Here is a 72,089-nt window from a genome sequence, read left to right as displayed (position 1 = left end):
CATATTAGTAGCAACTGCAAACATTTACACGTGCTCATGCGTTAATGCTTTGAATAAACTTCATGGATTCAAACTAATTGTAACTTTAATCATGTATCTAAATTCACCTTTGGGTGATATCTACATACATTTCAATAACATACTCAAAAGAACATGCATGTCTATCTTTGGATATACAAGCAACAAGTATGATAAAAACTTTAATTTTATTAATTATAAGTCATGATTCATCTTTGGATGATCTCTATATATCTTATAATAATAAATACTATTATTTAACATAAACATGTTATTTGTATATCATCGGATTAAAATTATACACTTTAATAAATTTGATCACTTTGGTGATTGCAAATTTTTAATATAATAATTTCAAAACAATAAATTATATCTATTAAAAAAAATAACGATACACAATTTTAAAACAATAACATTTAAATGAGATTTAGCATGGCAATGTAGCATATATAGGATATTGTGGATTGTCTATTAACACATGCATTGAAAATTCTGGAACATGTATATAAATTCCAGTGCCATCACCGTAACGTCTTTGAAAAAAAAAAAAACTCAAGCAATTTTATGCATAACATACATACATATCATGATATTTTCTAATATAAACTATAATTCTCATTAAACAATCACTACTAAAAAAAATCATAATATCCATAATCAACACCGAAAAATCATAATACCGGTAACAAAGCTCTGATACCAACTGTTAGCAAAATTTTATGTTTTGGATCTTGATATCATGATTTTCACAGTGTTTTAGATTCTATAAATAAAACCGTAAAAGCGTACCCGGATCCATGACGTCGATTCTTGTCTGATTTATTGATCCTTGTTTGCAATTGTTTTCTCCTCTCTTCCTTCTTCCTTATTTGTATCTTTGATGATGAAGATACTTTTGTGTATTTGTGAGAAAATGAGAAGGAATGAGAAAAGTTGGTGTTGGTTGCCTAAATGTGTCCTTTTATAGATACTTTATTCCAACAGTCATATTCCACCCCCAAGAGTCATGTCCCAACAGTCATGAAGAGAGAGAAGAGGGATTTGTATTTTGAATTTCAAAATAAAACCCCATTGACTTAATTATCCATCTACCAAAATAATCATCACATTTAAGTGTCTTTTATTTAAGCCAAATATTGTTTACATGAGTCACACCTAATTAATAATAAATTAATCCAACATATAAAAGCTCTAATCAAAAGACAATTTCTACTGAGATTTCCATTTTGCCCTCTTAAAAAGTCTTTCTTTTGTGGTAATTAGGAGTCAGAAAGTTAGGAACATTGCTGAAAAGAAAAACACCTAAAATAAAGGGCTTTTCTCCTTAAAATTTAAAACTAAATATATAATTGAAAGTCAAATGAATGTTTGTATTTTGTTTGAAGTTTTGAATAAAAAAAAGTTTTTATAATAAAAATATATGTAATGTGGATTTTTTTAATCTAAATAATCAATTTTTTTTAAATAAATATCCAAAATAATCCATTTTTCTGCCTATTTCTCAAACTAATTCACTTTCAAATAAAAAAAATTCTCAAAACAAACGAGGCGTCAATCCAATTGACGTCTGTGTATAACACATAAGAGAGACTTCAATTCAATTGACGACAGTGTACAAATATATAGGAGAGAGATTACATTCTCTCTCTTACGTGTTTGTAAGCTGTCGTCAAATGCCTCCTCTTACGTTTTGTACACCGGCGTCAATTGGATTGACGCATTTTATTTTGAGATTTTTTATTATTTAAAAGTTGATTACTTTGAAAAAATAGGTAGAAAAGTGAGTTATTTTGAATATTTATTTAAAAAATAAATTATTTAGAAAAAAAAATTGGATTGTGGTTCACAAGTTAAAAAAAGAAAATTACATTTGTAAATATAAATAGATTCTTGGAAAAAATAAATTTCTATAAAGAAAATTTATATTATCCTGAGTGTGTGGAGGAATAGATTTTAAAGTAAGAGATAATTTTTTTTTCATTTGGTTGAATTTTCTTTATTTTTATGTTTATATAGAGAGCATTGTGCATGAAAATATTAAGGTTTAAAAAATCTAATAAAATAGATGATTATGCCTTCATTCGAATCTTTTGACTTTGTTTGATCCTATAATTATTTTTTTTACACTCAATATCTTAGTAAATAACCATATTGTCAATTACGACCCTCTATTATCTTAGACAAAATCGTAATTGACGAAAGTATAAGTGATACATAAAACTATTATATTACAAGCTAACAATATCTTATGTCTATTGATATTAAAAATTGAACAATAAAATTGGCTATAATTGCATTATCAAAGGTTAGTATTCAATTATAATTTGGTATTAACTTAATTATCACCAACTCAAAGCATTACACACAAATTATGTTGAGTAAAGTAATAAAGAGTGTTGTAATTATATAAATCAAAATTCAACAAACTACATTATGAAAAAAAGATATAAGAGAATGATTGAATGATATTAAAATTAAAGTGTGTGACTTTGATGACGATGGATTATCCATCTTCAATTCCTAAGACTTCACAATAGCCTTCATTTTGTTAAAAAATTAGGATCCTAACAAGAAAATCTATAGGATCTTACGATCGTGACGGGTCATGCATCAATTGCAAAATGTTTCCTCATTTTTGCTTACATGTCCTCGATCAAATTCCGCAACATGTTGCATTGTTTTACTTGGTGCGACGTGATTTATTCACGAGTGTGCAAGGCACATTAGCTTCATTAAACTTATGGAAAATTATAGATTTCTTTAATTTTATTATTTTATTCCAACTCTTGTGTTAAAGTCATTGAGATTTTCTACACTACTTTAAATTCTGATTAAAAATTTACAAAAGCACAAATTAATAGTAGAAAAAAAGCATGTAAAACTTAATAAGAACTGATATGCGTTAGTTGAATTAAATGAGTATAATATATTGATATAGAATTTAATCCATGAAAGCATCATTATATATATATATATATATATATATATATATATATATATATATATATATATATATATATGCATTAATGTAAATAAATTATTGATATTTTTAAATCAATAATTTAAAAAAAATAATGGTAGGATATCATCCCGCACACGTAAAAGTATAAAGAACCCCAAAAGCTAAAGCAATCCACGAGGCAACACGATCATACCATATTGGACAACACATCCATGTTGCCCTTCCTTTTCAAACATTTCCTCTTTAAAGAAACATTATACATATCGATTGTCATTTGTATTAACATTAGTTTCTTATAATAATTTTAGAGTTTATACTTTTTTATTCGTTGATATACTTTTTCAATAATACTTTCTTGTTCAATACAGTCAGATTTATCTAATAGTTTTTCGTTTATTTTCATTTTTACTTAGTTTCTCTGTCCTCTTTCTTTATTATATTTATTTACTTTTGTACTGGTAAAAAAGTACAGGTGTATGTGTTGCCTCTGCAAAGGGAAACTCAGAGATCTTAGTTGGTATATTACATTGTATGGTGGTTAGGGCTTGCTCACGGCGGCGAGATGCACGATATGGTGGTGCTTTATGAGTCCTGCTCACGTGAGGTGGGAGTCTCTATAGATGAATGATGTGCTTTGGTTTGAACGTATGAGGGGTATGATCAATATGAGTTATGATATGTCTTCCTCCCATAGGGGGTGAGGGTATTTATAAATGCCTTTTGGACCTAGGGTTTGGGTAACCCTAAGAGGCGACAACCACTCCTTCTTGATTAAGAGAAATTGTTGGCCACCTAACCTTTCAGGAGTAATACTGGACTTCCTCTCCCTTTACAAATGACATTACACACGGCATCAATGTCAAGGGCGAATCCTAAAGGCACCACCTAGGAGATACTAGTATTAGGCGAGGATGCCTTAGTTTATGATACTCACGAATATAACACTACATAATCCCTTAAGTACGAGGACTTTTGCTAAAGACAGAGTGTTTTTAAGCTTTCTCATTTGAGGTATGCCCATCGCCCCTCTAGTGAGTCCCTTGTTTGATGGAGACTATGCATTCAAGGGCGAGTCCCACAACTTGGGGTGAGTCCTTCAATTGAAGGTGGCTATTATTATTAGAGGGCGAGTCCCTCAATTGAATGCAACTATTACTAAAAGGCGAGTCTCTTAGATTAGGGCGAGTCCATCAACTGAATGTGACCTTTTTATCTGCGTAAGCCCTTAATTGAGGGATGAGTCATCTTCCACATGTCTCCTGATTAGCTAAAAAATATCAGTTGGGTATGGCAATCAATCACTTAGATTGTCACACTTACTTTCATTTAATGTAAACAATTATGACCTATTTTTCAAGATCTTAATCGCTAGTGGCATATGTCAGAAACATGCTGAGTTTTTTTTCAAAATAAAGATCCTTTATGTTCCAACTCCCCTATAAAAGATTTCCTATTTCACTCCGTCTATTCTGTTTCACTCTATATTCTTGCAAGCTTTCCTAAATAATTCAACCTCTCATCTCTTCATTCACAACCTTCTTCCAAGTATGTATCTCCTTTTATCTTGCTTTTTGTAGCAAATAGATTTTACTAAGATACATTTGAGATGAGGCTTAGGCTAAACGTATGGTTCTAGGTTAGTTGCTCCCCTTTTTAACGAAGGCGGCATTGATATTTTTGTTATACTATTTTCTCAAGAACAAAAGAGATAATGTCTACCTCATCCGTTATGTTTAAGGATGCCAAAGATTTTGGATCTAGTTATACTTCTGCTAAAAAGATCCTCCATTTCCAATCAGGAGTGGAGGCTTCTTTTTTAGAGGATGAAGACCAGGTCATTATGAAGGCTTGCTCTGCGTCGGAGAGGGTGACTACGTCCTTCTCCTCCGAGCCTCCTTCCCCATACTTCTACTTTTACCTCCCTTTCATCAAGGATATGAGGGTTCTTTTCCCTCTTTCCCCTTTTCCATGGAGGTCTTAAGGGTCCTTAGCATTGCACCCTACCAGTTGTTCCCTAACATTTTAGGTTATATTAGGGCTTTTGAGATGACCTGTAAGGTCTTAAATGTTACTCCGACGTGGGAGTCCTTTCCACTTTCTACACCATCAGACCGATGAAGGGAAAATGGGTGTCTTTGAGCACTCAGACTAGAAAGGCCCTATTTGCTTCTCATTCCAATCATTATAAGTATTGGAAAGACAAGTTTGTACATGTGAAGGGACAAGATGATTCCCTTGGTGCATTGGGAGATGATGGCGCCCTTTCTTTCCTTTATCTTGGACGAATAATCATGTGGCAGTTACGGGATATGACCAAGCATTTCTTACCCTATAGGAGAAGATGGTTATATGGCTTGTGTGGGTGATCGATGTTATAGACTGTCGCAAAGTGATTAGGCTCTGGTTGGGAGGCGACAAACACCTCGCCGCCTTCTTAGGTAAGTCGCATTTCCTTTGTAGACATTTTTAGAGAGCATATATGATCTTTACTTGTTGTTTTGCATATTAGATGTCGAGGATTTCTACTAAGGAGAGTAGGAAGAGGTGGGAGAAGCTCAAGGGTGTTGGTTCGGGTATCAGCAATCCCAAGAGCCACCCCGAAAGCTTCAGTGTCAATGGGAAGAAAAGGCGAGATTAGGACCCAATTCTCAACTCGCCCAATGTGAAGCCTCAAAGGCTAAAGGAAGGCCTTGCTCATGCTACGGGGAAAACGAGTACTCAGACACCCTCTACAGGTGAGGCTCATGTGACTTTATAGAGCTACGTTGGTTTCAACACCCTTCAATTCAATAGGTCTCGCCTCCCTTTATCCAAAGAGTTTCTTGCTTATTACCAGGCCCTTCGTTCTAAACTAACCTCAGCCATTGTGAACATGAAGGATAATATCTTGCTCATGGCACTCATGTTGTAGAAGATCGACCAGGAAAGGCGTGATAAAGTTGAGAAAGAGCTGGAGGCGAAGATCTAGAAGCATGTGGATACTTACAATGAAAGCCAAAGGTTGTTGCAATATCTCCAAAAGGACAAAAAAAGGAGGAGAAGATTGCATATGTAAAATCCAAGGCCAAGGAAATATAGGATGAGAATGAATCCCTGCAAAAATCCATGGATTCTACTCTCCTTCGTGAAAAGAAGTTGGAAAAAGAGGTGTCAGAGCTCACTGATGAGGTTGTGTCTACTTCTGGTATCTATTTCGAGCATGCCAATGTCGTATTACGCGAAAAAACGGCGGGAAAACAAGAACAACAGAGCCGCCACCGTGCGTTATTTATCCCAAAAGAGGGAAAGGAAACGCTCGAAGTAAACCTGGAAAAGACATGGTCTCGCGACCAAAGAGAATGGGATCGGGAGTCGGTTATGCGAAGGGAAGGTATTAGCACCCCTACGCATCCGTCGTACTCGACGGGATCCACGCACAAAAGGAAGGAATATGGTTGCTAAAACGCTGCTTACAAACACAAACACCGGCTGAAAGAGACACAAGAAAACAAACGAAACTAACTCGGCAGGATATCGCATCCTGGGCCTACGTAGTCTATCAGGCATAGACATCAGAGTCGACGTAGTTCGGACAGGGGGGAAACGTGCTCGTTAGGATGTCGCATCCTATGCATACGTATCTTCTCGGACTAAAGAAGAATCAGAGCACTCGTAGCTCGGCTAACGTGTAACACCCCAATAAAAATAAGATAATTATTTGATTTAAATTAATATTATATCTATTAATTTAGTTAAATAATTGGAATTATTGGATTATTATTATTATTATTTTGGAATAATAGTTATTGGAAAATATATAAGTGTGAAGTAAGGAAAAAGAATCCCATTTGGTAAAAAGAGTTTTACGTGAAACAGAGAAGCGGCTGAAAAGTGGAAAGTGGAGAAAGGGCAAAGAGGAAGAGCAAGGGCAAAGGTTGGAGAAGAGAAAAGCTTGGAGCTTAGAGATTGCCGGATTAACTCAGGTAAGGGGGGTTTATCGTCGTTTAATGGGTATTATGGATTAGCATGTAATGGGTAGTGATAAACCGTTGAATTGACCCTAATTGGGATTGTGAATGCTGAAAATTATGTTGGATAAACTGTGTTAAAAACTGTAATTGAATCGATAGTCGTGTGAGTCGTAATTTGCTGGACGTATAGCTTGTTACGGAATTGGAATCGGAGGTCCGGAAGTCCTCCAACGGCGGAAAATGCGGAGAATTCTGCATTCTGCTTCGTGTTAGCGCAGGAACAACTTTCTGTCTTGCGTTAACCGGTTAACCCAGGGCGTTAACCGGTTAACACTGTTGTGATTTGTGAAAATTGTTGTTCTGTCTGCGTTAACCGGTTAACCCAGGGCGTTAACCGGTTAACACTGTAAGTTTTGGGCAGGAAGCGTGTTTGTGCTGCGTTAACCGGTTAACCCAGGGCGTTAACCGGTTAACACTGTTGCAGAGTGGAAAAATTGTTAATTAAAATGTTGTGTGCCTAATTGATGGTTGCCTATATCGGTGTGTGATATAGTAGGGATTATTTCCCGCTGTTTTGAGCAGTATAGGTATTAGTAGAGTGTGCTAATACTGTGTTTAATTATTTGACATGATATGATGTGTTGATACATGTGTTGATACTGTATGATGGTATGCATAACGTTGCGAGTGTGTATGTTATGCATGTGTTGTGAATGGAATGTTTTATGGCTTAGAGAGTGAGCATCGGTCCATTGTGGATTATTGTTGTGATGTTGCATTGCTAGGTGATTAGCGTGCATAATGTGGCCTTTATGGTGGTAGCTAATTCCCATGGTGAGGAATTAGTGATGTTAGTCATTTGGACTGTTTTTGATGTTTGCATGCTAGGTGAATTAGCGTGCATAGCATGGCCCTTGGGGTGGTAGCTAATTCCCATGGTGAGGAATTAGTGATGTGAGTCACTAGGTTTCAAATGAGTGGGACTGGTGAGCTTGGTAGCCGTACCTGGATTTGGTCGGTGAAGTTGAACTATATGTTCACGAATAGTCGGTACCGCATGCATGGAGTCTCATTGCATAATATATGTGTAGTGTATAATATGAATGGATGTATTCCAATGTTATACGTGTGTTGTGTTGGCATTGAGCATGAGTATGAATTGTGTTGATATTGAGTATGATATTTGAGTTGATGTGCCGTTACTGAATGTGTGATACGATTAGGGTGATTAATGTGTTAAATTACTTAACATGACATTATATTCTATAATGCTTATTATATCGATTGAGGAACTCACCCTTACAACTATTTTTCAGGTAACGAGCAGTGATTGAGTAGAAGCTAATGCTTGGAGTCTAGTGTAGTCTCCTTAGTGGGTCATGCTCTGATAGATGTAACATCGGGAGGGAACATTTTAATTGTGTTGTTGATGTTTGCTGAACCAGTTTACATGTAGTATGTTACATGTTTTGAATGATCGATTTGATCTCTATCCGCTGCGTATTGTGCAATACTTTATGTTTTGAGTTAAATAATGAGCATGACTAAATAGTATGACGAATGGAGCGAAATAAATGTGTGACACCCTTAATTGCATGATTACTCTGATTTATATGTTGTTATTTTAATTAAATATTTGGGGTATTTTAGAAGGGTGTTACATTAGTGGTATTAGAGCATAGTCGGTCGAGTCGAGTCGTAATTATTCTGTTCCCTGTGCGGGATAGAGTTTGTGTAACCCTATCAGTACTTATTGTTTTAGTTTGTTGGGTTTTCAGAATAGAGATGGCTGGAAGAGGTAGAGACGATGCTGCGATTGCTGAGGCTCTGGGTATGCTAGCTGGAGTACTTGGAGGGAATCCGAATGTTGTGGGAATGGGAGCTGCTCGTCAATTGAGTGAGTTCCAGAAGAACAATCCTCCAATGTTCAAGGGAGCATACGATCCAGATGGCGCTCAGAAGTAGTTGAAGGAGATCGAGAGAATCTTCCGAGTGACTGAGTGTGCCGATAACCAGAAGGTCAGGTTCGGTACGCATATGCTGTCAGAAGAGGCTGATGATTGGTGGGTTGCTACCCGCACTGAGTTGGAAACCGCTGGGAATGCTGAGATCACTTGGGCTGTGTTCAGAGAGAGATTCCTGAGGAAGTACTTTCCAGAGGATGTCAGAGGAAAGAAAGAGATAGAGTTCTTAGAATTGAAGCAGGGTAACAGGTCTGTTACTGAGTATGCTGCTAAGTTCACAGAGCTGTCAAAGCATCACACTCCCTATAATGAGGCTGCTGGAGAATTTTCAAAATGTGTGAAGTTTGAGAACGGGTTACGTCCCGAGATCAAGCAGGCTATTGGGTATCAGCGGATTAGAGTGTTTTCTGACTTGGTGGACTGTTGCAGGATTTTTGAACAAGATACCAAGGCCAGAGCGGAGAGCTATCAGCAAAGGGTTGATAGGAAAGGCAAGAATCAGAATGATCGTGGGAAACCGTATGCAGCTGGCAAAGGTTTCCAGAGACAAAGTGGGGTGAAGAGGCCTAGTGGGGGAGACTCTAGTGCTCCTGCTAAGTGTTACAGATGTGGCCAGGCGGGACATCGTTTCCACGAGTGTACCAGTGCGGAGAAGAAGTGTTTCAAGTGTGGTAAAGGTGGTGATTTGGCTGCAGAGTGCCGGTTGAAGACTCTGACTTGCTTCAACTGTGGAGAGGTGGGTCATATCAGTCCACAGTGTCCTAAGCCAAAGAAGGAGAACCAGTCGGAAGGCAAGGTCTTTGCTTTATCGGGTTCTGAGACTTTTGCAGACGATCGTTTGATCCGAGGTACGTGTTATATTAATGGCTTTCCTCTTGTAGCTATTATCGACACATGCGCTACTCATTCCTTTATATCTTTGGATTGTGCTGTGAAACTTAAGTTAGAAATATCTGAGATGCATGGTAGTATGGTGATTGATACTCCTGCGAAGGGTTCAGTGACTACTACTTCAGTTTGTTTAAATTGTCCTTTGAGTATTTTTGGTAGAGACTTTGGGATGGACCTTGTGTGTCTTCCACTAGTGCAGATTGACGTTATCTTGGGTATGAACTGGTTGGTGTCTAACCGGGTTTCTATCAACTGTTTTGATAAGACTGTGATCTTTCCTGAGATTGAGGAAGGAGAGAGTGTGGTTCTATCAGCGAGGCAGGTGAATGAGGCAGTAGCAGATGGGGCAGAGTTGTTTATGCTGTTAGCGACTTTGGAGGCTAAAGATAAACTGGCGATTTATGATCTAGCAGTGGTGTGTGATTTTCCTGATGTGTTTCCAGAAGAAGTGAATGAATTACCACCAGAGCGTGAAGTTGAGTTCTCGATTGATTTGGTACCTGGTACTAGACCAATGTCGATGGCTCCGTACCGTATGTCTGCTGTTGAGTTAACTGAATTGAAGAGTCAGTTGGAAGATCTGTTGGATAAGAAATTTATTCGTCCGAGTGTGTCACCGTGGGGTGCACCGGTGTTATTGGTTAAGAAGAAAGAAGGTACTATGAGGTTGTGTGTGGACTACAGGCAACTGAGTAAAGTGACGATCAAGAATCGGTATCCTTTGCTGAGGATTGATGATTTGATGGATCAATTGGTTGGTGCGAGTGTGTTCAGCAAGATAGATTTGAGATCTGGGTATCATCAGATACGTGTGAAAACTGAGGATATTCAGAAGACTGCTTTCAGAACAAGGTATGGACATTATGAGTATTCTGTAATGCCTTTTGGTGTGACTAATGCGCCTGGAGTATTTATGGAGTATATGAATAGGATTTTCCATCCGTACCTAGATAAGTTTGTTGTGGTGTTTATTGACGACATTTTGGTGTATTTGAAATCTGAAGAAGAGCATGCTGAACATTTGCAAGTGGTTTTAGAAGTTCTCCGAGAAAAGAAGTTATTTGCTAAACTGTCGAAATGTGAATTTTGGTTAGAAGAGGTTAGTTTTCTTGGTCATGTGATTTCAAGAGGTGGTGTTGTTGTTGATCCTTCTAAGATAGAAGCAGTGTCTAAGTGGGAAGCTCCGAAGTCTGTTGCTGAGATTCGAAGTTTCCTTGGTTTGGCTGGTTATTATAGGAAGTTTATTGAGGGATTTTCTAAGTTGGCGTTACCGTTGACGATGTTGACTAGAAAGGGGCAAGCGTTTGTTTGGGACTCAAAGTGTGAAGAAGGTTTCCAAGAGTTAAAGAGAAGGCTAACTACTGCTCCTATTCTGATATTACCGAGTTCGTCGGAATCATTTGAGGTTTACTGTGATGCTTCATTGTTGGGTTTGGGTGGTGTGTTGATGCAGAATAAGCAGGTTATAGCTTATGCTTCGAGACAGCTGAGGGTTCATGAGAGGAACTATCCGACGCACGATTTAGAGTTGGCAGCTGTGGTATTTGTTCTGAAGTTATGGAGGCATTACTTGTACGGGTCGAGATTTGAGGTTTTCAGTGACCATAAAAGTTTAAAGTATTTGTTTGATCAGAAAGAGCTGAATATGAGACAGAGGAGATGGTTAGAATTTCTGAAGGATTATGACTTTGGTTTGAATTACCATCCGGGTAAAGCAAACGTAGTAGCTGATGCATTGAGTCGGAAATCATTGCATATGTCTATGTTAATGGTTAGGGAATTGGATTTAATTGAGCAGTTTAGAGACTTGAGTTTGGTGTGTGAGAGTACTCACAATAGTGTTAAATTGGGAATGTTGAAATTAACGAGTGGTATTCTGGATGAGATTAGAGAGGGTCAGAAATCCGATGTGCTTTTGGTTGATAAGTTGACTCTAGTGAATCAAGGTCAAGGTGGTGAATTTAGAGTTGATGAGAATGGTGTTTTGAAATTTGGTAATCGGGTGTGTATTCCGGATGTTACCGAACTCAAGAAGAGTATTCTGGAGGAAGGACATCGTAGTGGCCTGAGTATTCATCCTGGAGCTACGAAGATGTATCATGATTTGAAAAAGTTATTTTGGTGGCCGGGAATGAAAAGAGAAATTGCGAGTTTTGTTTATTCCTGTTTGACTTATCAGAAGTCAAAGATTGAGCATCAGAAGCCGTCTGGGCTAATGCAACCGTTGACTATTCCAGAGTGGAAGTGGGATAGTATCAGTATGGATTTTGTGTCTGGTTTGCCGAGGACAAATAAGAATTGTGAAGCTATTTGGGTAATTGTTGACAGATTGACAAAGTCGGCTCATTTCATTCCGATCAGAATGGATTATCCGTTAGAGAAATTAGCTGAGTTGTATATTGAGAAGATTGTAAGTTTGCATGGTATTCCGTCGAGTATTGTTTCGGACAGAGATCCTAGATTTACATCGAAGTTCTGGGAAGGTTTGCAGAAGGCTATGGGAACTAAGCTGAGATTGAGTTCTGCATATCATCCGCAGACTGATGGTCAGACTGAGAGGACGATTCAGTCACTAGAGGATCTTTTGAGGGCTTGTGTTTTGGAAAAGGGAGGTGCTTGGGATTGTTACTTACCTTTGATTGAGTTTACCTACAACAATAGTTTTCATTCGAGCATTGGTATGGCACCGTTTGAAGCTTTGTATGGTAGGAGATGTCGGACACCTTTATGTTGGTATGAGTCCGGTGAGAGTGATGTGGTTGGACCGGAGATTGTTCAACAGACTACGGAAAAGATTAAGATGATTCAGGAGAAGATGAGAATTGCTCAGAGTCGTCAGAAGAGTTATCATGACAAGAGGAGGAAGTCACTTGAGTTCCAAGAGGGAGATCATGTGTTTCTTCGTGTTACTCCGATAACTGGGGTTGGTCGAGCTTTGAAGTCGAGGAAGTTGACACCTCGAGTTATTGGCCCTTATCAGATTTTGGAGAGGATAGGGGAGGTAGCCTATCGTATCGCTTTACCGCCGTCGCTTGCGAATTTGCATGAGGTGTTTCATGTGTCTCAGTTGAGGAGGTACATTCATGATCCGTCGCATGTAGTCCAAATAGATGATGTACAGGTGAGAGATAACCTGACTGTTGAAACATCACCTATGAGGATCGAGGATCGAGAGTTGAAGCAGTTGCGGGGTAAAGAGATTGCCTTGGTGAAGGTAGCTTGGGGAGGACCAGCAGGTGGCAATGTGACTTGGGAACTTGAGAGTCAGATGAAGGAGTCTTATCCGGAGTTATTCGCTTGAGGTATGTTTTCGAGGACGAAAACTCTTTTAGTGGGGGAGAGTTGTAACACCCCAATAAAAATAAGATAATTATTTGATTTAAATTAATATTATATCTATTAATTTAGTTAAATAATTGGAATTATTGGATTATTATTATTATTATTTTGGAATAATAGTTATTGGAAAATATATAAGTGTGAAGTAAGGAAAAAGAATCCCATTTGGTAAAAAGAGTTTTACGTGAAACAGAGAAGCGGCTGAAAAGTGGAAAGTGGAGAAAGGGCAAAGAGGAAGAGCAAGGGCAAAGGTTGGAGAAGAGAAAAGCTTGGAGCTTAGAGATTGCCGGATTAACTCAGGTAAGGGGGGTTTATCGTCGTTTAATGGGTATTATGGATTAGCATGTAATGGGTAGTGATAAACCGTTGAATTGACCCTAATTGGGATTGTGAATGCTGAAAATTATGTTGGATAAACTGTGTTAAAAACTGTAATTGAATCGATAGTCGTGTGAGTCGTAATTTGCTGGACGTATAGCTTGTTACGGAATTGGAATCGGAGGTCCGGAAGTCCTCCAACGGCGGAAAATGCGGAGAATTCTGCATTCTGCTTCGTGTTAGCGCAGGAACAGCTTTCTGTCTTGCGTTAACCGGTTAACCCAGGGCGTTAACCGGTTAACACTGTTGTGATTTGTGAAAATTGTTGTTCTGTCTGCGTTAACCGGTTAACCCAGGGCGTTAACCGGTTAACACTGTAAGTTTTGGGCAGGAAGCGTGTTTGTGCTGCATTAACCGGTTAACCCAGGGCGTTAACCGGTTAACACTGTTGCAGAGTGGAAAAATTGTTAATTAAAATGTTGTGTGCCTAATTGATGGTTGCCTATATCGGTGTGTGATATAGTAGGGATTATTTCCCGCTGTTTTGAGCAGTATAGGTATTAGTAGAGTGTGCTAATACTGTGTTTAATTATTTGACATGATATGATGTGTTGATACATGTGTTGATACTGTATGATGGTATGCATAACGTTGTGAGTGTGTATGTTATGCATGTGTTGTGAATGGAATGTTTTATGGCTTAGAGAGTGAGCATCGGTCCATTGTGGATTATTGTTGTGATGTTGCATTGCTAGGTGATTAGCGTGCATAATGTGGCCTTTATGGTGGTAGCTAATTCCCATGGTGAGGAATTAGTGATGTTAGTCATTTGGACTGTTTTTGATGTTTGCATGCTAGGTGAATTAGCGTGCATAGCATGGCCCTTGGGGTGGTAGCTAATTCCCATGGTGAGGAATTAGTGATGTGAGTCACTAGGTTTCAAATGAGTGGGATTGGTGAGCTTGGTAGCCGTACCTGGATTTGGTCGGTGAAGTTGAACTATATGTTCACGAATAGTCGGTACCGCATGCATGGAGTCTCATTGCATAATATATGTGTAGTGTATAATATGAATGGATGTATTCCAATGTTATACGTGTGTTGTGTTGGCATTGAGCATGAGTATGAATTGTGTTGATATTGAGTATGATATTTGAGTTGATGTGCCGTTACTGAATGTGTGATACGATTAGGATGATTAATGTGTTAAATTACTTAACATGACATTATATTCTATAATGCTTATTATATCGATTGAGGAACTCACCCTTACAACTATTTTTCAGGTAACGAGCAGTGATTGAGTAGAAGCTAATGCTTGGAGTCTAGTGTAGTCTCCTTAGTGGGTCATGCTCAGATAGATGTAACATCGGGAGGGAACATTTTAATTGTGTTGTTGATGTTTGCTGAACCAGTTTACATGTAGTATGTTACATGTTTTGAATGATCGATTTGATCTCTATCCGCTGCGTATTGTGCAATACTTTATGTTTTGAGTTAAATAATTGTAACACCTCAAAATTTGCCCTCCTCTCTTGGGACTAGCATAACATATTACATATCATTTTTTAGATCATTAGGCATTGCATATTGCATATCATGTGGTCACATTGTGCAAGTCATCCTCCCAAGTCTTGATCAGAAGATAAGAGGTCATGTGCAAGCCAGGGTTTCAGTGGATTGGATCATTAATCATCTGAGGATGTGGAGGTCCAAATTAGGGTTTTGTGATTCTCAAGGATATTAGTCTTTATCTTGATTACAATGAGTCATCATCATCATCATGGTTTGGTTTCATCAAGTGTTGGAGTATATTCCTTGAGATTAGGGTTTTGACCACTGGTCAACCCTAATCAGTTGCATTGGGCCAATCAGGGCATAATCAGGAGATGGGGTTTATGATGGCTATGGGGTTCATTCTATGATTTTATTGTGCTTATTGAGGCTAGGGTTTCACCCTTGAGCCATTTCATCAGGAGATTGGTGCTTAATTTGATCAATGCATTGCCAAATTCATCTATCAGTTGAAAAAGTCAACTGTGGTCAACTGTACATGATTTGATGGATTTGGAGGTGGAAATGAGTTGGATACACTTCATTCATGTTGGAACAAGTGTTATTTGACATCTCAAAGCTTAAGAATGGAGAAAATCAAGTCAGAACAAAAATTGCCAAAAATAGAAAGTGACTTGTAATAGAAGTTTCCAAAAATGGAAAGTTTTTGACCTCAAAATAAAATGTCCAAGGAAGCTTCAAATGGAAATTTGTTCAACATGAAAGTTGTAGATCTTGTTCTCACCTTTCCAAAAAGTCCAAGAACTTGAAAATCCCATGTATGGTTGTCAAGTTGTGGTCCAGTGAATTTCAAAAATGACCCATAATCAGGAGGCCATAATTTCCACATGGATTGTCCAAATTGGAAGTTCTTTATATGCACAAACTCCATTTGACATGTACTTTCATGGTGCATAATTGGATTTTCTCAAAAATGGTCAATGCAAAAAGTCAAATTTCAACTGGACAGTTAAATGAACCAGGGGCAAAATTGTCCAACTTGTGAAATAATTGGAATTTTTGAGTGGGGATTTTTGCTACACTTCATAAATGGTATTTGAAAGTTGTTGGAATCATCATAACATGCCTAGGCCTTGTGGTTTGGAAATTGGCTATTGAAATAAACTTGAACAATTGAATGCATAACCATCACATAGTGAATTTCCAAAATACTCATCCAATGAGAGTGAAACAAGTTGCAACAGCTCACACATGTCATTTTGAGAGTGTGTGAGTTGTCCATGAGGTGGCAATGAGCTGGCATGGGAAGTTCCAATTTTGCCCTTACTTGAAATTAACCATTTTCACTAACACCTTCCATTTGATTAATTAGCATGGTTAAGCATGGATTAAGCTGGCATATATATTCTTAATCATCATCAAATCATAACAAAAAAATTCACAATCCCAAAATCAGATCAAAAACCCTCCACATTCTCCAAAATCACTCAAGAACTCATCATGCAAAAATCAAGAAATCTCTGCCAATTCTCCATGGAATTCGAAAGTTTTTGTTGATCCAATCTCCTCTCATCATCATCTCCATCTGTTTTTGAAGATTGGAAGGAAAGGAGCTTTGAATCGCAGCTGTGCAAACAAGCTTCATCAATGGTGAATTCGAATTTCATGCACTAGGAGCAAAAGCAAGTGAACCTGATCACATCATTCACCTTCCTGAGGATACTACTGCATCTGTTTGTGAAAAAAAACGCACGAATTCATCCAATACGACACTGCAATTTCCAGGTTTGCAATTTTTCGAATCTCAAGATTTGTTCAATAGTTGGATGCGTTTTGTAGAGCGTAGAATGTAGAGTCCAGTGATATGATTAGTTTTGATTATAGTGAACTGTAGGCTGAGAAATCTTGATTTGAAGATATGTAACCAAACCCTAGGTCGATCGATTTGAGAGATTTAGGAACAATTAGGTCGAATCAAGTTCATATTTGAGATCCTTGTTCTTAGCCGGTTCCATTGACTATTCGTTTATGAGTTTTGGTGGAGATTTCATGTTCTTCGTGTTCTTGCTATTTCTGGAAATTTCTGAATGGAAACGATGAAGATTAGGCTGTTTGATCCATAATTCTGTTTGAAAATTTGAATGAGACGTTTACCGCGCCTGGTTCATGCTAATTACGGAATTGCCACTGGTTAATCCATTTAATTAATTTAATTCTAAAAATTGTTAAAAATCATAAAACACCTTAAAAAATTCATAAAACATTATTTAAAAGTCAGAAAAATATGTGGATTTTTTTGTTGACTTCCTAATTGACTGTAGAATTTTATTGACCTATTGATGGAAGTTGTGCATGGTAATATTTGTGTTTGACTTAGGGTTGTTCCACATGTGTGACATTTTGATACATTCTACCATTTTGATTGTGAAATGCTCATGGTTACAAAGAAATGCTTGAAAATTTTTGTGGTAATTGTGGACTGGCTAATGGTGATTTACATGTAAATTTCATGAATTTTGGATTCCTGGTGTTTGAGTTATGAATTTTGGAACCTAGGTGTGACAATTTGTGTCACACCTCATTATGTCAACTTGCTGGATTTATCTGAATGATCTAGGTTTGTTAGAATGGAATGAAATTTTGCATGGATGTTCATTAACATGTTAAGATGCTATGTGAATTTTTGTGGAATTTTATGTGGCATTTTCAAATTGATTGGTATTTTTCATCTCTGTTGGTCAAATATGCAAGTCCATGTGGTACATGTTTGTAATTTGGATGTGAAATGCTCATATGGTATTGGATAATCATGAAATTTGGTATGATTATTGTAGACACATGGTATGACATCCCTGTTTTGGTCTCATTCATTTCTTTATTGTTTTCATGGACTTATGAATTTTTGAAGTGAATGCATGTGTTGATGTTGTGATTTGGAGCATGTAATTGTGTCTGTTTTTGTTGATTTTCATTGACATGGTTTCCTTTGTCCAATTAAGCTAAAATTTCACATGCTAGACCTTGATTATGTCCTGTTTAGGTGTAAATTATTTGAGGATTTTTGGAATTGTTTTGATATGGATTTGAATGCAATAGTTCTGTTTGGATGTTTGGTGTTCCATTTGAACTAGTTTGATTTGTTTTGTGCATAAAAGGAACATGATGAATGATATGGACATGGGATTAATTGTGTTGGCTTTTGTTTGACATTAATTTGACTTTGGTTAGAGATTGCTTGCTGTTTAGGAATTTTTCTTGCCTTTGGACCCTAGGCTTGGCCTAGTGGTCTAGTTTCTAACATTTGATTGATTTTTCAGGATGAAAAGGTGCAATGTTTATGGAGAATGATCCAAGTCAATTCAATTGATGTTGTTTGATGTTTGTACACTAACATAACTTTGTTTTGTAGGTTGTGAAGCTTAGGATTGAGCTTATAGCTTGCCTTGTTGTGCATTAGTTTGTATAGTCTGACTGATTAATACTTGCTGTTTATTTTTGTCTGTCTGAGTACTAACTGTGTTTGACTGTTTCCAGGTACTTTTAGTTGCTCAGTTCCTTGTGAACTTTTGCTTTGCTTTGCTTGATAAGCAATTTGCATTGAGGTATAACTTCCTAACTTCATATAGTCTGGAGACCCGGTCTGTTATTTGACCGGGCAAACTGTCCGAAGTCCTCCTTAAGAGGCAATGTTTGTGATTGTTTAATATTGTGCCTAAGCAGGTAAAGTCCTTAATCAAGGCAATTGGTGGAAGGTAGGGATATGCAATCTATCCCCCACTATTCAGTTGAGTCTTCTCTTTGCTCCCATTACATGGTTGTAGCATTGAGATCACAAGCCCAAGATCTTGTGCAGTGCACATTGTGTCAAAGTCTCTGAGTATAGAAGGGTTCCCCCATTCTGGACCCATGCTCATTTGTCAGAAGCTCTCCCTGGTCAAGGATAAGAGCTGTGAGGTCTGATCCTCACTTCACCTTTCATCTGCTTCACCTTAGCCTCGTAATGGCAAGGTTAAGAGCAAACACAGCCCGTACAGATGACTTGCTGAGGCAGTCAAACCTATTGTGTGAGCCCACTTGTTTGGTTATAGTGCGTGCTATGTGGATATCTGTTTGAGATGCTTGTTCTCATTTGATGTATGCTTGAATTATTTTGTATGCTTGTATGCTTGCTTCTTTCCTGGATAGGAGTAGTTTGCTTATGCAAGTAGGATAGAAAACTGAACTTAGGGTAACGATGCATGACAACACTAGGCTCGAGTCCAGCTCCCTGGTAGTGTGTCTTCCCCTGGTTTCTGGCTAGTAATTCAGTCCCTTTCAGGGGAACTACATCGCCCTGATCCTCGTTCCAGACGAGGTATGTAGGCAGGGGGTCGTGCGAGACCTCTCCGGGCAACCTTTTTCTTTTTGTTTGTGTTTGCTTGTTATCTGATTGTGTATGTTTGGGTTCGGATGCTGACGTAAGCCCAGTGATTGGCTGTCGGGCTCCACGTTTGCCGTTTTGCGCGTGTTTTGGTTCGGATGCCGACGTAATTCCATCCAGTGGTTGTCGGGCTCCATGTTTGCCATCCGTTTGTATGTTTTGTGTTGTTTGGCGTGCGTAAGCCGAACTATAGTGGCTCTGATTCTTGTTCCAGACAAGATATGTAGGCATAGGGTGCGATACCCTATCGAGCTCGTTCCTCTTAACCCCACCTGCGTTCCCTGTGTGTGTGTGATGTTTTAGCAACCTATTCTTTATTCTAGGACGTGGATCCCGTCGAGTACGACGGACGTGAGGGGTGCTAATACCTTCCCCTTGCGTAACCGACTCCCTTACCCTTTCTCTTTGGTCGCAAGACCATTTCCTTTCCAGGTTTCTCTGAGCGTTTCCTTTCCCTATCTTGGGATAAATAACGCGCAGTGGCGGCTCTGTGTTGTGTTTTTATTTTGAGCTTCGCCGGTTGATTTTCGCGGATGCGACAATAATGAGCATGACTAAATAGTATGACGAATGGAGCGAAATAAATGTGTGACACCCTTAATTGCATGATTACTCTGATTTATATGTTGTTATTTTAATTAAATATTTGGGGTATTTTAGAAGGGTGTTACATTAGTGGTATTAGAGCATAGTCGGTCGAGTCGAGTCGTAATTATTCTGTTCCCTGTGCGGGATAGAGGTTGTGTAACCCTATCAGTACTTATTGTTTTAGTTTGTTGGGTTTTCAGAATAGAGATGGCTGGAAGAGGTAGAGACGATGCTGCGATTGCTGAGGCTCTGGGTATGCTAGCTGGAGTACTTGGAGGGAATCCGAATGTTGTGGGAATGGGAGCTGCTCGTCAATTGAGTGAGTTCCAGAAGAACAATCCTCCAATGTTCAAGGGAGCATACGATCCAGATGGCGCTCAGAAGTGGTTGAAGGAGATCGAGAGAATCTTCCGAGTGACTGAGTGTGCCGATAACCAGAAGGTCAGGTTCGGTACGCATATGCTGTCAGAAGAGGCTGATGATTGGTGGGTTGCTACCCGCACTGAGTTGGAAACCGCTGGGAATGCTGAGATCACTTGGGCTGTGTTCAGAGAGAGATTCCTGAGGAAGTACTTTCCAGAGGATGTCAGAGGAAAGAAAGAGATAGAGTTCTTAGAATTGAAGCAGGGTAACAGGTCTGTTACTGAGTATGCTGCTAAGTTCACAGAGTTGTCAAAGCATCACACTCCCTATAATGAGGCTGCTGGAGAATTTTCAAAATGTGTGAAGTTTGAGAACGGGTTACGTCCCGAGATCAAGCAGGCTATTGGGTATCAGCGGATTAGAGTGTTTTCTGACTTGGTGGACTGTTGCAGGATTTTTGAACAAGATACCAAGGCCAGAGCGGAGAGCTATCAGCAAAGGGTTGATAGGAAAGGCAAGAATCAGAATGATCGTGGGAAACCGTATGCAGCTGGCAAAGGTTTCCAGAGACAAAGTGGGGTGAAGAGGCCTAGTGGGGGAGACTCTAGTGCTCCTGCTAAGTGTTACAGATGTGGCCAGGCGGGACATCGTTTCCACGAGTGTACCAGTGCGGAGAAGAAGTGTTTCAAGTGTAGTAAAGGTGGTGATTTGGCTGCAGAGTGCCGGTTGAAGACTCTGACTTGCTTCAACTGTGGAGAGGTGGGTCATATCAGTCCACAGTGTCCTAAGCCAAAGAAGGAGAACCAGTCGGAAGGCAAGGTCTTTGCTTTATCGAGTTCTGAGACTTTTGCAGACGATCGTTTGATCCGAGGTACGTGTTATATTAATGGCTTTCCTCTTGTAGCTATTATCGACACAGGCGCTACTCATTCCTTTATATCTTTGGATTGTGCTGTGAAACTTAAGTTAGAAATATCTGAGATGCATGGTAGTATGGTGATTGATACTCCTGCGAAGGGTTCAGTGACTACTACTTCAGTTTGTTTAAATTGTCCTTTGAGTATTTTTGGTAGAGACTTTGGGATGGACCTTGTGTGTCTTCCACTAGTGCAGATTGACGTTATCTTGGGTATGAACTGGTTGGTGTCTAACCGGGTTTCTATCAACTGTTTTGATAAGACTGTGATCTTTCCTGAGATTGAGGAAGGAGAGAGTGTGGTTCTATCAGCGAGGCAGGTGAATGAGGCAGTAGCAGATGGGGCAGAGTTGTTTATGCTGTTAGCGACTTTGGAGGCTAAAGATAAACTGGCGATTTATGATCTAGCAGTGGTGTGTGATTTTCCTGATGTGTTTCCAGAAGAAGTGAATGAATTACCACCAGAGCGTGAAGTTGAGTTCTCGATTGATTTGGTACCTGGTACTAGACCAATGTCGATGGCTCCGTACCGTATGTCTGCTGTTGAGTTAACTGAATTGAAGAGTCAGTTGGAAGATCTGTTGGATAAGAAATTTATTCGTCCGAGTGTGTCACCGTGGGGTGCACCGGTGTTATTGGTTAAGAAGAAAGAAGGTACTATGAGGTTGTGTGTGGACTACAGGCAACTGAATAAAGTGACGATCAAGAATCGGTATCCTTTGCCGAGGATTGATGATTTGATGGATCAATTGGTTGGTGCGAGTGTGTTCAGCAAGATAGATTTGAGATCTGGGTATCATCAGATACGTGTGAAAACTGAGGATATTCAGAAGACTGCTTTCAGAACAAGGTATGGACATTATGAGTATTCTGTAATGCCTTTTGGTGTGACTAATGCGCCTGGAGTATTTATGGAGTATATGAATAGGATTTTCCATCCGTACCTAGATAAGTTTGTTGTGGTGTTTATTGACGACATTTTGGTGTATTCGAAATCTGAAGAAGAGCATGCTGAACATTTGCAAGTGGTTTTAGAAGTTCTCCGAGAAAAGAAGTTATTTGCTAAACTGTCGAAATGTGAATTTTGGTTAGAAGAGGTTAGTTTTCTTGGTCATGTGATTTCAAGAGGTGGTGTTGTTGTTGATCCTTCTAAGATAGAAGCAGTGTCTAAGTGGGAAGCTCCGAAGTCTGTTGCTGAGATTCGAAGTTTCCTTGGTTTGGCTGGTTATTATAGGAAGTTTATTGAGGGATTTTCTAAGTTGGCGTTACCGTTGACGATGTTGACTAGAAAGGGGCAAGCGTTTGTTTGGGACTCAAAGTGTGAAAAAGGTTTCCAAGAGTTAAAGAGAAGGCTAACTACTGCTCCTATTCTGATATTACCGAGTTCGTCCGAACCAAACACACCCACACTGGAAACCAAATGCCAATTGCTGGACTTACATCAGACTCCAAGCATACAACGAGAGGATACAGAATGCCAATCGCTGGTCTTACATCCATCTCCTGACACACACAAAGACAAAACAAAAAGGGCGCCCGGAGAGATCAGCTCATCTCTTGCCTACGTACCTCATCTGGTATGAGGATCAGGGCGACGTAGTTCCCCTACGAAGGGACGAAGGACTAGCCTAACCAGATAACAGAGGGAGACACAACTAGGGAGACTACGACTCGAGCCTAGATGTTATCATGCAAATCATCCCTAAGTTAATGTTGCTATCTAACTTGCACAGGAAGCAAGCTAACCTAACATGACTTGCACAGGGAGCAAGCCAAACTAACCCTAACTTGCACTGGAAGCAAGCTAAACTAAAAAAGCACAAACATACAAGCACAAATAGCACACACTATATGCAATCAGTTGGCTCAATCAAGGTTAGGTTTTAGTCGAGGGGTCATATCAACCTCGACAAACAAACCACTGTAATAGGGTAATGTTAGCTCTTAACCCTAACATTGAGAGTTAGGGTGAAGCAGATGAATGGGAAGTGAAGATGAGACTTCACAGCTCTTATCCCTGGCCTGGGAGAGCTTAAGACAAGAATGTGTGGGTTCAGAAGGTGGGAACCCTTCTACACATATGACTGACACAATGTACAATGATCTTGGGTTAGTATCTGCAATGCATCAACACTGTGGTGTGAGCAAAGCAGATGACACACAGAATAGCAGGGGATGGATTGCACATCCCTGGTATCTGCCAATGCCTCTTCACTTAGGAGGTCTTTGGATATGTACAAGGACAAAGGTAAACAAACACAAACATTGCCTCTTAAGGAGGACTTCAGACAGGTGCCTGGCCAAGTAGCAGGCCAGGTCTTCCAGACTACATGGAGTTAGGATGTTATACCTCAATGCTCAAGCTATCAAGCAAAGCAAGAGCAAGTTCACAAGGGAACTAAAGCAACTAAAGTACCTGAAAACAATCCAAGATAATCAGTACTCAATTCAAACAGAAATCAAACAGCAAAGGTCAACAGTTAACTGTACAACTGTACACAAGCAAACAACAGTCAATGCACAAAGGTGCAAGCCATAAGGCACAAGCTTAAGTCTCAAACCCTACAAAATAAACCAAAGTTAGTCATCAACAATCAATAGGTCAACTCCAATTGAGTAAGCATCATTAAGCATGGCAATTGTGCCCTTTGACCTGAAACAAAGCTCAAATGTGAGAGCACAAACCACTAGTACAAGACTAGGGTCAAAATGATAGCAAAAAACCAAAACAGAACATGAAACTTATCCAAAATCAAGATCAATCAACTAGGAAACAAGTCCAAGTGGTTTCACATTCATATCATTGACCAATATCATTTCATGAATCAAAGAGTACAAAACATGCAATTTAGAACCTCAAAGGACCAAACAGAATGGCTCAACTCAAATCAACTCACAAACATTTCAATAAATCACCAAAAAATTCATGATCAAACAGCATTCACAGAATGAGCTACACACCAAATTTCAGCTCATTTGGATCAAGGGAAACAAGTCAATGAAATTCATCAAGTCAACACAAGTTCAAACAAGCTCATACAAGGCATCAAAACATGCATCCACTTCAAGCAATCATAAAACAGAAACCAAACATGATAAATGAATGAAACCAAAGCCATGGCAAAATTCAAGATGTCTATAATACTCATGCCAGATTTCAAGTCCATCTAATTAACAACAAGAATTTCACAAATCATATAAAATCATGACTCACAAAAAGTCCACATTTGGTCAAACATGGGAGAAATTATCAAACAAATAGGAAATGCATTCAAAAATTCCAGGAAAAATCACAAGCATTCTCAACATTCATAAGTATACTCATGCAAAAATCCAGGTCATTTAGAGTTCATATGGCATGGTAACAAAAATTATCAAATTGGACAAGAATGGTGTGACACAAATTGTCACACCTCTACTCAAAAAAATCATATCTCATCAACCAGGCATGATAAAATCGCAAACTTCATACCAAAATGACCATGAACATGTCTAGTTTAAGCACAAAACAATTCAGCCTCATTGGATTAAGCATCATCATTTCACAAGCAAAATGGCAAGGCATACACAAATTGGACACACATGAACAAACCCTAGGCAATTTAAAAATCCACATGTGCACAAATTCTGGAAAATCACCATAAAATACTAGAGATCATGAGGAACAAAGTGCAAAAAATCCCATCTCATTTGGACCAATATTGAAGGACTTATGATTTTTCTAAGGTCAGCATATAAAATGAAATTTAAATTGAAAAAGAAAATGAAATAATGGATTAAATGTGATATAATGGCAAACTTGTAAATATGATGCTGAAGTGATGAAACGCCGCGTTTCATTTTATGCGGTGGCAGGGCGTGATTGGTCTCATGGCACGCTAACAACAAAAACCATGCAAAGCCAGGCGAAACAGATCAAACGCGATCTGGAATTGTGTTTTTTAGGGTTCATGAACATCCATCATGTTCTTCAATCATCAAGAACGAAAGTGCACAGAAAATTACAAATCATATACCAATGAACTCATCTCTCAACCTACATCATGAATCCAGCATCTATTTCCTCTAACTCTCAAGAACATGGACGGATCGAGCGAAGAAAGTTTTGGTTACCAAACTTCAAATCACGATAACTCTCTTAATACTCAATGAAAATCAAAACTATAAAGTTCAGTACACTCAGCATGGCACAATCTATCAAACACATAGCATAATTTCATGAATAAAGAATATCGAAATCCAACCTCTATGAAGATGCAGATCTGAAACCGTGGTTTTCTGGCCTTGCAAGGTGGAAACAGAAGCTCAATGATGCTTATGTTGATGAATGGAAGTATGTTGGATGTTCAATCGCTTCGAATCCAGCTCAAAAGTCCAACTGCCATGAATGGAGCTCTATGTAACAGTGCTTGGAAACAGCTTGAAATCCTTGCTCTCTTGCTTCAATCCAGCTCAGTGATGATTGTAGATGATGATTCAATCGTGGAAATGGCAAGGGATTGGAAGAAACTTGCAGAAAAAGTGAAGAGAAAAAGTGGAGAGAAATTGCAATTCTTAGATCTAGATCTGTGTGAATGAATGCTAATGTGTTTTCTGTTTTGATTATGCATATATACCATGAATTAATCATCTTTGCTAAACCAGATTAAGCCAAGCCAAAAGGATTAATGAAATGAGTGTTATGGCCAAATTGCTAAATCACCCTCATGTGCATGGGGTGCATGCTACAGTACACGAAAATGGGCCTAAATCCACTCAAAACTCTGTTTGTAAGCCAATGGAATTGTTGCCAAATGTAAACAATGCAATATTTAAGATTTGAAAATTCCATCCAAAAAAATCAAGTGAAAAACCAAATAATTATGTGATGGGATTTGATGAAATATGATGAAGGATTTGGATAGAACATGTCAAATGTGAAATGTAGCAAGAAATCCCACTCAAATTGGCCAAATGGTGTGAAAGTTATCCCACTTTGAAGTTCAAAATTTCTTGACAAAGATTTGATCAGAACTTGCCAACCACAAATGAGAAATGGATGTTCTTGGACTTTTTGGAAAGGTGAGAGAAAGATCTTCAACTTTCATGTTGGACAAAATTTCATTTGAAGCTTGTATGATGATGTAAATTTGAGGAGAAAAACTTTCTATTTTTGGCAATTTCCAATTACAGGTCATTTACTATTTTTGGCAATTTTCATCTGACCTCAAATTCTTCAATCTTGATCTTTGAAATGTCAAATGAGACTTGTATGGACATGAATGAGGCCTTTCAAACCATCTCCCACCTTCAAATCCTTGATTTCAGGCACAGTTGACCACAGTTGACTTCTTAGGGTTTCAGGTGGATTGAACAATGACTGATGACTTCTGAGCACTCAATCTTTGACCAAACCACTTCAAAAGGACCCCTAGGTCATATGAACATGTTGAACCAACCCTAGGGCTTTGCTTCCTTGAGAAAAGCACTTGCTTGCTTGTTTGACTGATCCTCCTAACCAGTTGACCTAATCTTGTCTGATGGCTTGCACTTGGGCAAAGGACAATGCAATGCTATGCAGTGGACAATGTAATGTTAATGACCTAATGATGAAAATGTATGTACAAAATGGGAGGTGCAAATTTGAGGTGCTACAGCCAAGGAACAAATCTTCTTTGTGGTTGAAAACTGGTGGATGAAGAGGTAATGGCCTCTCTGGAGATTAATGGTTATGCCTCCTGTAACGGTAAATTTTTTGAGATTAGGCTATTGATTAACTTAACTCACAAAGCAAGATTCGTCACCGCACTTTTATTATTTGCAAAGGAAAGGGAAAAAAAGATCGAACAAAACCCAAAGAAGTTTTTAAACAAAACTAATAAAAACAGAGATAAGGGTTTGGGGGTTGGTTATGCAAAGGGAAGGTAGTAGCACCCCAAACATCTATAGTACTTTATAGGAACCTTTTTGAAATTTTGTATATTTTTGCTTAAAATGGCGTTGTTTACAAAAGATTGGGGAGATGAGAAGAGAAATATTTTTTATAATTTTTGTGTTTGCTAAGACTTCCTCGTATGCCAAAGTTTAATGGAGGATCAAAACCTCGTAGTTTGTGGTAAAAATAACAAAGATGTTTGTTTTAATTAATTTTTAATGAAAATACATTTTGTCATTTTAAGGAGAACACTAAACTAGCCACCCACAAGTATGAGAACTTTGCATCACCACATAGAAAAGCTTCAACTTGGATAAAGATCAACAAGTATGCCACTAGCTCTCTTAGGTGGAAATGAATTATCATCAATACTGTAGGGATAGGAGAATTACATCTTAACTAGAAATAACTCATGTCTAAACTTTGAGAAAAAGTTTCAAAAGAAAAAAGTGCACAAAGGGCACAAAATAGTTTGAATGAGTTATGATTCTTTTTGTCTTTTGAAATTGGTTTGAATATGCTTAATATTTATTAGCATTTATTGAGAAAATATTTTGAAAATCACTTGACAAAAGTCAAGGTTTATTGAGAAAGTGGTTCAAGTTTTAAAAAAAGAAGGTTTTTGAAAGAAAAAAAAAAGATTTTGAAAATTAAAGAATAGGAAGAGATGAAGAGACTATCCTACAACATAAAGTAAAATCTAGAGAGAAAATATCTAACAAATATAGCATGCTTTATGACATGATTCAATCAAGAATTCTCTCCTTTGGATTAAGCCGCAAGCAAGCCAAATAAGCAAAGAATAATCCATGTGTCAGATGAAACCAAAGCAACCAGGCCAAGTCTCCAAAGTCAAAGGTACCAGATGAATCCCAAGGTCTCAAGTCATAAACTCCCAAAGCAAGGGTCAAGATTCTAATTCTAAGTCCATAACTCCACAACAATGCCAATGATAGTAACCTCAAATCCATGAATCAAGAGAACCAATTTTAGGGGTTTTTTCCTTTATTAATGTCTTTAAAAGAAAAATAATTCCAAATGGACAAAGAAAAAAAGAGCATAAACATAAATAAAGGTCCAAGTGGACAAATAGCAAATAGCATAAGCACAAATAATATGATATGGGATGCTAAAATAAAAGTATAAAGTCAATAATAAGAAATAAATGGCAAAAAATAAAGAGCATGAGATAAATGATATAAAATGACATTAAAGTAAAGTTAATACAACAGTATGTTAGTAATCAAAAATGAAAAGACAATTTTATCATTTTTAGGAGAACACTCAACTATTCATCCACAAGTACACAAATATGGACCTCTAGACATAACCATGAGATGGGCTCCAACTTGGATAAAATCAACAAGTATGCCACTAACTCTCTTAGGTGAAAAGGAAACAATATTTTTTCACACAATACCATGGGGAGTAGGAGACTTACAATCTCACTTATGAAAATGACTTACTTTTTGATTCGGGATAAATTTAGTGCTATGTTAAGCAATCGTAATTTGACTTATGTAGAAGTCACAACTATCTGAGGCTGATCAATAATATTATTTGTGTTAATACATGCTAGAGAAATGATATGTAAATCATTCTTCTAAAGTTATATCACAAAAAAAAAGAGGATGGATCAAACACAGAGGCTAGGAGAGTGGTCCATTACATCAATCAATACTTCATGATACTTAGGATAAACTTATGCATCAATCTAAAGTGCATTAAGTGATTCATGTTCAATTAGGAGGCAGATTTAAAATGATAAAAGTTCATCAAGTACCAATCCACACATCATAAATAAGGTGAACACAAGTCATCCAATTGATTAAGAGAAAAAAATAAAGAGAAAGAGAAGAAGAAGAAGAAGAAGAAGAGGACAAGAGAAACCAAATTCAATTTAGATCAAAGGATTGGTTAAGTCATCACCATCAAAATCAATCATCCATTTTGGTGGATTAGGGTTTTCACCCCATCAACACCCAAGATCCATTGAGTTTGATGAGACCTATGATCAAATCAACTAAGATCCAAGACCAACAGAAGTCAACAAAGGTCAAACAAGCATAAAATGCATCAAAAATATTTTTAAAATGAATTTTAAAAGGGAAATAAAAGAGAAAATCCATAAAGCCCTTCAAAACACCAAATAAATGGCCAAGAAATTTATGGAAGGTTAGGGATACAATAAGAAACATAAAATAAAATTTTCAAAATTTTTAAATGCATACAAGTATTTTTAAACCAATTAAAACAAAGGAGAAAAGAAAAAATTTAAGAAAAATAGAAAATCAAGAAAATAAAATATGAAAAAATAAAAATCATATGAAGAAAAATAAAAGAAAATTTTAAAAATTATTTTGTTTTTTTTTGGATGAGAAATGAATTTTCTATGAATTTTAAAAGAAAATGAAAATGAAAATAAAAAAGAAAAAGAAATAAAAATCAGAAAAAACAAGCAGCGTTGGTTGTGGCCTCATTAATTGACGTGGCGGATCCAACAACTATCAGGCTAGGGCGTATGGTGGAAAATAGCAAGAATAAAACACAAAATTACATTAAAAATGGACCAATCAGAATATTTTAAATTGTCAACGTGTATAGCTAACTCAGATGACCTAAAACAACCCCGATCATATTCCCCGATGATCCCGTACCAGAGTTTCATCATTTGGAAAATTAAGAGCATGAGCTACCACCAATGTGATCGTCTTCGCATCACGAATTCAACCTTATGCTTAAAATTCATCTATCTAAACTGAGCAAGGAGAATTTCAGAGAAGTTTCATAAACAAGCAAGCCACGAAAAGTAAAATTAAATGATGAACATAATCAATCAACACCGGGTAAGGTAGGGGAAAGCATCAGAGAGTGAAGGACTACATCATGGTAATTTGTTTGAGTTCAAATGATGCTCAGAACTATATTGTCCAAATGATGATCAGAAGTTGAAGAAGCTTGATCTGGTAAGAGCATTTCAGAAGGTCTTAGAGCTCTAGAATTGTTGCAAAAGCTTTAGAGGAGACCGAAGGTGCTAATGGAATCAAGAAATTGGATTGAAACAAGCTAGAAATCAAAATACGATAGCTCGATTTTTTGGAGAAAAAAAATAAGCAGAGGTTCTTTGTCTCTTCAAAGCTTGGGAATTAAGAAAATATGTTGCTCTATTTATAGGGAAGTGATTGGTGATCTCATACGTCCCAAATGATGCTCAATTTGTGCAAAACAAACTTGCTCATGATGTGATAAAAATGTGACTTGCAAAACCATCAAAACTCAGCCAAATCATGGATTTTATGAGTCATTTAACTTCTAGAAACTTTATTAAACATGTTTAGGTCCAAAACACATGGTGAATTAGCTTATAATTGAGGATTAGTGAAGTTCAAAACTCTAACTATGGTGATTTCTTCAGTTCCAAGTCACCATGTTTAACTAAATGGGGCATCTTGCTCATGAGGCTTTTTGATCACAATATTCTTGCAATTTGTTGACATTATATCAAAGATCACAATATGCCAAAAAAGGTTGAATTTGGATGCTCGAGCATAAACTTATGGTATGTTGAAGTTGACACAAAAATCTAGTAATGCAACTTGGAAAATTCTAAGTCCTAAATGTTTAAAAATGACCTATAATGTATCAAAGAATTCCATGGCTTTTCAAGCATAATTTGTCTTTGATCCTTGAAGCAAACTTGTAGACGGCATCACAAATGGTATTGTGAAAAAATAATCAGCCTCAAATGTTGAAGATTGAAGAAGTTATAAATCTTGAAAGTTCAGAAAAAGTCACTTGAAAATAGATCAAATGTCACTAAGTCCACAAATGACCTATAATGTATTCAAACTTTTGATGATCCTCTAAGCATAATTGGCTCTTGTCATGTAAAGATAAGTTGTATAGGATATTAAGAAGAGTCATATTCAAAAAGAAGCATTCAAAAATGTTGAGGATTGAAGGAGTTGTGGTCCTTTGAACTTTGACTTCAAATGTTGACTTTTTTTGTCAAACCTCTTGGAATAAACTTATGTACTTAGACTTATCTTGCATTTCAAGGTATATGGATGATCATATGAACTAAAAATAAGGTTTCCTTGGATCTTTTTTGATTAAATTGCTTAAAGTTTGAAGTAACTTGTTGAAGAAGGCATGGAAATAAACACATGAACCTTTGACTTTTCTTGAGAAATAAGCCACAAAACATTGAGATACTCTTGATCAAAATGAGATTGAAAGATGCTTGAGAACCTTAGAGATCATATTTTGAGAGATAAGCTTGTTGAGAATCAATGGTTGAACACACTTTGACTTGAGGAATCAAAGACCCTAACTGAGGAACCATGTTTGATGCTCTTGATAAAAAGCCATACCTTGCACAATAAAATTAAAGAAAATAAGACATATTTTTGCTATTTTGATTAGTGGTTAGATAAGAAACAAACACATAAGCACAAAGGTAAAACACCAACAAATAGGTGCTTGATGATCCCTACAAAAGGAAAACCCAAAGATGAGAGGGAGAGGACAAAGACGTCACCTTGTTTGTATGCAAGAATGAAAATGATATGTGGGATCTTAGGGTTAAAATCAGGGTATGACAGATGCCCCTAATTAAGTTTCTTCGATTTAGAGACATGAAGATTGAAATCTACGTCTCGACGAGATTACTGAGACTTAAATACAGAAGACCCAATTTTTAGCCCTAAGATACTGCAAAAATTCTTATGATATGATATGAATACAGACAAGGATCTTTGTGGGGAATATAGCGCCACGAGAGACAAAGAACTGCTGGAGAAACGAGGAGACTGAAATTTTCCAGGGGAGTAATAGATTCCAAAGGGGGACCCAGCTGGGGACAAACAAAGTTCCATAGGGAAAAGGAAAGACGTGCAAACAAAACTACGACACGAAACTGCTGGAGAAAAAAGGGTTTCCTCCAGGAAAATAAAGCACTATGAAAGGACTCGACTCAGGAATAACTATTGTATTGGAAAGAAGCCAATGCCCAGTTAGAAAACAAATGAACCAAAGACCCAATGGGGGAAGACTTATCAAAGCAAGACTTCATCGGGGAAAAGATCAATCAAAGGGGATGTCCAACTCCACTAGGGGGAGGAATTACCTAACAATCATCAAAGTGATAGATTAACAAAGGTAATAAACTCAAAAGGAAAGATTACCAACTACCAGCCAAGTGATACCTTAACAATGTAACCAACCAAAGGTAAGAAGAATTATTACCTAACTATCGCCCAAGTGATAGCTTAATAAAGGTAATAAGCACAAAAGGAAAGATTACCAACTACCAGCCAAGTGATAGCTTAACAAGGTAACTAACCAGAGGTAAGAGAAATTATTATCTAACTATAAGCCAAGTGATAACTTAACAAAGGTAATAAGGCCAAAAGGAAAGATTACCAACTACCAGCCAAGTGATAGCTTAACAAGGTAACTAACTAGAGATAAAAAATAAATATTACCTAACTATAAGCCAAATGACAGCTCAACAAAGGTAATAAGGCCTAAAGGAAAAATTACCAACTATCAGTCAAGTGATAGCTTAACAAGGTAATCAATCAAAGGTAAAAATAAATATTACCTAACTATCAGCCAAGTGATAGTTTAACAAAGATAATAAGACTAAAAGTAAAAAATACCAACTACAACCAAGTGATAACTTAACAAGGTAATAAGCCTAAAAGGAAAGATTACCAACTACCAACCGAGTGATAGCTTAACAAGGTAATCAACCAAAGGAAAGAAGGAATATTACCTAACTATCAGCCAAGTGATAGCTTAACAAAGGTAATAAGCTCAAGAGGAAATATTACCAATTACCATCCAAGTGATATCTTAACATAATAATCAACCTGTAGTGGTAAATTCATGACCACTGAGCTATTGGTTAACTCAACATCAATAAAACCAGAGTCGTCACTACGCTTTTATTATTTCCAAAGGAAAAGGGAGAAAGTACAAACAAAACCCAAAGATGAGAAGTTTTCAAATCAAAACTAATAAAATGTTAGAGATTACAAGTAAGGGGGTTGGTTACACAGAGGGAAGGTATTAGCATCTAAAGTGTCCTAGGGAGCCCTTTTGGTGTGTACTTGTTTTGGTTGAAAAGAGGTTTGTTTTAAAAATAGAATGAGGGGATGAGAAAAAGATTTCATCATTTACATTTCGTGTTTGATAAGACTTTTGATCTTATGCCTACATACCAACATAAATGAGGGATAAAAACCTCGTAGTTCGTGGTAAAAATTTCAAAGATGGATGGATTTATTTTAACAAGAACTTAAAGATCTTTTGTTATCCATGAGATAATACTCAACCAAACATCCACCTATAATGAGGGCTTTACTACATTTAAAAGGGATGGCTCCAACTCAGATTATATCAACAAGTATGCCTCTAACCCCTAGTAAATGGAAAGTCTTACACTCAACATATCATGGAATGTGAGAATTACATCTCAACCAATGATAACCCAAATCTAAATGTTTTATTTTTAAAAAGATTAAAAGGAAAAAGGCACCAAGTGTCCAAAATAATTAGATGAAGTTATTAGTTCTTTTGGGTCTTTTTGAAAATAAAGTCAATATGATTAAGTCTTCTTACAAGTTTGATTAAGAAAATAGTTTGAAAATCAATGGCATAAGACCAAGGTTTCTACTCATTAAAATAAGTCTAAGTTAAAAAACAACAAGCAAAGAAGTTTTGATAATGAGAAGGAGACTTTGAAATTAAAGAAGACGGAGGTGGAGATGAAGAGGCTATCTTAGACAAGATTAAGAGTTCTAAGTTGAAAAGATCTAACCTATGAGAAGCATCCACAAGATAATAATGTCAAATAGAAAACCATTTCCTTTGGATTGTCAAGCAAACAACAAAGCCATAGTCCTCCAAGCAATTAATAAGAAACCCAATGGTATCAAATAACAATAACAAAGCACATCCCCATACTAATACAGCTAGGCAAAGGTAATCGACAAGGAACTTGTGGTCTGCAAATCTCTCTCTAGTGGGAGACATGTTGGAAGTGAAATATGTTAAAAGCTAGATCTGGTCTGCAAATGGACATCACCCAAGGGCTCCAGTGAAAGGAAGCCGCATGCCCAAATCCAGAATCATGCAGGCATGGGGTGTAACGGATTGAAAGAGGTGATGGTGAGCATTTTAGTTCAGGGTTCATCACCTAATCCCAACTGACCATTGAATTAATTCACATGTGAAAGCAGGATTCAATCAACACCAAGATCACCAATCACCTGCAAGCACGTGTAATGAAAATTGAATTTAACTGGAAGCGCGCCAGAGAAGCATGAATGGACTCAGATTCCTGCTCCCCTTACCACCACCATGGACCACCGCGTCGGAACTCGCTTCCGATGGTGATGTCCACTAAGAACCAAAATCAACACTTCAATGGATTCACCATCTTCTCCCCATTAAGAATCCCTCACTAAAAAATCTTAATTCCTTCTCAAAAATCCAAATCGAGGCCATATGCTAAAGAACCCTAAACCTATGAATTGAAATTAAATCATCAAGTCTCAGAATCAAAGCCCTAGAAGTTAGGGCTTTGATTCCCCTAATCCTCGTCTACAACATGGTAACAAATATGCATCAAGTGACTAAGGAAATTGAACTCACCTGCCGGAGAAGGAGGTTGAGATCGGAGCAACATCAGTGTCTAAACAAATTCAGGTACAAATACTTCTTCTTCTTAATCATGGACTTCAAATTTCTTCTTCCTCTTCTTGGGTGCTCTGAGAATGAATGCATGGGGTTCTGACGGGGTCTAGCTCAATAGAAATTGAAGCTTCAATGTGAAGCCTTAATGGCTATGGAATATGAGCTCTGAGTGAGGGATTGGGAGATTATGCAGAAAGACTCTATGTGAATTTGAGGGCAATGAAAATATGGTCATGAATGCGGGTGAAATGTAGGTTATATAGGGAAGAGGCTTGGATCAAATGGATGTTTGGGAGAGAGGTTTATAGTTAGTTAGGGATAACTCACTGAGTTAATTGAAAACTCAGTTAGTTAGAGCCTTGAACTCGATGGAAAGATTGGTTAGTTATGTTTGATTTGGTTGGAGTTAAATGAAACTGAATGAGAAGTAGTTAATTGCATTACTTATTATGTTAACTGCAGTTAAATTTGTTCAACTGGAATAATGGGTAGGTGTTGTTAGGCCAATGCTAGTTTGGATAGGAAATTCAGTCAGTTTGTTAGGATGTAGAATTCAAGTGTTAGCATTGATCATTTGGATATGTTAGCTGGTGATGGACTTGTGATGATTAGTTGTTACTCGATTTTGAAATGTCCTGCTGATATGGTGTTCAAAATTATTGTTGCTGGAAAATGTTGTGTTGCAGGCATATGTCCTTAAATTGTTGCAGGACTGCATGAGGCCTCAAACTTGCATTGCAGGCTAGTGGATGTAAACAACATGAAACGTTATTTTTCCATGGTTTTGTTCAGTACCCAAAGCTCATAGGAAGCAGGAACTGTATGGTGATGATGGCATGATAATAAGAACTGATATAGCAGGACGAGTGTCATGGTTCGATGTAGCGGGGTTATAACATATTGTAGTGCCAAAGTCTAGATGCAAGTCATGCCCAATGTCAAGGTTAGGAACAGAAAGTCATGACATTATGAGGTTGAAAAAGGATACATCATGGCCATATTTTCAAGTGTGTGCATGCTGATGAGATGAACTGATACTGCTACAGGTACAGGGCCTTTAGGTTGCAACATGTTGTATGCATTTGGCAAGTTCAAGCCATGGTGAGTCTTGTAAATGTTGCCATCTTTTCATGAATGTAATGTGCATTTCTTGTGTTGGATTTATGGATGTATGTTAACTTTGAAGTCGAGTCATTGATGCTTACAATGAATGCATGGTTGTCTTTTGGTGCAAGGCTTATTTGTGGCAAGGTTGCAAGGCAAAACTCAAGGCATGGCAAGGCATGAAGACGTGTTGACGACCAAAGTGGGAAACCAAGTCTAAATAGCCAAATCAAGGTCAAAATGGAAATGGAGGATGAAATTAGAGCTAGGACTAGTCATTTAGTGATTTGGGATGAAAAAGGGATTTAGGTTGAGTTTGGTCAAAGTTGACCAAAAAGTCAATTGTTGACCAAAGTCAACAATTGGTCAACATGTAATTTTTTTGGATTTTTTGGTATGTAATGAACATTTATGTATAATAATTAATAAAATTGGCTATTTTAATGAAAAATGAATGGGTTTAATGCATGAGCATGATGTGTGAAATGGCTTGAATTTTAATGATCATATAATAAAATGGACTTAATGAATAAGCCTAGACATGTTTGAAATGGCTTGAATAAAATCACATCAAAGACCACAAATTACACATGAAAGAAATCCCTAAAGTCTCAAGCAAGGCCAATAGAATGCAATGTACTAGGACATAAACAAAACCATGGTCCAAGCAATGCTATTATGACCATGATCAGATGAATGAATGGAAGTAGATGAAGTTTGTGAGGTAAAGAATTTGAGATAACACCAAGGGACTCAGACACAGATGAATGGAGCCAAAACCAAGGCAATAACATGAATGAGAAGTTGAGTGAAGCACACAACACATATAACTAGGGTTAGAAGGCCATCCAATGAAAATGAGACCATATTTGGGTTTTGATGACCTAAGGCATGCCACAATAAAGTCTCTTGAATCCAAGATCAAGAAATTAGGGTTTCTCTTGTCACCAGAAGAAAAGATAAGTCACAAACCACACTAGAAGCATACCATTCTTGATTAGGGTTTAATTGAGGCACACTCATCAATCCATACCTTTGAATGAATCAAGGTACTTCACAAGAAAATCTCAAATGTATGAACCCTTAATTAGGGTTTTGATAGCCCAAATAAGGCCCAAAGAACGTCCACAAAGGTCCATATAAACATCATCAATAATTAGGGTTTGAATCCCTGAGGAGTTCCATGGTGAGGTCTTCTTGAATCCATGCCTCAAGGACCAAGCAATTATAGTTTCACTTCCCCTATTACCAAATGAATAGTCAAGTCATACCTTGAAGATTTGATCCACACACAAACCCTAACTTTGCAAGCCAAGAGCTTTGAATCTATAATGATCAACTACCAAGTATCAATGAATGAATGATGTACATGAATGAAGCATGAGTGTATGCAGGTGATTCTTAAGTCAATGGTTGAGTGAAAAGATGAAAAGGGGAGGGCAAATTTTGGGGTATAGCACCTAGATTATCCTTTCCATTGTTCAAAACGAAACATTTACATCCAAAAGCATGAAGATGTGACAAATTATATTTTCTACCCTTAAGCAATTCATAGGGAGTTTTATCTAAGATATGACATATTAGTATCCTATTCAAGACATAACATTACGTGCTAATGGCATTGGCCCAAAAATACTTAGGTAGATTACCTTCATTGAGCATAGTTCTAGCTAACTCCTCTAAATCACGCTTTTTACGCTCCATAACACCGTTTTGTTGTGGAGTTCTAGGAGCGGAGAAGTTATTCTCAATGCCATGTTTATAATAATAATTCTCAAAGAGATGATTTTCAAACTCACCTTCATGGTTGCTTCGAATATCAACAATTTTCAAATTCACTTTATTTTGGGATAACCTAGCAAATGTTTTGAAAGCCAACAAAGTCTCATCTTTACTATACAAAAACATGACCAACAAAATCTCGAGTAATCCTCTACTATCACAAAACCATAATAGTCACCACTTATGTTTTTGGTCCTTGAGGGAACAAATAGATCCATATGAAAAAGCTCAAGAGGTCTCGAAGTAGAAACAATGTTTTTAGATTTAAATGAGACTCTTGTTTGCTTGCCAATTTGGCATGCATCGTATAGATGGTCTTTTGAAAACTTTATTTTTTGTAGCCCGACTACTAAATCTTTTGTAGTCGCTGTAATACCCCAAAATTTACCCTTCATTTTTCCTGGAAGCATGAGATTATGTTTTACACTTCATTAGCATCATATTAGGCCATACTCATTGCATACTGCATTAGTGACATGGAGATCAGGTTTTGATTGATCACTCCTTAACAGAAGGAGCCCACACAAAACAAGATTGAGAATTGGACTTCATTTTATAAGTATACAAGTCTCAAGGGGGTCCAGTATCTTATTATGGTCCTCAGTTCATCAGTGAAGGATTCAAAGCTATCAGAGTGTTCATCTGAATTTAATCAGAAATTAGGGTTTCATGGCTACCTGCAACAGGCAATGTTTGGTTGGAAGTAGAGGAGCTCATCCATGTCATGATTAGAGAGGCATTTTAGCCTAGGAAGATTCACAATTATCTCAGAAAGATCCATTGGCAATCAGTGCAATCAGTTCCTGATCATTTTGCCCTAAAACTAGGGTTTGGTATAAAATCAGTTTATTTCTGATTCTTTGGGTGAAACTCTTTTCCATGGCCCTCCATATGTCCACAAGGGTATACATACAAAAAATAAGCTCTTTATTTGAGCTAGAAGTGCTTCAATTGATCAATGAAATCGGGAATCAGACAGTTTGGGAAAAGTCAACTGTGGGGCCAGAAAAGTCAACTCCTGACATTTTGAGAGTGAAATCTCAAAATCCATGCCTAGGGGATCCTACATGTGAAATTTGATCAAGGTTGGATCATGGATTCATCATTTAATCAGGAATTGGAAAAGTTACTTAATTTGGAAATGGTTGACTTTCCATTTAGGGCAAGTTTTCATGATCGTTGCACTCACTTTAAGCCCATTTTGCATCAAGATAAAAGCTCCATTTGAAAATTTATCCAAGATGAAAGTTGTTCCTCTTGTACAAGATTTCTAGAGATATAAAGTTTGCTCCATTTGGATTAGAATTGAGAAAGTTATGCTTAGTCAAAGTGAGACATTTTTTTAGGACACTTAGAAAAATTTCTAAGTCCAAAATCTTCAAAATTTGTCAAGACTTCTTGGCCAGTTTTCTTGCACTTCAAGGTATTATTTAAAAATACTTTCTTCACAACAATTGTACCTTGCCATGTCCTATTTCACATACTTTTGGAATCATCTCATTTGGATCCATGGTTTGAGAGATACATTCATTTAAAGTGGGCATCATGACTTGATTTTCTAGGCAGATTTTGGGCTTGGCTGGCCCAATCAGATTTTCTAAGCATGTTGCACAAACCAGTCACGTTTTTTTTACCTCTTTTGGCCATGCATTGAACATCCATTCACTTAAGTTTGGCCCAAAATAACAACATTTTACACCTCACTTCACACTTTTATTCTTATGGATAAATCCCTTATTAAAAAGCCCATGAAAACACCTAATCCACCCTATTTAAGAAGCTGAAACCCTAACCCTAAAGGAGCATTGGAACTTCGTGGCAAGGAGGTAAAGCTTCATCACATATCAGATTCCATTCCACTTCTATTTTCCATTAGGTAATCATCTCTTCCATGACCATGCTTTGATATATTTACGCTTGCTTACCATGTTCATCACCATTAATCCTTCCATTTTCATATTTCTTTTTCTTATTTAAAATATTTTCTTTGTCCATAAAATTACCCAAAAATATTTTTCACTTTTCTTAACGTTTTATTTAATTTTATATAATTTTTATTTTTGTATTTTTTTAATATTAATATTTTATTTTAATTATTTATTCTAACTGGTCCATTTTAACACACTTCTTTTATTGATTTTATTTTTATGATTTAAAATTATTGTTAGCATTTGATTTTTGGGATGAAGGTTGACCACTGTCTCATGGTCAACCTGACCTTTTCTTGGAATTTTATTTCACATTTTCAATTTATTTTGTATTTATTTTTGACCTAGTTTGGTTGGTGGACTTTTAATTTGACTTCTATTTTATTTTAATTAATTCACGTACCAATATTCATTATTTTTAAAATCTTTTTGGGGGGTGATGATGTCCTGGCCCCATCTTGTTTATTTTAATTTTTCATAATTTTATTGATTAATTTACTATTTATTCTTGATTTATTTCTAACCTAGTCTCATTAATTGACTTTTGGTTTGACCTCTGTTTTATTTTAATTAATTTATGTACCAATTTTCGTTATTTTTAAAATCTTTTTGGGGGATGATGATGTCCTGAACCCACCTTATTTAGTTTAATTTTTCATAATTTTCTTGATTAATTTGCTATTTATTTGTTATTTTTTAAGTTGACTTGAATTTTCAGTTGACTTCTTTATGATCGATGTTTGACTTAGGGATTGCTTATGGCAATTGAAGAGATCTTTTGATCCTCCCTCGTTCATCTCATATGCCATGTATTAGAGGCCTTTTACCTTGATTTTATTTGGTCCTTACTGAAATTCTAGTTATCAGACTTTAGATGTCACACGGGTTGTTATGACATCCAATTCTGCACAGACAGGAATTATGCAGAACTTAAAAGTAAGTGCAGTAAATAACACAAGTAATTGTTTACCCAGTTCAGTCCAACATGAACTACATCTGGGGGCTACCAAGCCAGGGAGGAAATCCACTATTAGTAGTATTAATTCAAAGCTAAACTCACCCGTTTACAACTTATCACTTAATCCCTATCCAATGCAATTTCAATCTTACACTAAGATCAGAGTTCCTACTCACTCCCCCTCAATCACCTCAGTGATTACTACCTTTAATCAATATTAAAGACAATTTGAAGTCACACTTCAAACAACTCTTGATTGTGCTTCACAGCTTTAATCAAGATACACAGCACTCACGCTTAAAAGCTTTGAGCGACACAACACTTACAACTCAATGAACACCCTATGCCACAGCAATCATCTACTTGATAATGGCTTGGCTTACAAGATACGTCTAATACAAGACTCACAAAAATACAGCAGTGAAGTATGATGGACACACAAAATCTTCACGCCTCAAAATCCCCGAGACTGAATGAAGGAACGCCTTCCTTTTATATTGCAGTACCTGGGCTTTTGCACCTGTATTCTCCTGAATTTAAGGTCACGCGAGTTCCCATAAATTCAACATTTAGGTTACTAACAAATAGGCTATTTGTTAGGTTCATTAAATGTAGCTTGGTTGTTGATTTCCTGGATTTTCTCTCAGCTGTTGAATCCCTGAAGAATAGCCTGAGAAAAAGCTGAAATAGAAAACTGAATAACCTACAATATAGCATATGCTGTCAGGAATGAATGTCACGACATTCAGCTTGACATCAAGGTCCATATGCTGAGTCTGTTTTTCCAGAAAACAGACTGTACAATTTTGCTGATCTGTACATGATCAAAATGACCATACTACAGTAACAACTTACATTAATAAATGTCAAAGTGTCCAATTTAACATTTACACATTTGGCCTTAAGTTAGTTCTGTTATTCTCTTGAAGAACAGACTAAGTAACATGCTGAAGTATAGCAGAACACCACTCTGTCTATTATTCAGTATATACTGTCCATGATGAATGTCATAACATCCAGTTTGACATTCATACAGTAGGCCTTATGCCAGGTCTGGTTCTTCCTTGATAACCAGACTACAAATGAATACTGAGCTCTAACAGAACACCAACTATTCTATTCCTCAGTATCTGCTGACAGGGATGAATGTCACAGTATCCAGTTTGACATTCAATAAATCCTGTATTAGCTAATCCTGCAGTAACTACTCAAGTGTGTCATGACATCAGTCAAGACATCAGAGTACAGTTAGATATTCTAACCTACAATGTAGTCACACATACATACCATGTCATGACATCAGTCAAGACATTAGTAACCAGCTAGTGTTTTACCATATAATGCAACCAATTAAGCACCTACAAACTCCCCCTTTGGCAAATTTTTGGCTAAAACACTTTGATCCCCATAATAGAGTTCATAGCAGCGGAATCACACACCTAGCAGGAAATAAGCCTAGCTAATACACTCATAGTGGCAGCACACTCACACACATGGAAGTTAAATAAAAACTTCACAAAGCAGCACACATACAGAAGTTAAGTCTAAAATCTAAACTTCAACAGTCTAAAATCTAAACTTCAACACACAGCAGCTGCAGGGGAGGGAATCTGTCACGAGAGTCTGTTGTAGAGACCCACTTTGTTTGTCAGGGGTGGTGGTTATTACTCCCTCTTTTTGTCAAAAATGTTGCCAAAGCCAACAACAAAACCAGAGAACAATGACAGAGTTACAGACTTGGTTTTACGCCACAGTTTCAACCAAGTTAGCATCCACTTGATCTTGCTTCACAGCTTTGATCAAGTAATCACCCACTTTTGCTTTACAGTAGGTACCACCATATCAGATGCCATGATTTTGTTTCTGACATCCAGAACCACTCCTGCATGAACAACATCCTTGAACTCCTGCAGGTACATTGGCCTTCTCATGGTAGGGTGTCTCCTTACCCTCTTGTAGCCACACTTGTTGCAAGTAGCATAGCTATGATCTGTTGACCAATCCGAGCATAGTACCAATTGTTTAATAGGCAGAGATATTAAACAATACATCCCAAACATCAGTGGTTGCTATAAGGTCTCAGAGAGACATATTCCCAGTTTGCTCCTTAAGTTTTCAAATTGAGTAGCATCCAGAGCCTTTGTAAATATGTCAGCCAGTTGAAGGTCCGTGGCTACATGTTCCAAAGTGATCACCTTGTCTTCCACCAGATCTCTGATGAAGTGGTGCCTAATGTCAATATGTTTGGTCCTGCTGTGTTGGATGGGATTCTTGGAGATATTGATGGCACTGAGATTATCACAGAACAATGTCATGACATTTTGAGTGACATTGTACTCAGTGAGCATCTGTTTCATCCAAACCAGTTGGGAACAACTGCTTCCAGCAGCTATGTATTCAGCCTCTGCAGTGGACAGAGAAACACAATTCTGCTTCTTGCTGAACCAAGATATGAGATTGTCTCCTAAGAAGAAACATCCACCTGATGTGCTTTTTCTGTCATCAACACTCCCAGCCCAGTCAGCATCACAGTACCCAGATAGGACAGGCTCAGACCCATGTGAATACAGCATCCCATAGTCACAAGTCCCATTGATGTACTTGAGAATCCTTTTGACTTGATTCAAGTGGCTCACCTTAGGCTCTGCTTGGTATCTAGCACATACTCCAACTGCATAAGAAATGTCAGGTCTACTTGCAATTAGGTAAAGTAGGCTTCCTATCATGCTTATATACAAGCATTGATCAACACCAGGCCCTCCTTCATCTTTGGTTAACTTCAGATGAGTAGGCGCAGGAGTCCTCTTGTGCCTAGCATTATCCATACCAAACTTCTTAACTATGTTCTTGGCATACTTGCTTTGGGAGAGAAACATAGAGTCCTCCATTTGGTTTACTTGCATTCCAAGGAAATAGGTCAGTTCTCCAACTAGACTCATTTCAAACTCGGATTGCATCTGGTGAACAAATTGTTGAACCATTTGTTCTAACATTCCACCAAAGACTATATCATCCACATAGATTTGAGCAATCATGATTTTGCCGTCTTCATCCTTCAGAAATAAGGTTTTATCTATTCCACCTTTTCTGTATCCATTTGAGGTCAGAAATTCGGTCAACCTTTCATACCATGCTCTAGGTGCTTGTTTCAACCCATACAAGGCTTTCCTCAACTTGTATACATGCTTAGGTTGGTTAGGATCACAGAACCCTTTAGGTTGTTCCACAAAGACTTCTTCATTCAAGTAGCCATTCAAGAATGCACTCTTCACATCCATTTGGAATAGTTTAAACTTCAGGATACATGCTACCCCTAACAGCAATCTGATGGACTCAAGCCTAGCCACAGGAGCAAATGTCTCATCAAAATCTACCCCTTCAACTTGAGTGTATCCTTGAGCTACTAGTCTTGCTTTATTCCTAGTAATTACTCCTTTCTCATCAGATTTGTTTTTGTAGATCCACTTGGTACCAATGATGTTGGTCCCTTCAGGTCTTGGAACTAGCTCCCATACTTCATTCCTTTTGAACTGCTCAAGTTCCTCTTGCATGGCAATGATCCAGTATTCGTCAGTCAGGGCTTCTTTCACATTCTTTGGTTCAACCTTGGATACAAAGCAGGAATTTGAGCTTATTCCCCGTGACCTGGTAGTCACACCACTATTGGGATCCCCTATGATAAGATCCTTAGGGTGGCCTTTCTGAATTCTGATAGATGGCACTTTGGTGGTTGCATCTGCTTCACATTCAGGAGGAGGTTCCTCTACTTCTTCAGACTTGACTAGAATGTCAGTTGAACTGTCAAGAAATGTTTCAACATCCTCCATGACATCGGTTCCTTCCTCTTTATCGTCCACAATAACATTTATGGATTCCATCAGGACATTGGTCCTGTAGCTGAACACTCTGTAGGCTCTGCTGTTAGTGGAGTATCCCAGAAATATACCCTCATCACTTTTGGGATCTAGCTTCCTTCTCTGTTCACGATCTGTGAGAATGTAGCATTTACTTCCAAAGATATGAAAGTACTTCACAGTGGGTTTTCTGCCTTTCCATATTTCATACAGAGTGGAGGAGGTTCCTTTTCTCAAGGTGACTCTGTTGTGAACATAGCACGCGGTATTCATTGCTTCAGCCCAAAAGTGCATGGGGAGCTTCTTTGCATGAATCATTGCCCTGGCAGATTCTTGAATAGTTCTATTTTTTCTTTCAACTATTCCATTCTGCTGAGGGGTTATAGGGGAGGAGAACTCATGACTTATTCCTTCAGAAGAGCAAAACTCATCGAACTTGGAATTCTTGAACTCCGTACCATGATCACTTCTAATCCGGACCACAAAACTGTCCTTTTCCCTTTGAAGTCTTATGCACAGGTCTTTGAAGACATCAAATGTATCTGACTTCTCTCTGATGAAGCTTATCCACGTGTATCTGGAATGGTCATCAACCACCACGTAAGCATATTTCTTCCCACCAAGGCTTTCAACCTGCATGGGTCCCATTAAATCCATGTGCAGCAGTTCCAGAACTCTGGAGGTTGTGGGATGTCCCAGCTTCGGATGTGACATCTTGGTTTGCTTGCCCACCTGGCATTCTCCACAGACTCTTCCTTCATCAATAAGAAGCTTTGGAATTCCTCTGACTGCTTCCTTGGATATAATCTTCTTCATTCCCCGTAAGTGGAGATGTCCAAGACGTCTATGCCACAGCTTCACCTCCTGTTCTTCCTTGGTTGAGGAGCATATTGTTGAAAAGTTAGAGACTTTAGGTTCCCACAGATAACAGTTATCTTTGGACCTGGTTCCTCTCATAACTTCCTGATTGTCACCATTAGTCACAATGCATAGCTCCTTAGTAAACTGAACATGAAACCCTTGATCACACAGCTGACTTATGCTGATGAGGTTTGCAGTTAGTCCTCTTACTAACAACATATTATTCAGTTTTGGAACTCCAGAGCAGTCCAGCTTACCCACACCTTTTATTTTTCCTTTGGCACCATCACCAAAGGTCACATAGCTGGTAGTGTGAGGTTGAATATCTACCAGTAGATTTTCCATACCAGTCATATGTCTTGAGCATCCACTGTCAAAGTACCAGTCTTCTCTGGTAGAAGCCCTTAGAGCAGTGTGTGCTATCCTAGCATACCATTGTTGCTTCTTGATGGGAACATAGCGCTTATATGGTTTATGCTTAGGCCTGACATGAGAGGCTTGGTTAGGGAAACCATGAATCCAGTAGCAGAAGGCTTTTATATGACCAAGTCTACCACAGTGGTGACACCTCCACTCCTGGTATTTCCTCTTCTGATGATCATTCATCCTAGTTCCTCGATGTTGAGACATTGGCTTTGACTTCCGCTTGAACTTCTGAACTTTAGCCTTTGGGCGTTTGTGTTCAGCTGAGGATCTTTTCCCAAATCCTAGGCCAGATTTGGTTCCAGACTGCTGTCCCACCTTTAGAATCTCTTCCAAGGTGTCAGTTCCCTTATTCATCATTCTGATGGATTTAGTCATCTGATTCAGCTTGGAGGTCAGCAGGGCTATCTCACCATTTAGACCCTCTATGACAGACAGTTGCTTCTGTCTCTCATCTTCCAGTTCCTTGATGAGTTTCTTCTGCTTTTCTCCTTGTGCACGCACTTCTGCACTGGTGGTACACAGCTTCTTATAGGCTGCAGCAAGTTCATCAAAGGTCAGTTCATCTGCACTTGAGTCATCATTAGAGGCACAAACACTGGTTAGTGCAGTGACGTGTTTGGCAGATTCTCCTTCAGATTCACTTTCAGAATCTCCTTCAGACCATGTGATAGTTAGCCCCTTCTTTTGCATCTTGAGATAAGTAGGACATTCAGCTCTGACGTGTCCATACCCTTCACAACCATGACACTGGATTCCCTTGCCTTGGTTGAACTTTTCATCAGAAGTTGATCTTTTCCTGATGTCAGACGAGATGTTCTTGACATTAGGTCTCCCTCTTTGATCAATCTTCTTCACGAACTTGTTGAACTGCCTCCCAAGCATGGCTAAGGCTTCTGATATACTGTCATCACCTTCAGTATATCCTGCTTCTGACTCTTCTTCAACATTAGATACAAAAGCTACGCTTTTGTTCTTCTTTTCAGTATTCTCACACAAGCCCATTTCAAAGGTTTGGAGAGAACCAATGAGCTCATCTACCTTCATATTGCAGATGTCCTGTGCCTCCTCTATGGCTGTGACCTTCATAGCAAACCTTTTAGGCAAGGACCTGAGAATCTTTCTTACAAGTTTCTCTTCAGCCATTTTCTCACCTAGTCCACCAGAGGTGTTTGCAATTTCAAGAATATTCATGTGAAAGTCATGAATAGTCTCATCCTCTTTCATCCTCAGGTTTTCAAACTTGGTGGTCAACATCTGAAGTTTGGACATCTTCACCTTGGAAGTACCTTCATGAGTTACCTTGAGGGTATCCCAAACTTCCTTAGCTAGTTCACAGTGGTGCACCAGCCTAAAGATGTTCTTACTGATTCCATTGAACAATGCATTCAAGGCCTTGGAATTTCCAAGAGCTAGTGCCTCTTGCTCCTTGTCCCACTCTTCTTCATGAATCTGCACATTGACTCCATCCTCACCTGTCTTCGTTGGATGTTCCCATCCTTTGTTGATAGCTCTCCAGACTTTGCTATCTAGAGACCTTAAGAAGGCTATCATACGAGGCTTCCAGTCATCATAATTAGAGCCATCCAACATGGGTGGTCTATTTGAGTGTCCTATATCCTTGTCCATGGTACTAGAAAGTAACTTCCCTAGATCTCACCCAGAAATTCACAGGCAGGGTGCCTGCTCTGATGCCAATTGAAATTCTAGTTATCAGACTTTAGATGTCACACGGGTTGTTATGACATCCAATTCTGCACAGACAGAAATTATGCAGAACTTAAAAGTAAGTGCAGTAAATAACACAAGTAATTGTTTACCCAGTTCAGTCCAACATGACCTACATCTGGGGGCTACCAAGCCAGGGAGGAAATCCACTATTAGTAGTATTAATTCAAAGCTAAACTCACCCGTTTACAACTTATCACTTAATCCCTATCCAATGCAATTTCAATCTTACACTAAGATCAGAGTTCCTACTCACTCCCCCTCAATCACCTCAGTGATTACTACCTTTAATCAATATTAAAGACAATTTGAAGTCACACTTCAAACAACTCTTGATTGTGCTTCACAGCTTTAATCAAGATACACAGCACTCACGCTTAAAAGCTTTGAGCGACACAACACTTACAACTCAATGAACACCCTATGCCACAGCAATCATCTACTTGATAATGGCTTGGCTTACAAGATACGTCTAATACAAGACTCACAAAAATACAGCAGTGAAGTATGATGGACACACAAAATCTTCACGCCTCAAAATCCCCGAGACTGAATGAAGGAACGCCTTCCTTTTATATTGCAGTACCTGGGCTTTTGCACCTGTATTCTCCTGAATTTAAGGTCACGCGAGTTCTCATAAATTCAACATTTAGGTTACTAACAAATAGGCTATTTGTTAGGTTCATTAAATGTAGCTTGGTTGTTGATTTCCTGGATTTTCTCTCAGCTGTTGAATCCCTGAAGAATAGCCTGAGAAAAAGTTGAAACAGAAAACTGAACAACCTACAATATAGCATATGCTGTCAGGAATGAATGTCACGACATTCAGCTTGACATCAAGGTCCATATGCTGAGTCTGTTTTTCCAGAAAACAGACTGTACAATTTTGCTGACCTGTACATGATCAAAATGACCATACTACAGTAACAACTTACATTAATAAATGTCAAAGTGTCCAATTTTACATTTACACATTTGGCCTTAAGTTAGTTCTGTTATTCTCTTGAAGAACAGACTAAGTAACATGCTGAAGTATAGCAGAACACCACTCTGTCTATTATTCAGTATATACTGTCCATGATGAATGTCATAACATCCAGTTTGACATTCATACAGTAGGCCTTATGCCAGGTCTGGTTCTTCCTTGATAACCAGACTGCAAATGAATACTGAGCTCTAACAGAACACCAACTGTTCTATTCCTCAGTATCTGCTGACAGGGATGAATGTCACAGTATCCAGTTTGACATTCAATAAATCCTATATTAGCTAATCCTGCAGTAACTACTCAAGTGTGTCATGACATCAGCCAAGACATCAGAGTACAATTAGATATTCTAACCTACAATGTAGTCACACATACATACCATGTCATGACATCAATCAAGACATTAGTAACCAGCTAGTGTTTTACCATATAATGCAGCCAATTAAGCACCTACACTTACCTCATTTCCTGATTAAATTATTCAATGGACCCTTCGTGTGTATATTTTCATCTGTTTGATTCATCTGTTATCTTTTATACTTGTTTCTCTCATTCATGCTTTCCATTGCTTGATTATTTAACATGTTCATACTCCCATGCATTGTTTAAATGCTCCATTATTTGATTCTTTGGTTTGATTATATATTATTTATTTATCCGATCTGATTGATAACTGTTGCCTACTTGTATGATGTATGAGGCATATATTCTTATTGTTTGTTTGCCATGAACAATCCCCATTCATAACAAATGTACCCCTCTCCCATAAAGTGTATAATATTTATTTCTTTATTTTTTTAGTCACCTGTTAATACAAGAATTAAAACGAACATCCGATAACCATTTCAAAATAAGATCAAAAGCTCGACCCAACGTCGAGTAATCATTTTCAAAACTTAACAAAACCAGCACACATTCATCCATCCTCTTGTAAGTCGATTGCCTCAGGCATCGCCATCTACCTGTAAGTCTATTGCCTCCGGCATCGCCATCTACCCTTATCTGTAACTCCTCTTCGCGCCCCACCCGTCGACTCTTGTTCCGTTTAGGTAGCATCCATTAGGTAGAACCCTTTGTATGATATCATAGGTAGAATTCCCCTATTCTTTGCATGCTAACATTAGGTAGATGTTCCCCTTTGTAAATCCTAACACATAGGTCCATATTGCATGACAACTCTAGAGCAGAGCTTCCCCACTTTTAGACCTTCCGTGCGTATCCGATCTTGTGGCATGTCAGTCCGTTCTATTGCAAAGAGGTAACTGCCTAAGACTCGATTCAGCGAGCTGCGACACCTACTGCTAGGACGTTGAACACACTGCCCACCCTCCTTTGACACAGCCGGTGTCCTCTTTTATAAGTCCATGTTCAGATGGTAATCCTTAACCCATAGGTAGCCGAGCTACGAAGACTCTGATTCTCATACTCATATGAGATACGTAGGCAGTGGATGCGACATCCTTGCGAGTCATTTTCTTTTAACCTTCCTTTTAGTAAATAGTACTTTAGATATACCTACACCCTTTAGACCAGAACAACACTTATGAAAAGGGCTCCCTAGGAGTACCTAGGATGTTTTGGGTGCTTAAAACCTTCCCATTACATAACTAACCCCCTTACCCAGATCTCTGACATTTTTACTAGTTTTTGATTCGATAAAAGTTTTAGGTTTTTGTTCGCTTTCTAACCATTCCTTTGGATAAATAGAAGTGCGGTGGCGACTCGACTTGTATGGTTTACCTTGGATTTAGTCAATATCTCTAATGGTAACGAATACCCCGCTACAGAAAAGTGGCGACTCTGATGGGGACTATCATTTGCCTAGTGGGTTTTGCTTACTTTTCATATTTATTGTATTGTATGGTATATTGCTTTGTGACATATTTTTGTGCAATTTAGGATTACTGTATTGTATGTAATGATTGAATTGTTTGAATATTAATTCCTTGTGTGCTTGGTGATCTTCGTGAGATGAGTTCTATACCCGAACTCGAGTGCACTTAGGATAGGAGAATGGCATAGTCTTGTTGACTTGTGTGGAGTTATTCCTTAGCAAGTTGACTTGCAAGCCCATTCACTAGGTGGAGGTTATGTTGGGATCAATAATGTCACACGAGTAGTCGTGGTTAGGCATTACTCTTTCCAATATATGCCTTAGAAGCCAAGGACCTTAGTTTACCACGCCCATCTTGGCCTATTTTTAGGACGTAGTGCAAAGATCGTTCAAGTGTAAGATTTGATACGATTGTTACGCGATACTACACTCATAAGAGTCTCTCTTGAGAATATTTTTGGAATATGAGTAGTCGTTTATCCGATAATATCCGAAAGATGGGATGATGACTATGGGAACCTCTTGTAGAACATGATTGTTAGGTTTAACCATTGTACACTCCCTTTGGGTGGTTATTAACCAAGACTCCATGATCGCGACTCACAACAAACCCTTGATTCGTGGTTGATTCGTTCTTGTGTATCCTTAATATCAATGGAACTTGGATGTTGATAAGGTGTAAACCATAATCCACCAAAATGGATGATTGATATTAAGGATGACTTGATCCATCCCATGACCTTTGTGTGGTGTGATTTGCTTGATCCTTGAGTGTGATTGTTGCATCCATGCATTCATGCATTCATACACATCCATATCATCAACAATGAGAAAACTTTCAAGGAACTTAAGAGGTCTATTTGCAAATTTTCAGACATGGATAAGCAAAGAAGGAATACGAAGAAGTACAGTTTCAGACAACCCGACTTGAAAGAGTTAAGGAGTTTGACATCCTATGTATTAGATCCCTTGGAATTTAAGGCTCGTCATGGGAAGCTTTTGTCTATTCTGGCTACTCAAGTGGATGAAGGTCTAATGAGTGTGTTGGTGCAGTTCTATGATCCCTTGTACAGTTGCTTCACTTTTCCGGATTTCCAGCTTTTGCCCATGCTTGAGGAGTATGCCTATCTTGTGGGCATACCTATCCTAGACCAGTTGCCGTTCAGTGGCTTGGAGAGAGTTCCTTCTTCTCAAGAGATTGCTGATCTATTGCGTATAGATGAATCTATTATTGGTGCTCATATGACTACCAAAGGTGGAATTCAAGGTCTCCCGTCTGATTTCCTCATTGATCAAGCTATTATGTTTGGGAAGGCCATGAGTGAGGACGCCTTTGAGGCCATATTTGTACTTCTCATCTATGGGCTAGTGTTATTCCCCAACATCGACAAGTTTGTGGATGTGAACGCCATTAGGATTTTCTCTACTCTTAATCCCGTTCCTACTCTGTTGGGTGACACTTATTTCTCTTTGCATATGAGGAATGCAAAGGGCGGTGGTACCATTGTGTGATGTTTGCCTCTGTTGTACAAGTGGTTTATTTCGCACTTGCCTCAGACACTCGCCTTCAAGGAGAACAAAGGATGTCTACGGTGGTCCACAAGACTTATGTCTCTCACTAATGATGATATCTTTTGGTACAACCGTGTATATGATGGTGTGCAGATTATCGACTCTTGTGGTGAATTTTCCAATGTACCTCTTCTTGGTACATGCGGTGGAATTAACTACAACCCTATTTTGGCACGTCGTCAGCTTGGGTTCCCCCGAAAGGATAAACCAAATAACATTCTGTTAGAGGGTGTATTCTTTCAGGAGGGTAAAGATCCCCAAGGCTTGAAGGGCAGGATGGTCCGCGCTTGGCGCAAGATCCATAAGAAAGGAAGGAAGGAGCTAGGTCCGAAGAACTGTATCGCTTTGGAACCCTATACCTCTTGGGTTAGGAGGAGAGCTTCCGAGTACCTCATGCCTTATGAGTATCCAAGACCCACACCTTTGGTTGTGGTTGGGCCTTCAACCCTCCCTAGCCAAGGAGTAGAGGAGTTGAGAGACGAAGACCGCTCACGTGCTTGGATCCGTGAACGAGAGGAGTTACTTCAGCAGATCAGAGAGAAGGATGCTTTGATAGAGTTCCTTGAGCACCAGGTTATTGATGATCCTGATGACGCATTGACTTCTCTACTTCCTCAGTCTTCCAAGTTTTGGAAGAAGAAGTATGATCGACTCGCCAAAGAGAAGGCAGATATGGAGGCAGCCTATGAGAGGGAGGTGAAGAGGCTTCGTGCAGCTTATCTTCCGGTCTCAAGGGCTTTGGACGATTGCTTCTAGGGATCCATAGGATGTTCATTTTCCTTCTCTCTTGTATTGTATTTGGTTACCAAGACTGTACTTCTTTGGCGTAAAAACATTTCCAAATATTAATTGACGTGATATTTTCGTATGTGATAAACGTTTAATATTTCCAAAATTTGCAAATAAGACTCTAAAGTTCCTCTGATATAAAAATTAAATCATAAGCATTGCATGCATGATGTTTATCTATTCCTAGGGGTTTATATCTTCTTCTTGATTCTAGTCGGAGTTTTCTTACACTATTTATCTAATGTGAGACTGGAATCAAGGGGTAGAATACCCTTTGAAATTGATAAACATGTCATTGCATTTGCATATTCATTAGCATGTCTTGTATAACAGGTACCGCCGCAGTGTTCTCATCTTGTTTGGTATTCCATTATTAAGATAGCTGACTCAGGCATTCACTGATACGGTACCCGAAGGAATCAACAAAGAGCAATGGAAGGTTTACAAGCAGAGATCGCTGAGATGAGGATTCACATGAATCAGTTCGTGGAAGTGGTCCAAGGAGTGGCTCAGGGACAACAGGAGATTAGATTGTTGGTCCAGGGGAATCCCCCTACTACTCAACCGGAGGTTGTGGCTGATCCTCCCGCTGGAGAGGCTAATGGACCCAATGGACCAGGGCCTATCCCAATCCCACATGGAAACCTTGGTCAACAACCCATCCATGATGATCAGGAGGATCAATTCCCCCTGCTTCAGGAGGACTTTGGCATGGGCCATGGTATGGACCCTATGTTTCGGAGATTGGAGGAGAGGTTGAAAGTTGTGGAAGGGCAGAATGCTATTGGTGTGGATGTTGCTGACTTGGGGCTGGTCCCAGGTGTGAGAGTTCCGCCGAAATTCAGAGTTCCAGTTTTTGATAAGTACAATGGAAACTCCTGCCCGAAGACTCATGTACAAGCTTACTTCCGCAAGATGGTTGCGTATTCTGATGATGAGAAGCTGCTCATGTACTTCTTCCAGGACAGCCTAGCTGGGGCATCCTTAGAGTGGTATATGAGGCTGGACATAGCCTATATTCGCTGTTGGAGAGACTTAGCTGAGGCCTTTGTGAAGCAATATCAGTATAATACGGATATGGCACCTGACAGGACTCAGCTCTAGAATCTGTCTCTCAAGAGCAACGAGTGCTTCAAAGAGTATGCTCAACGCTGGAGAGAGTTGGCTTCCCGTGTTCAGCCTCCGATGTTTATGAACACACTGCCTGGATCTTATTTGGAGCGTCTGGTGGGTTGCAACGCCTCGAATTTTGCTGATGTGGTCTCTACCGGTGAGAGGGTGGAGAACTACTTGAAGACATGTAAGATCCAAAATGGGGTTGGATCATCTTCGGGGTCAAAGAAGCCGTTCTTAGGAGGACAGAAGAGGAGAGAAGGGGATGAAAATGCCATATCTTCTTATCAGAATAGGGGTAACCGGAGGAATAACTTTCAGAATTACCATCAACAACCTTATGTTGCAGCAGTGACCATTCCGGCTGCAGCACCAGTGCAACAACAACAACCTCAACGTCAACAAAATCAATACCAACAACAACAAGGTAACAGACATGGTTATCAACAGAGATAGAGGATGATGTATAGGCGTTTTGACACTCTTCCGATGTCGTATGCCCAGTTGCTTCCCAACCTTCAACAGTTGCAACTCGTGCAGTTACACACTTTGGCTCCTCCCATTCGCAGGCTTCCAGTGGGTTATGATGCCAATGCTAGGTGTAATTTCCACTCTAGGGCACCTGGCCACACTATTGAGAATTGCAAAGCTTTTAAGCACGTAGTTCATGACCTTATTGATTCAAAGGCCAATAACTTTGCGCCGGCTCCTAATGTTGTCAACAATCCTATGTCGCAGCATGGTAGAGCAAATGTTAACATGGTTGAAGGAGAAGTCAAATTAGTCAATGAGGTGTTGAAGCTGAAGACTCCGCTGTTAGAAATCAAAGAATACTTGCTAAAGGCAAATGTTTTCCCCGACTGTGGGAGCGGTTGTTTAGGTTGTGTTTCACATAGTGGGGGTTGTGTGAAGCTGCAGCAGGGTATCCAGGCATTGCTTGACGATGGTATCCTCCAAGCTGAAGACTTATCTGCCCAAAGGTCTGTTGAAGGGGTTGTTGAGAATGCAGATGTTGATCCTCTCTTTCTTGAAGATGTTGAAGAATTTACAAATGTTGTTCCTGCTGATTTTGTAATTCCCAATGATGTAATTAATTTTTCTGATGCTGTTGCTGATATTCCAAACATGGTGTTTGATTCTGATGTACTTGCTGAACTTGATTCCGATGTTTCGGATGTTTGTACTTCAATAAATAAGATTTATGAGTATGACTGTGACGTTGCCACTATCAAAATTTTCTACCTGACCGCTCAGATCATTGCGCTAGTAGCGCAACCGGTACCACCAGTGCGACCGCATCAATCCACTATGACCATCACGACCCCTGGTCCTTTACCTTTCACCAGCGAAAGGGCCATTCCTTAGCATTACGGGGGGAGTGTGTACACGCATGATCATGGAGTGGAGCAGCCACTGAAAGTAGAAGAGGTGCAGGATCAGAAGTCTAAACCTGGAATTGAGATAAAAGATCCCGCAGTGGACAATGTTGGTGGAATCGGGCGATTCACCAGAAGTGGTAGATTGTTCTCACCACCGGTTACCCAACCTGATAGTGCTGACGCTGCGGTGAAGGCCAAAGGCAAGCAAGTTGTGAATGAGGGTACCTCTGCACCACATGCTGGCTCTGAGCCCGCTTTCACGAAAGATGTGGACGAGCTTTTGAGGATCATAAGGAAAAGCGACTACAAGGTAGTCGATCAGTTGATTCAGACGTCGTCTAAGATATCTATTCTATCACTCCTGCTGTGTTTGGAGGAACATATGGAGGCACTCCTGAAGGTCCTTAATGCTGCATATGTGCCTCAGGAGATCTCAGTGAACCAACTAGAAGGGATCACTGCAAGGTCCTTAATGGGTTGGGTTTTACTGATTCTGACTTGACGCCAGCTGGACGCGATCATAACAAGGCTTTGCATATCTCGATGGAGTATAAAGACACTGTGCTATCCCATGTTCTGGTGGATACATGTTCCTCTCTCAATGTGCTACCCAAGAGAGCCCTGTCAAGGTTAGATGTAGAAGGTTTGATCTTGAAGCCTTCCGATCTTCTGGTAAGAGCCTTCGATGGTTCTAAGAGGTCGGTGTTCGGAGAGGTAGAATTGTCAATTCAGATTGGATCACAAACCTTTAACAGCGTATTCTATGTGATGGATATCAGTCCTTCGTATAGCTGCTTGCTGGGTCGTCCTTGGATCCACAATGCTGGGGCAGTCTCCTCGACCTTGCATCAGAAGATCAAGTTCCCGGTCAAAGGAAGAATTATCACTGTCTGTGGTGAGGAGGATATTCTGGTCAGTAACATGTCTACATTCAAGTATGTAGAGGTAGAAGGTGAGATTCATGAGACCCTGTGTCAGGCCTTTGAGGCAGTTCAAGTCAAGGATGCAGCTCCAGTGGAAGAGGTTGAAGCAGGTGCATCTTTGTCGTCCTTCAAGCAGGCACATGCCTTGGTAAATTCAGGTGTTGCTCCCGGTTGGGGACGTCTGGTGGATTTACCTATAAAGGAAGACGAGTTTGGGATTGGGTATCAGCCGGCATTGACTTCTACAACTTCAACACCTCAGACTCGTCAGGGGCCGATTACTTTCTCCAGTGCTGGCATCATTCAGTATGGCCAGGTCTCTGCAATCAACAAAGAAGATGGGGATAGTGATTGCGACATTGACAACTGGGTGCGTCCAAGGGTCCCGGGTGGAGTTCTTCGCAACTGGTCTTCTGAAGAGATTATCCAAGTCACTCTTCTTAAAAAGTAATTTTCTTTGTTTGTTCATGCATATTCAAGTCTTACGTTCCGCCCAGTGCGTAATGACTCATTGTAGGGCTCATCTATGTGAATACCTGCATCTTTTATCATAAATAAAGGACGTCTTTTTGCATTCAAATATTTTGTTCACTGTCTTTCTATTTTTGCAGTTTTCAAAAATAAAAAATATAAAAAAAAAATATTTGGCAATGTTTTGTTTAGTTTTCACTCCTTGTTCACACTCATAAGCACATAACATCACTCATGCAGATGCACGTCACCGGATCCTATTGATAACAGTTCTGCTATGGCTCGCTTCGACTTTGAAAATCCAATCTTTCAAGCTGAAGAAGAGGGTGATGAAGACTGTGAACTCCCTGAAGAACTTGCCAGGTTGTTAAAACAGGAGGAAAGGGTCATTCAACCGCATCAAGAGTCTATTGAAGTGATTAATCTCGGCACCGAGGACGTCAAGAGAGAAATCAAGATAGGGGCTGCTTTGGAAGATAGTGTGAAGAAGGGGCTGATTGAATTGCTGCAAGAGTATGTTGACATCTTCGCTTGGTCTTATCAGGACATGCCAGGGCTTGACACAGACATTGTGGTACACCGTTTGCCTCTCAAAGAGGATTTTCCTCCGGTCAAGCAGAAGCTCAGAAGAACAAGACCAAAGATGGTTGTCAAGATAAAAGAAGAAATGCAAAAACAGTTGGATGCAGGGTTTCTAGCGGTTACAAATTATCCGCCATGGGTTGCAAATATCGTTCCAGTACCTAAAAAGGATGGAAAGGTACAAATGTGTGTTAACTATCGGGATCTGAACAGAGCTAGTCCTAAAGATGATTTCCCATTACCTCACATCGATGTTTTGGTGGATAACACGACTCAGTTCTCGGTATTCTCCTTCATGGATGGCTTTTCTGGCTATAATCAAATTAAAATAGCACCAGAAGACATGGAGAAGACAACTTTCATAACCTCATGGGGCACCTTCTGCTACAAGGTGATGCCGTTTGGTCTGAAAAATGCTGGGGCAACATATCAACGAGCTATGGTAACTCTTTTCCATGATATGATTCATCATGAAATCGAGGTTTATGTTGATGATATGATTGCCAAATCTCAGACGGAAGAAGAACATCTGGTGAATTTGTAGAAACTGTTTGAGCGTTTGAGGAAATTCAAGCTGAGGCTTAATCCGAACAAGTGTACTTTCGGGGTGAGATCTGGAAATCTGCTGGGTTTTATTGTTAGTGAAAAAGGGATTGAGGTGGATCCGGCCAAAGTGAAAGCGATACAAGAAATGCCTGAGCCAAGAACAGAAAAACAAGTTTGTGGTTTCTTAGGAAGGTTGAACTACATTGCAAGGTTCATCTCTCACCTAACAGCCACGTGTGAGCCAATATTCAAATTGTTGAGAAAAGATCAGGCTATCAGGTGGAATGATGATTGCCAAAGGGCTTTCGAAAAAATAAAAGAGTATTTGCAGAATCCTCCTATCCTTATGCCTTCAGCCCCAGGGAGACCGCTGATTATGTATTTGACAGTAATCGATAATTCTATGGGTTGTGTTCTCGGTCAACACGACGAGACAAGTAGGAAAGAGCATGCCATCTACTACCTGAGTAAAAAATTCACAGATTGCGAGTCGAGATACTCAATGCTTGAAAAGACATGTTGTGCACTTGCATGGGCTGCTAAGCGATTGAGACAATACATGCTGACTCACACAACCTTACTGATCTCCAAAATGGATCCAGTCAAGTATATATTTGAGAAGCCAGCTCTCACCGGAAGGGTTGCTCGTTGGAAAATGGTATTGACAGAGTACGACATCCAGTATACATCCCAGAAAGCCATCAAAGGGAGTATTCTGTCAGACTATCTTGCTCAGCAGCCGATTGATGATTATGAGTCGATGAAGTTTGATTTTCCGGATGAAGACATCATGTTCCTCAAGATGAAAGACTGTGAAGAGCCAATTGTTGAGGAGGGACCTGATCCAGATGAAAAGTGGACTTTAATGTTTGATGGGGCCGTCAATGCCCAAGGAAGTGGAACTGGTGCTGTCATTACCACTCCGAAAGGTGCCCACATGCCTTTCACCGCTCGTCTGACTTTTGAGTGCACCAATAATGAAGCTGAGTATGAAGCATGTATCTTGGGTATCGAGCAAGCCATTGATTTGAGAATCAAGACTCTGGACATCTTCGGAGATTCAACTCTAGTGATCAATCAAGTGAATGGTGATTGGAATACTCTCCAGCCTAATCTGGTCCCTTACAGAGACTACACGAGAAGACTGTTGACTTTCTTTACAACAGTAAGGTTGTATCATATACCTTGTGATGAGAACCAGATGGCAGATGCTCTTGCTACTCTGTCCTCCATGATCAAGGTGATTCAGTGGAACTATGCTCCCAGGATCGATGTTATGCACCTTGATAGGGCCGCGTATGTGTTTGCTGCTGAACTGGTAATTGATGACAAGCCCTGGTACCGCGACATCAAGTGCTTTCTGAAGAATCAAGAGTACCCTACAGGGGCATCCAACAATGATAGAAAGACTTTGAGAAGATTGGCAGGCAGTTTCTTCTTAAACAAAGACGATGTGTTGTATAAGAGGAACTTCAACATGGTTTTGCTCAGATGCGTGGATAGACACGAAGCAGACATGTTAATGCAGGAAGTTCATGAAGGCTCCTTCGGTACTCATGTCGGCGGACATGCAATGGCTAAGAAATTGTTGAGAGCGGGTTATTACTGGATGACCATGGAATCTGATTGTTTCAAATATGCTCGGAAGTGTCATAAATGCCAGATTTATGCTGATAAGGTGCATGTGCCGCCAAATCCTCTGAATGTGATGTCTTCGCCGTGGCCGTTTGCTATGTGGGGCATTGATATGATTGGAAAGATTGAGCCGACTGCTTCCAATGGGCATCACTTCATCCTTGTTGCCATCGACTATTTCACCAAGTGGGTCGAAGCAGCGTCATTTGCGAAGGTCACCAGACATGTGGTTTCCCGATTCATCAAGAAAGAAATCATTTGTCGTTATGGGATTCCCGAAAGAATCATTACTGATAATGGTTCTAATCTCAATAACAAAATGATGAAAGAGTTGTGCAAGAACTTCAACATTCAACATCACAACTCTTCCCCTTATCATCCTAAGATGAACGGTGTTGTTGAGGCAACAAATAAGAATATAAAGAAGATTGTGCAGAAAATGGTCGTTATGTACAGAGATTGGCATGAGATGCTACCCTTCGCCTTGCATGGGTACCGTACTTCAGTACGTACATCGACCGGGGCAACCCCTTATTCCCTTGTGTATGGTATGGAAGCAGTCCTACCTGTTGAAGTGGAGATTCCTTCTCTAAGAGTCATGTTGGATGTCAAGTTAGACGAAGCTGAATGGATTCAGACAAGGTTCAATGAGTTGAGTCTTATCGAAGAGAAGCGAATGGCAGCCATTTTTCATGGGCAATTGTATCAGAGTCGGATGAAGAGAGCCTTTGATCAGAAAGTGCGTCCTAGATGCTTTCAAGTCGGAGATTTGGTGTTGAAAAAGATCCTTCCTCCTCAGACAGATCACATGGGCAAGTGGACTCCTAACTATGATGGACCGTATATTTTCACCAAGGTTTTTGATGGTGGAGCCTTAATGCTTGCAACTATGGATGGTGAAAACTTCACTTCCCTTGTGAACTCAGACGCAGTTAAAAAATACTTCGCATAAAATAGACCCGCTGGACAGTAAAAAGAATAGTCCAAGCAAAAAAAATGGGCATCCCGGCGAACCAAGAAAATGAAAAAAGGTTCGGGCAAAAGTTAGGGATTAAAAAATGAAAATATTGTACACCCGGTAAGTTGAAAACCTGAAAGGGCAACTTAGGCAAAAATGGGTATCCCGGTGGATTGAAAACCCGAAAGGGCGATCCAAACAAAAGTTAGGGATTAAGCGAATGGTTGCGTTCTGAGTAGTTCTGAATATCATCTCGTGTCGATAACCGGAAACTTTCGAAGGATAGGAAACAATCCAATCACCTTTTTCGGAAAGCTGATCATCTGGAGGATCTTGAAGACGAGCGAATCATAGCAGAATTGGAACCCAATAGAAATCTATTTCACATTGCCATTAGATTAATTTTTGTTTTTATCTGTTGTGCAAGTACCTCTTTCCAGGGATTGCTTCTTGATGTAAATACCTATTCTTTCCACTCAATCAATAAAATCATGTTATTCAGTACATCTCTGTGTTCATTTTCATTTTACTGTTTTGTTTGCAAAAATGACGTCCGAATTTTTGATAAACATTGCATCATGAAACATAAGAGCTTTACAGGTACATGCTTAATAAACATTGAAAATTGTTGTAAATTTTAAGTGCTTTGGATCGTCTATTCAGAACAGGTACACTCGGGGCATTTCCTTAAGGTCCCCATCAAATGATCGCGGATGTTTTTCCTCAACAGTTGGAATTTGGTATCTTATCCCTGCAGAGTTGGTTCGAGCGTTGGATTCTTCAATCCCCAGCAGGCTCTCACTGCTGTACTTCCCCAAGCATTTGTTTCAGATTATACATTCACCAGTAGAGTCGACAATGTCTGACTGTATATCCCCAGCGGAGTTGACAGTGTCTGACTGTATATCCCTAGCGGAGTTGACAGTGCCAGACTGTATCTTCCCAGCAGAAGCGGCTGCTCCTTAGAGTTTGATGCCAGATCGATGATCTCGACGCTAGACCCATGGTCTCTTTCCTTGAAGCAGAATCTCGGTACCGTATCGGTGTTTGCTTCCCCTGCTGAGTCGTCTCTCTCGCAGATTATGGTTGCCAGAACCACTATCGCTTTCCTCAACAACAAGTTTTTAGTGCCATTCTCTCCCCAGCCAGAGCCTCGGTATTTTGTTATTTGCCAGAACATCGTGTGGCGGATCATTTCCCCACAGAGTTCTTTGTGCTGTGCATCTCCAACAGCCTTTCCAGGGTCCAAAAGATGGTGATCATTTCCCCAGCAGAATTCCTTGCCTCAACTTGGCGTTCTCTCTAATCAAGCATTTCGCATCCCTGCATGTAGAATCATATTGCATTGCATCCTCCCAAATTGCGTAGCATTTCCATTTTCATGGAGCATTACGCCATTGAAAAATTCAAACATACGCATGTAAAGCATAAGGCATTCTCGGTATCCCAAGTGATAAGCCAGAAGTTGTTTCTAGTACTCAGACTGAAGATAGTTCATGACTTATCTTTATTATTCCCAGCAGGGGTCGTTGGCCCACGCGCCGCCTCAATTATCATTTTCCCTATTTCTGCCGATGCTGAGAGGCATGAAAGTTTCCGGTATTCAGACCGAAGTGGCACTCAGGCCAGTTTTCTGATGTCGAAGAAGTTTCTGACGTTTAGGTCGTCGCAACTTGTGGCATTCAGGACAAGTTTCCGGTTTTCAGATCGAAGTGACATTCAGGCCAGTTTTCCGATGTTCAGATCGAAGAAGTTTCCGACGTTCAGGTCGATGCAACTTGTGGCATTCAGGCCAAGTTTCCGGTATTCAGACCGAAGTGGCATTCAGGCCAGTTTTCCAATGTTCAGATCGAAGAAGTTTTCGACATTCAGGTCGATGCAACTTGTGGCATTCAGGCTAGTTTTCCGGTATTCAGACCGAAGTGGCACTCAGGCCAGTTTCCCGGTGTTCAGACCGATGTTTGATAATCTAATATCTTCCGATGTTCAGATCGAAGAAGTTTCCGACATTCAGGTCGATGCAACTTGTGGCATTCAGGCCAGTTTTCCGGTATTCAGACCGAAGTGGCATTCAGGCCAGTTTCCCGGTGTTCAGACCGATGTTTGATAATCAAGTATCATTCGATGCTCAGATCGAAGTCATTTCCAGTATTCAGATTGATGAGCGGCATTCAGACCATGGTTATTTCTGTGCTACCATTTATTTTGGTATTCAGACTAACATTCCTTGTTTCGGTGTTCAGACCGACTCTCATCGTACCAGACAGATTCTTTTTCAAGACCACCTCTTTGTCGATCCTGATAGGCATTGTTACTTCATTTTTTCACCTCAGTGCAAATTTTTGGGCTTTTATCGTATTCAATCCCTTGATACCTCGAAAGTGCGAAAGTCATTGCTATCTTCATTTCGGGTTTCCAGTTGACTGAATAAGGGCAACTGTGATACCCCAAAATTTACCCTTCATTTTTCCTGGAAGCATGGGATTATGTTTTACACTTCATTAGCATCATATTAGGTCATACTCATTGCATACTGCATTAGTGACATGGAGATCAGGTTTTGATCGATCACTCGTTAACAGAAGGAGTCCACACAAAGCAAGATTGAGAATTGGACTTCATTTTCTAAGTATACAAGTCTCAAGGGTCTCAGGGGGGTCCAAGTATCTTATTATGGTCCTCAGTTCATCAGTGAAGGATTCAAAGCTATCAGAGTGTTCATCTGGATTTAATCAGAAATTAGGCTTTCATGGCTACCTGCAACAGGCAATGTTTGGTTGGAAGTAGAGGATTTCATCCATGTCATGATTAGAGAGGCATCTTGGCCTAGGAAGATTCACAATTATCTCAGAAAGATCCATTGGCAATCAGTGCAATCAGTTCCTGATCATCTTGCCCTAAAACTAGGGTTTGGTATAAAATCAGTTTATTTCTAATTCTTTGGTGAAACTCTTTTCCATGGCCCTCCATATGTCCACAAGGGTCTACATACAAAAAATCAACTCTTTATTTGAGCTATAAGTGCTTCAATTGATCAATGGAATCGGGAATCAGACAGTTTAGGAAAAGTCAACTGTGGGGCCAGAAAAGTCAACTCCTGACATTTTGAGAGGGGAATCTCAAAATCCATGCCTAGGGGATCCTACATGTGAAATTTGATCAAGGTTGGATCATGGATTCATCATTTAATCAGGAATTGGAAAAGTTACTTAATTTGGAAATGGTTGACTTTCCATTTAGGGCAAGTTTTCATGATCGTTGCACTCACTTTAAGCCCATTTTGCATTAAGATAAAAGCTCCATTTGAAAATGTCTCCAACATGAAAGTTGTTCCTCTTGTTCCAAGCTTTCTAGAGATATAAAGTTTGCTCCATTTGAATTAGAATTGAGAAAGTTATGCTTAGTCAAAGTGAGACATATTTTTAGGACACTTAGAAAAATTTCTAAGTCCAAAATCTTCAAAATTTGTCAAGACTTATTGGCCTGTTTTCTTGCACTTCAAGGCATTATTTGAAAATACTTTATTCATAACAATTGTACCTTGCCATGTCCTTTTTCACATCCTTTTGGAATCATCTCATTTGGATCCATGGTTTGAGAGATATATTCATTTAAAGGGGCACCATGACTTGATTTTCTAGGCAGATTTTGGGTCTGGCTGACCCAATCAGATTTCCTAAGCATGCTGCACAAACCAGTCACGTTTTTTTTACCTCTTTTGGCCATGAATTGGACATCTATTCACTTAAGTTTGGCCCAAAATAACAACATTTTACACCTCACTTCACACTTTTATTCTTATGGATAAATCACTTATTAAAAAGCCCATGAGAACACCTAATCCACCCTATTTAAGAAGCTGAAACCCTAACCCTAAAGAAGCATTGAAATTTCGTGGCAAGGAAGCAAAGCTTCATCACATATCAGATTCCATTCCACTTCTATTTTCCATTAGGTAATCATCTCTTCAATGGCCATGCTTTGATATATCTACGCTTGCTTACCATGTTCATCACCATTAATCCTTCCATTTTCATATTTCTTTTTCTTATTTAAAATATTTTCTTCGTCCATAAAATTACCCAAAAATATTTTTCACTTTTCTTATCGTTTTACTTAATTTTATATAATTTTTATTTTCGTATTTTTTTAATATTAATATTTTATTTTAATTATTTATTCTAACTGGTCCATTTTAACACACTTTTTTTATTGATTTTATTTTTATGACTTAAAATTATTGTTAGCATTTGATTTTTGGGATGAAGGTTAACAACTGCCTCATGGTCAACCTGACCTTTTATTGGAATTTTATTTCACATTTTCAATTTAGTTTGGATTTATTTTTGACCTAGTTAGGTTGGTGGACTTTTAATTTGACTTCTGTTTTATTTTAATTAATTCACGTAACAATTTTAATTATTTTTAAATTCTTTTTGGGGGATGATGATGTCCTGGCCTCACTTTATTTAGTTTAATTTTTCATAATTTTCTTGATTAATTTACTATTTATTTTTTATTTATTTCTAACCTAGTCTCATTAATTGACTTTTGGTTTGACCTCTGTTTTATTTTAATTAATTTATGTACCAATTTTCGTTATTTTTAAAATCTTTTTGGGGGATGATGATGTCTTGACCCCACCTTATTTATTTTAATTTTTCATAATTTTATTGATTAATTTGCTTTTTATTTGTTATTTTTTAAGTTGACTTGAATTTTCAGTTGACTTCTTTATGATCGATGTTTGACTTAGGGATTGCTTATGGCAATTGAAGAGATCTTTTGATCCTCCCTCGATCATCTCATATGCCATGTATTAGAGGCCTTTTACCTTGATTTTATTTGGTCCTTACCTCATTTCCTGATTAAATTATTCAGTGGACCCTTCGTGTGTATATTTTCATCTGTTTGATTCATTTGTTATCTTTTATACTTGTTTCTCTCATTCATGCTTTCTATTGCTTGATTATTTAACATGTTCATAATCCCATGCATTGTTTAAATGCTCCATTATTTGATTCTTTGGTTTGATTATATATTATTTATTTATCCGATCTGATTGATAACTGTTGCCTACTTGTATGATGTATGAGGCATATATTCTTATTGTTTGTTTGCCATGAACAATCCCCATTCATAACAAATGTACCCCTCTCCCATAAAGTGTATAATATTTATTTCTTTATTTCTTTAGTCACCTGTTAATACAAGAATTAAAACAAACATCCGATAACCATTTCAAAATAAGATCAAAAGCTCAATCCAACATCGAGTAATCATTTTCAAAACTTAACAGAACCAGCACACATTCATCCATCCTCTTGTAAGTCGATTGCCTCAGGCATCGCCATCTACCTGTAAGTCGATTGCCTCCGGCATCGCCATCTACCCTTATCCGTAACTCCTCTTCGCGCTCCATCCGTTGACTCTTGTTCCGTTTAGGTAGCACCCATTAGGTAGAACCCTTTGTATGATAATGTCATACGGTGACCTGACTTTGTGTGATTTTGCTTTGGAAAGCAAATGTCGCGGATAGCAAGAGTCGCCACCGACTTTTCTTTTATCCAATTAGGAAAGGCGGAAAAGAACAGGAAAGACCTTGATTAGATTTTGGGTTTGGGAGGTACATTATACAAAGGGAAGGTGTTAGCACCCTTTGTATCCATGGTTATCCATGGGCTCTTAACTGCTTGATCACTTATGTTTTTCTTGTCTGAAAAAGTGTGTGAGAGCTGTTTAGAAAATGTTTTGAAAAGAGAGTTTAACTTTGTAATGATTCTTGTACGAATGTATACAAAGTATTTATCTCGTTTAATTTTGAAAGCTGTTTAGAAAAATATTACTTGGCAATGATTCTAGTACGAATGTATGCCAAGTGGTGATTTTCTAATAGAGGTTTTGAAAAGTGTGAGGTGTGAAAAGTAGTTTAAGCTGTGAGCAAGCATTTAGGAGTTATACCTACCCAAGGTCTTTATGGGCATTTCCTATCCTTATGAGGGTAAAACTGTCCTTACTATTGAGAAGTAAGTAGTTCTATCCTTTGGATGTAAAGGGTCATCGATTGGTCATTGAAGGCAACATTTGTAAGGATACCTTAGCATTCGAAGGGACAATCATCATTTAACCGTAGGCTACAACGACGGGTCACCGAGGGACAAAATCATATATTCGCAGGCAACATCCGAGGGACGATGATTTATTTTATAGGGACATGATGATTTAACCGAAGGGTCTTTGCTAAGTGTATCCCCACATTCGCGGGACATGACCGTAATACCGTAATACCGTAAGGCAACAAAGAGAGGGCCAAGATCACATATTCAAAGGCAATATTTTATAATCAATTAGGTAATTAGGATGAATCTCCACATTATAATCAATTAGATAATTAGGATGAATCTCCACATTAAAATCAATTAAGTAATTAGGATGAATCTCCATAAGGGTATCCCACAAATAAAGTGGAATACCTAGCAAGCTACCTTTTCCGGGAGTATGTGAACCCTTACAAAATTCAGCAAACAGGTCAGAATACCAAATCAGGGTGCAATCGAGAATCGCACCAAACAAAAGGAATCACAACAGTAATAATGTCAGGTAAACAATGCATGGTGATAATAAAACATGTCAGATGAGCAAAGATCGGAACAGAAAAATCAGCGACTGTCATGTTCGCTGTTGCCTCGCCTAGCGAAGGCCTAGCGAACGCTCGCTACATGTTCGCTTAGCGATGTGCTAGCGAACGGCTGCGGGTTTTGAATTTTAGAACAGTACGATTTCAGCAAGCTCCAAACCCTGTGGCATCCGTTACAGAAATTACATGGTTAAATGTTCAAGATATCCAGGCATACTTAAGTCCACACGCAAAACCTCAAATATATTTATGAATTCAATTATGATATCACATGTGAATTAGGAACATAAAGCGGTAATAGTAATGCAAACCGGTTTGCAATTGAATTGCAACCTTGAATTGGCAGATCGCTCTTAGGGTTGATGCCGGATTGAGTTGGGCGGAGGTAACCCTTGTGCAAATGAGTTTCCTTCAGGGTTTCCTTTAGGGTTGCTCTGAATTCTCTGGGTTAGCCTCCAGGGTTTGCTGTCCGTGGGTGTTTTTGTTTCTCCCCTTTTCTCTTTCGTTCCCCCTTCTTCTAACCGAAGTTCTGGTATTTATAATGCTTTTTGTGTGACCTAATGGTCTCAGAATGAAGCCCAAAATTTCTGGTATTCGCAAGCTTCGCTAGGCGAGTGGTGTAGCGAAGGGTTCGCTAGGCGAAGGATTTTGCTTGCCTAGCGAGCAAGCCATTTTAAGCCATTTTCTGGATTTGGGCCACCCGTGTGCTGGGTCTTTGTTCCTGTAAGACCAGTGTCTTGAAAAATGAATTGGAGTGCCTTGAAAAATGTCTTGCAAGATTAACGGACAAATTTTGGGGTATGACAGCTGCCCCTGTTCAATATTCTTGAATCGAGAGAGTTAGAATGGTATGTACGCCATTCGTGGTCTGGAGGTGGAAGATTATTGAACACTTAGAATGCCCCAAAAATTTGCACTTGTTAATTAGTCTTGATGGAGATGGGCTTAAAGATGCCATCTAGGAAGTTTGAGGATGAGAGCTTCAGAGGGCGTCGTACATCAGACCAATTCGAAGACATGGGTGCCACACCGGGTCGTACGCTAGACCGTATGGTGAGCCATCCATTAGGTGATATTAGGGTAAGCTGAACCTGATGAGATAAGGATCCGAATGGATCATACCCTGCTGGGGATAAAGGATCAGAATGGACCATTCGCTAGCTCGTATCTGAATAGCAGAATGAGTTGTCCATTAGGCGGGTGACTTCACTGGGGATGAAAGATCAGAACGGATCGTACGCTAGATCGTATCTGAGTTGTAGAATGAGCCGTCCGTTAGGCCGTATCTGACGAAATAAGAATCGGAATGGATCGTACGCTAGACCGTATCCGAGTTGCAGAATGAGTCGTACGTTAGGCTGTATCTGACGAAGTAAGAATCAAAATGGATCGTACGCTAGATCGTATCTGAGTTGCAGAATGAGCCGTACGTTAGGCTGTATCTGACGAAGTAAGAATCAGAATGGATCGTACGCTAGATCGTATCTGAGTTGCAGAATGAGTCGTACGTTAGGCTATATCTGACGAAGTAAGAATCAGAATGGATCGTACGCTAGATCGTATCTGAGTTGCAGAATGAGCCGTACGTTAGGCTGTATCTGAAAAAGAAAGTAGTCGTACGCTAGACTACACCTCAGAATGTACCGTACGCTAGGTAGTATCTGAGGATTTGAAGATCCAAATGGGTTGTACGCTAGACCGTATTGGAGTTGCAGAATGAGCCGTACGTTAGGCTGTACCTGAAGAAGAAAGTAGTCGTACGCTAGACTACACCTCGGAATGTACCGTACGCTAGGTAGTATCTGAGGATGTGAATATCCAACTGGGTCGTACGCTAGACCGTATTGGAATAATTGAAGGAATCATATGTTGAGCTGAATTAGAATGAACCGTACGTTAGGCTATATCTGATAACATTTGTATATGTTGTATTTGCAATAAATGTCTGGGATGGGCTTAAAGATGTCATCATTAGGAGGATATCAGAATGCTTGCCAGAATGAATATTCACATGGATTATATCTGAAAGATGTATCTGAATCTCGAATGTAACCGCTGAGGGTGTCTGTCTGAATGAACCTTTATTTTGACTGTATCCGAAGGATAATTAACCTGAAAAATAAAGTTAGCTTTATGCCATGTCATGATGCATTAGATGTTTTATGCTTTCGAAAATAAATGCGAACATTGTATGCATGCGTATGATGTGAAATGATGTAATGAATGAATTATGCGTCTGAAAATTTTGCCAGGGGAAAATAAATCCCAATATTCTGGTTGGAGATATTTGTATTGATGGCCCTTTCTTAGCTGGGGATACTTGATTTCGGTCTGATGGTAGAAATATTCAACAGAGCCTGGCTGGGGATGGAAGAGATGATCAGTCTGTTTAGCGATGCCAATTTCTTCTGGGGAGTAACTGGTTTTTGCTGGGGAATAGGATTAGCAACCGGATTCATCGGAAAGCATGGTTAGACCTTATCCACGATCCTAAAGTCTTTTAGTAACTGTTGTTGCTATTTTATGCATGTATTTTCGGTAAACATCAATCATGTTCAAATGCATATATTAATTCAAACTAAATCAATGGACGTTTACGCAAACAAAACAGAGGAAGTAAAACAAAAGCATTTCTTTGGAAGTAAAATTGTATCGATTTTGAAAGAAGGCCTATAAACAGGCAATTTGTGTACAGGGAGACAGAAATCATAGTAAGAGGAAATTGTCAAGAAAACAAAGAGAAAGCTATGCAGAAAAAGTCCCATTGATTTTAATTGCACTACTGTCATTATGTCTTCAAGCCTCTCATCTCCTGCTGTCGGATAGAAGTGATTGGCTTGTTCAGTCCCTTGAACTTGGGTGAAGCTGACCGAGAACGGGACATAGTCATACGCTTTAATCCCTAATTTTGCCTGGACCGCCTTTTCAGGTTTTCCGTCCACCGGGATACCCTTTTTTGCCCAAGCCGCCTTTTCAGGTTTTCGACTTGCCGGGTGTACGTTTTTATATGTTAATCCCTAATTTTTGCCCGAACCCTTTTAGTTCGCCGGGATGCCCTTACTTTTGCCTAGATACGTCGACCTAGTGGGTCTCTTTCATGCGTAGTATTTTTTAACTATGTCCGCGTTCACGGGATGTGGGAAGTCTTCGCCATCCATTGTAGCAAGTATCATGGCTCCACCAGAGAATACCTTCTTAACTACAAATGGCCCTTCGTATGTGGGAGTCCATTTGCCTCTGGGATCACCTTGTGGTAGAATGATACGCTTGATCACCAAGTCGCCCATTTGATACACCTGTCTCTTGACTCTTTTATTAAATGCCTGGGTCATGCGCTTCTGATATATCTGCCCATGACAAACAGTCGCAAGTCTCTTTTCATCAATCAAATTTATCTGATCGAGTCAAGTCTGAATCCATTCATCCTCGTCTAAACCTGCCTCTTTCATAATTCTTAGAGAGGGAATCTGAACTTCCACTGGTAAAACAGCTTCCATTCCGTAGACTAAAGAGAAAGGAGTTGCCCCTGTCGAAGTTCGTACTGAAGTGCGATAACCATGAAGAGCAAAGGGTAACATCTCATGCCAGTCTTTGTATGTTACTGTCATCTTTTGTATAATCTTCTTAATATTCTTATTAGCAGCCTCCACGGCGCCGTTCATCTTTGGCCGGTACGGAGAAGAGTTATGGTGTTTTATTTTGAACTGCATGTAGAGTTCAGTAATTATCTTGTTGTTCTTCCGGAGAGAGCAGGTTTCTCAAATGTATATTTGATAAGATCCATCTTAGAAATCAATAAAGTGGTATGATTCAACATATACTGTCTTAGTCGGCGAGCAGCCCAAGCCAAAGCACAACAAGCTTTCTCGAGCAATGAGTATCTTGTTTCACAGTCGGTAAACTTTTTGCTAAGGTAGTATATGGCATGCTCTTTTCGACCAGACTCGTCATGTTGCCCCAGCACACCCTATTGAATTTTCTAACATGGTCAAATACATGATTAGAGGTCTTCCTTCAACTGGTGGCATCAGAATTAGAGGTTCTTGAAGATATTTTTTGATTTCGTCAAAAGCTTCTTGACATTCATCATTCCATATTATCCTTTGATTTTTCCAGCAAAAACCTCTACATAGTCACGTAACATCTGAATCAATCTTTCTTTGACACTGTTTTCCAAGCCTGCTCCTATTTTGACTTCTTTCTTGTCTACTTCAGTACCCAGATTTACAGTTTCAATTGATTCCTCATGCGGCTGTATAGTCTTTTCTTCTTGCAGTACCAGTCTGGCAAGTTCTCCAGGTACTTCACAATCTTCCTCACTTCCATCCTCGGCTTGGTAGATCGGATTTTCAAAGTCATAATGAACAGTAGCAGAATTACTATCAATAGGATCCAAAGTGGATATGGATCTGCAATTTGTTACGTGAGTGTGTGTAAGAAAGCATAGCTTGTTTGAAAGATGACAGGAAAGATGAAGAGCGCAATATTTGAATGCAAAAGGTCCATTGATTTATTGAATATGAATATGCTTATGAAAATGACAAAACCCTTGAAGAAAAAAAAATTAGCTATTGTGCCCCGGGCATAGACACAATGCCTTAAAACACTAAAATAGCAATAACAATTACTCCTGACTAAAGGAAATCGGGATAGTGTCTTCAGCCTTCCAATTATTGAGTCTGTCACCAATTGCTGGGAAAATCCAGCTATCCAAGTCACAACCGTTATCAGCATCTTCTACAACATTGACAGTCTTGTCATGATTAGGCAGAGGAGCAGTGATGACATCAGGAGTCTCCGGAGGATCAGAGGTAGCCGCCTGTATCTTTCCACTTCGAATGCCGCTTTCAACATGTTCACCTATTAATATAAGTTCAGTGAAACCCGATGAGGAACTTCTCAATAGATGGCTGTAGAATGGGCCAGTCAGTGTGCTCATGAACATGTCCACTAATTCTCGATCAGTCATAGGGGGTTTGACTCTGCCAGCCAAATCTCTCCATTTCTGAGCATATTCTTTGAAGCTTTCTTTAGATCCCATAGTCATATTCTGTAACTGTAGCCGAGTAGGCGCTAGTTCAGAATTATACTGGTAGTGCTTGTAGAAAGTTGTCGCTAAATCAGTCCAGGTGCGGATGTTAGAGCTCTCGAGCTGATAGTAC

This window comes from Lathyrus oleraceus, chromosome 3, assembly GCF_024323335.1.
Source record: "Lathyrus oleraceus cultivar Zhongwan6 chromosome 3, CAAS_Psat_ZW6_1.0, whole genome shotgun sequence".
NCBI lineage: Eukaryota > Viridiplantae > Streptophyta > Magnoliopsida > Fabales > Fabaceae > Lathyrus > Lathyrus oleraceus.
This window is presented reverse-complemented; position numbering follows the sequence as displayed.